The 72,089-nt window shown below is 42.0% G+C and overlaps 2 protein-coding genes across 2 annotated transcripts; both read right to left on the bottom strand.

Annotated features, from left to right (window-relative positions):
- Positions 1 to 809: 809 nt before the first annotated feature.
- hspb8 (heat shock protein b8) lies at positions 810 to 11,057 on the bottom strand. Its single transcript, XM_031849767.1, has 3 exons — positions 9,977 to 11,057; positions 7,211 to 7,274; positions 810 to 2,350 (listed from the first exon to the last, which is right to left on the bottom strand). Exons 1-3 carry the CDS (start codon positions 10,395 to 10,397, stop codon positions 2,170 to 2,172), a joined length of 666 nt encoding a protein of 221 aa, XP_031705627.1. The 5' UTR covers positions 10,398 to 11,057; the 3' UTR covers positions 810 to 2,169.
- A 1,502-nt stretch (positions 11,058 to 12,559) lies between these two features.
- srrm4 (serine/arginine repetitive matrix 4) lies at positions 12,560 to 68,268 on the bottom strand. The gene is made up of 13 exons (XM_031849029.1): positions 67,469 to 68,268; positions 31,125 to 31,259; positions 23,786 to 23,875; positions 23,556 to 23,636; positions 23,440 to 23,466; positions 23,104 to 23,154; positions 21,645 to 21,728; positions 20,265 to 20,430; positions 16,797 to 17,119; positions 16,439 to 16,627; positions 15,804 to 15,905; positions 15,537 to 15,692; positions 12,560 to 14,465 (listed from the first exon to the last, which is right to left on the bottom strand). Exons 1-13 carry the CDS (start codon positions 67,672 to 67,674, stop codon positions 14,207 to 14,209), a joined length of 1,869 nt encoding a protein of 622 aa, XP_031704889.1. The 5' UTR covers positions 67,675 to 68,268; the 3' UTR covers positions 12,560 to 14,206.
- Positions 68,269 to 72,089: the final 3,821 nt, after the last annotated feature.

The following is a 72,089-nucleotide window of genomic DNA, read 5'->3' as shown; positions in this document are numbered from 1 at the left end:
ATCCACACAGATGCATCCGAACAGGCTGAACACAAAGAACCAGCCGTGGATGGAGAGATCCAGGTGATGGCAGGCTCAGGGGAGGAGGCCACAGAGGAGATCACCCACCCTGAGGAGCCAGAGCTGGGCGAGAGTCCACAGAGCGAGCAGGGCCCGAGCCAGGAGCTGGACGCCGCCGAAGTAAAACAAGAACACGCCGAGTAGAGGCACGAATATCGGCGAAATGTTGCACACACACACCACATTTTGACAAAACACTGAAACAGCCTGCACAGCTTGCCTTGCGCCAGTTCAACAGATGCATTTTAGTCCGTAGATACACGTAGCCATATGTAACCACGCTGTCTTTGGAGCTCCAATAAAGCAAGAGCATGTGAAAATTGTGTTTGTGTCACTCATTATTCCCATGTTTTTTTTACATCCTCTCAATCTTTAAACGAATGTGTGAATTTGCAACCGTTCCTGAATAAGTGATCAGTCATGAGCATCATATTCATACCTCTGAAAATACATGAGTGCAAAATAAAAAAAAGAAGTGATTAATTATCATGCCGTTCCAGCTAAGAGGTTTTGACATTAATATGATACTATACGTTTGCACAGCTGTGCATTAGTCACTTCCACGTGAATAGCTTGCCCAATTATGGCGTTGCCATGGCAGCACAGGTCCACTCATCATCTAATAGCAGTAAATATAGATGTTTTTTCAACTTCTTTTCCCAGCTGATCATCCCTCCTGATTCCAATACACAGAGAGGATTGCAATATTTTACATCACACAGCATGCAAAGGAGCTGCCCCAATTTTTTTTAATTTTTTTGCGCACTTGCATACAAACAGCTGTGGCAGTGCTGCCTCCGTGCATTTGGCCCATTCCGCAGCACACGGCGGTGCCAATCTCAGCCAGCACTAAGCCCTCCGCTAATCTGCTGCCCAATTCCTTCTGTTATCCAACAATAACACCACAGGCTCCCTGGATCCTTGGTACCGGGCCAGAGAGTGGCACGGCTCTCAATAAAAAGACACAGATGTTAAGACACACTGGGAGATTGGCTGGACATCTTTTTTATTGCATCAGCCAACACAAAGACGGCAACAACAAAAAAAAGAATGCAGGAGACAAACGTCTTTGGCAAACAAGTCAGACTGTCCGCTTCAGCAACCATGCGGCCATCTTCCCAAACACTCAAATAGAAAAAAAGAAAAGAAAAAGGAAGCAAACCATGTTGCAAAACGTGGAACACTTTAGATTAATATTTAGATTAATACTTAGAATGAATTGGCACATGAAGTATATTTACAATACACTTTGGTAGAATACGATTCACCCCATAATGAAGCCACAAAAGGTAACTTGCTTTCGATTCTTGTCAGTTTAAATGACATTCATCAACTCAAAAGATAAACAGCTGAAGAACTGAAGGAAGTCAAGGCACTCAAGGAAATAAAGGCACATTTGTTTTTTTTTCAACCAAATAAAATCACAAACAATACAATCGATGCAAAAACCTCCAATAAATGAATTGCATGTTAACATAAATACAACTATGATTCACATTCAGTGTCATATTAACTTACCGGTTAGTGAGAATGCTGTGACTTATGATGCATCAGCCGCCCAACGGCTCTTGCATAACCTCAGGATATAACTATGTATAATATTAAAGCTGCACAAGACAAGTTTGTGAACTTGGAAAAAAATCGAATAAAACTTCACTGCAGTTCTGAAGATATGCATTTAACGGAAATACATGAGAGACACAGACTGACAGTAGAGGGTCTAATGGAAGAAATCAAACAGCAGTGCATGTTTATCCAAGCAGCTGGTCTCCAATCATTGTAATAAAAGAGTTTAAAAAAAACACCTTGTGTTTTGGGTTCTTCTGGACATTTGAGTTTTGGGTTTTGACATGAAAAAGAAGTGACACCTGAATTTAATTTGGGCAACGCGGCCAATGTAGAGCATCTCTGTCTGTAGGATCAGGAAGCTCTTCACTTATCTGCTTGTATACTTAAAATCTCTGCCTTGTGCAGCTTTAATAAGGACCTCAAACAAGACTCACCTATTATATTTTACACATTAACATTAGGCTGAAGGCCACACATTTCCTATCAAACATGTCTTCAATAGTGCAGGATGATTCGTTACGTTAGTGAGGACGCTGGGTTTTAGACTGCGGGGGCCTCCTGGGGCTTGAGGGCCTCCACCTCCACCTGCGCGTCTCCACCCTGCGGGGAGCCCTCGTCGCTGAAGAGGTAATACGGAGGCGTCTGCCGAGCTTCGATGATGAGGACGCCCTCGGGGGACAGGGAGGCGAAGACGGTCACGGGGTCCACATCTATCGGGATCCTGATGAGAGAGTAAGAGAGGTGAGAATGAGTGAGTGGGATTTTTTTATGCAAAGGGTAGAAGTTCAGATGTTAAGAGTAGCAGAAGTTTACTTGGTGTAAAATCTGTGAGCTGCTGTGTGTTCAGCATGTTTAAAAGCACGAGTGGGAGCAACAAAACGGAGGAGAGCGGTGAGGAGAAACAGCCTAGAGAAACAGTTCACTTCCTGCTTGGAGGTCATGCAAATCTGGGATATTTTCCTCCATAAGAGCTGCTGCCAAAACATTGTTAATTGGGGGGATTGTTTTACTGACACAATACCAATGAACAGCCTGCAGTTAGATGATCTTAGCTAAAAAAAGACTTGGCTTGGGATTTTGACTGTTATTAAAAATGTTCACCCAGTCCTCCTCGGCTATAGCACTCGTTCTACGCTCACAAAATCTCACACCCGGGAGATGAACTCAAAAGGAGTTTTCATTAAAAATTCTCCAGCTCTGCGACGAAGACGAGGGAGAGGAAAAACACACATGGGCTCCAGGTGTGAGGTAATAAACCCGATTCCAATTAACGAGAGCGTCTGTCTGCTTAACACCTGTAAATTACCATCGGTGTACAGTTTCCTAATCTGCTGCTCTCATCCGTCATACAGGCAACAGCTAATTTAACTCCTCTTTGCTTAATATTTTTTTTGACACTTCTCATGCTGAAAATGTTATATTTGCCAGAGAAGAGTGGGATAATTGGCTTGCACAACTTGCAAGAAGTTCAGCCAGAGCTGCAGTATGTAAGGGGTTTTACCTCCGGAGCAATGCTATTTAATGATGTTACTTTACCAAACTGATACTGGTATTAAGTTATCAAGTTGATTTCAAGTTGATTTATCAAAATCCCACACATCCCTTTGGAATGAAAGTCCTCCAAACAGCTTCAGAGGCAAACACCCAAGAATTCCAGGCAACTCTGTTCTTTGTCCAGACAGTGTGGCCAAATATGGGTATTGTGGGTTTTCGGTGTGAGCAGCCAAGTGTCTCTGGGAGTTAATATAAACATCAGGCTGCCCTGTTCAGACGAGGAGGCCGAGACTGTGGGTGTGCACTCCTTTTAATTAGAGAGGACCCTCCACTGGCTTTCCCACTTCACTGAGAAATAAGTCAGAAGGGACTGGAGCTTCATCACACAGAAGCATACAGACAGAGGGGTCAAGTCAGGTCTATTTGTGCGGGCAAGTATCACGTACAGCGTCTCATGGAGCTTTACAGGTCCACTGCAACAACACCCTCCAGCAAGTACAAAAATCTAATGGAGGGCCCACACCTCCTTAAATCGCTAGGGGGGCAATAGGTGGGAAAAAGAAAATAACAAAAAATGGAGAACGTTGTTATGATAGAAATATAGAGTCTTAAGCATCAGATTATAATACATCCTATTTAGATAGAACCTAAACAGACCTCTGCCAAGGCCAAATGCCCTAAAGTATCTGGCAATGTGCACAAAAGTGAAAGATAAATCCTGTAATCCTGCTCATGGTACATCCTTCCACAGAGTTTTAATGAAAATCAGTCAGGTCGTTTTTTCTGTAATCCTGCTGACAAACAGATAAACAAAACCGAAACCGAAAACACGACCTCCATGTTGGAGGGAACGAGAGCGATTCAATTCAAGCTAAAAATAAAATAAATACAAGTTACAGGAAGTAGGTCCATGAAAATGTCTTCACATCATTCAAAGGACAAAGGCGCTCAGGTATATGTGGGCGCATGGACGATGGAGGAGGCCCAGAGGTTTGAAGACAGTGCAAGTTTTATCATCAATATTAATCTTTCTCAGAATGAGATCTCAAGCACCAGCAGTTACTCTCTGCTGCTTTTGGGGTTTTTCATTCTACTTCATGATAATATTTGCGAATGTACTATAAACAGATATATTGAATCTACTGTGCAATGTAATGTATGTCAATCAAAAATGACTGACACCAGACTAAGAATCTGCAGTCACAGCTCTGTTAGGCTGTAGTTAGTGCTTTGAGCTGAATGCTAAAGCTAGCATGCTAACGTTTAACAGGTGTAAACATGCCGATTCTGACTCTATGTTTATTGCAACCTTTTTGTAATTGCCAACAACAGGTTGCATCTCATTGCAGAAATCCTTTTTACCATGTTCACCATCATAGTTTAGCATGTTAGCATGTTATTAGAACCACCACTAAACATGAAGTAAGGTTGAAGCTGATGAGATTACCGTTCATTTGCAGGTATTTGGTTGTAAACTAAACTATTGTAAACATTGAAACCGATGGTGGTGCCAAAAAGGATGTTAAGTTAAACTATGAAAAAAAAAAAAACATTACAATTCATCTTCACAAATAAACACCACTTTCATTTTTAGTCTAAATATAATCGGTAGACGTAAGAAACTATAAATATATAATATAAATGTACTACACCACGGTCACATGACTCCACATCACCACCACTAAGATAAAGGCAGACTAGATTCTGGTGTGATGACGTTTAGTGGTCTCATTTAGCCACTTGTTAGCAACCGCCTTTTTTTAGACACTTAAAAGCATCAAAATTCACAAGAGGGGTACATTTTGACGTATTTTGTATTGTACAACAAAACGTTAAAATTTCCAAATGCCACCTTACTGACTTTGAGAGGAGGGAATCAAAAGTGCAAAAATGCCGACTCATTTCTGGGTATTTATGACTCACCCCTGCATCCCCCCCCCCACCTTTCTTCAAGGGGCCAATCGCTGTGAAGCAAAGTTGCCCCTTCTGACAAAGTCAAATCCCTCAGCCGGCCCATTAACGTGGCACTCCAGGAGAAACCTTATCTGTCCAGCTCGGGGAGTTCATTTACCTCTGGCAAGCGCACATTTTATCTCACACATTGATTTTGTAGAGCTGCCAAAACACTGTCCAATATGCTTTTCCCCCCCGACAGAGATGCAGAGACAGAGACAAGACAGTGAGACCGGACACGGCGAGTGTGTGTGTGTGCAAAAACATTTAAAGCATACTGTATGTTGTCTTTCTCCAACCTCTGCACTGATTCAACAAACATATTTGGTTAATACCGGACATGTTTCATGTTTACCAAAAAAGTCCACCCGTAGAACCTGTTTACCGTAAATTATCAGTGTATTCTATCAATCATTTCTGGAATGAACTGCTGCCGTTTTACTTTTTAGGAGCGACTACTTTCCCTTTAATCTGCCGTCACCCTTCCTGCTCAGATCTGCATGAACTTGTTGCATTCATTTGTAGGTCACACACTCAAAGTGGTAGCAAGTAACATTCAGAAATACACGTTTACTGTAGAACTAAACCTATTGTGAGCTACATAAAACATTCTCATTTTTTCGTGCTAGATCAACATTTCATATGTGCAGTAATGTGGTCTATCTTATATTACTTTTTGTTAGTTTTACGATTTAAGTATTTATGATATCTTTACCGTTTGATGACTTATTTATTATAGTTGCTTTTTCTTTTTTGTTGTTGCACTTTGCGGGACAAATAAAGGATAATCTTATCTCATATTTTATCTTCTTTGTTATTCTACTCCACTACATTCAGAGGAAATATTTGCATTTTATTCCATTTTTTTCTGACAGCTTTTAGTTACTTTGCACAGGAAACAAAATGAAAAAGTACTTGGTGCTTGATGTAAAGTACATCCCCAACTATACAAACTAGTACTGTGACTGTGCTATCTCTGTTTTATTATGAGCAGAGGATTTGGGTATCGAGGTCAGTTATTCATATATTTGAACCCCCCCCCCTCTATATATACACATTCAGTCAGTCATTTATTTTATGTTTTGCTTAGCTGACGAGCACGGGCCTGATCTGAGGGCTTTCCAATTACCAGGATTGTGACATGAACAGTGCTGGGCGAGCACAACTGCTTACTAATTAGCTAACAGGAACTTAGCAGAAACCGGAGTGACGCGCCAGCGATTCGCACCAGCGATTAGTAGCACTGCTGCTTGAAGTCCTCTCGCTGCCCAATTAAAACAGGCGGACAGGTTGTGGAAACTTCTGTGACCCGTTTGGCTCAGATGAGTTCCAACATGAACGAGACGTTGGTGCAGCCGTACACACCGACACTTCTCCGTGTAGAGCCTGAATCAGTATTCTAGTGTTCGGGAGTGTTGAGGACAGTTTGTTTGTCCACTTAAAGCCGTTTGTAGCAGCTGTTTAAAACTTTTTAAGTGAGAGCTGTGGACTGACTTTTACATTATTAGGAGATACGGGTTAGGGTTAGGGTTAGGGCGAATGAAGAGTCAGAACTGAGAAAAGTCGTGATGAATTGAGGTAAATGGGGATCGCGATCAACAACAGAAAAATGACATCAAAACATCCCGAAGCAAGCTCTCACACGACACAGTATAATACTCTGGTTTACCTCAAGAGGTCAAGGTATCGCTGGGTGAGTAAATGATATACAAATGGTCATTTTGTTGGTGAAGTTTTCCTTCAAGAGTTCTCCATAAAAAAGTCAAAGTCTTCCAGCTTAGCTTCTGATTAACCAGCATTTCGTTCTCATGGGGTTTTCTGTCCATTTTGTCCTTCATGTACATGTTAGTATTCAGCAAACAAGCAAAGTTAATACACATAGAGCTTTAAGAGGGAATTAAAGTGACCGAGAAGACATATGTATAAAGTTGCAGAAAATAAAGTTTTAAAGTCTATGATTGGAAACTTAATGCATTCATATACATTACTTGGCTTAAATGTACCAACACTTCAGCCTTCAACATAGTTGATATCTTGCACATGTGGTCATGAATATAGTTTGTGTCCATAATGTGCAGTGTGGAAAACCAAAAGAGAGTTTGCATCCATCAATCACCCCTGAGATTACACTCACTGTATCTTCTTTGTGAAATTCTTTGTGACTATGCCTCCTTCTTCCTGCTTCTCTTCATGTTTTCCTGTTTGAAAAAAAACAAAATAAGTGAGAGAGTGCAGAGTAACGTTAAATACCCTCAGATATGTATTTTAGTTTAGCAAGGTCATGTATCATAAATGAGTGTCCAGTTCGGTTTGATCACATTGTTTAAAAAGCTGGTGATGACACTGGCATGAAAACATGTTTTGTTTGGCCCACACAGTTTTCCATTGCTCAACCAGTGGCAGTGTTTTTTATACTTTGGGGCCACTGGGTGGGTTGAAATGAACATGAAATGATGGAACACCTCCTGCTTGCTCGGTTTACGGCCGTTGTATCTCTCAGGCTTGGTATAGCAGCTGCTCTGGGGCTGCTAAATATCACGGCCCGCTCCACCCCTCGACCCCCGTCTGCACGCCGCTGTGTGCTACCCAATACCCCCAGAGTGACGACTCCGCCTGCCCAAAGTGCTGGACTCCACCGGAGATCGAGGGTGGAATCAAAACTCCAGAGAGGGCTGTGCTAAGATCACCGGTGAAGTCATGACATTATTATTTAAAACCTCACCAAGACTTAAAACTGGTCCCTGGTCCCATGAATAATGGAGGTTTGGTCAGAGAGTCATCCAACGAGGCGCTGCCGCCGCTTATTTTTAAGATTCTTACGACAGACATGCCAAATTCCAAACGCTCTATGTAACGCTCATAACACTGAATGTTCTGGGAGGAGAGATGGAGGACGAGACGGTAACACTTTATAATAACCATCATTAATAAATAATCATTTGGTAGTTGATTACACTTTAGTTAATTGTTATTTTACTTTTACATAACAATTATATAATAATGAATCATGTTTACTAAATGTATTTTATATTTATTATAAAGGTGTTTTAAAATGTATTTTTGTAATACAAAATATTATATATTGTATTATAGCTGGTAACAATTACATTACAGTCATTTAGCAGACGCTTTTATCCAAAGCGACTTACAATTCAGATTCTATCACATTCAAGGACACATCGACATGCAGACTAGCGGAGCCGGGGATCGAACCACCGATCCTCTGATTGAAGGACGGCCCTTCTCTCCACTTAGCCACAGTCGCCTCAAACAGTGGATCTAAACTCGCTGATGGCACCGCTCAGGTGAACTGTAAGCGATGACGAGTTCATTGAGTTCTTCTGGAGGATTCTGTGTTTAACATTTGTTCCTTCATGTACTGAACACCTCCAGCATGCTTTGTATCACTCTTCCTGTGTGTCACACTTTTAGATCGGGGGGGGGGGGTCGAGTCACTAACAGGCCCAACATGGCGCTGATTGAATGACCCAACTGGCATACCAACAATGTGTTTATAAAAAACTCAGAGTCGGGGGCCCTGCTGTCCTTTGAGCCCTCCTCGGCTCCGGGTATCCCTGGAATTCATCCGTCTCTCTATGAAGCACTGACACGACGACGTCATTTCTGTAACTTACTCCCATAACCAGTGACTGGGCAAGAACGTGACACCAGCAGGAAACAGAAAAACTGTTTTCAAGAACATTCTCTCCGGCGTCTAGCGGCGGCTCGTCTTATTGTAAACAGAGACTGTTGTCACGGGCCTTGCCTTCAATCTAAATCGAGCTCGTGGGTGACTGAGGGAGTGATTCTCCAGGAATCTGAAACAGGTGTCCAAGCTTGAGGATCCGCCTGCCAACATGAAAGTCCCAGGCCCCAAAATCTGTTTAGCTCTCCCATATCAAGAGTAATTAATGCTGAGACCATGTTGTACCGCCGAGGCTTTCATTGTGCTGCTTTCAAACCCGCTGCCAAAGAGAAAGAGCTGGTGTTTCTCAGTCAGCTCGGAGTGAAGAGCCTGAGAGAGAAGATTCTGCCTTTTCATTTGGCCGGACTGCTGCTTTTTCCGTGTATTTTCCGTGTACATGTTGTTCTGTGCAACTTTTATGTCTCAGGTGATGGTTGTTCAAGATATTTTCTCTAAATGTGACCAGCTAGTGAAAAGTTAAAGTAGTAAAAATGAAACAATATATTGAAGGGATGAGAAGTTTTAGAGATACTGAGGTCAAGAATCCAAAATCTCTCAATGAAATTATTATTACTATTTAATATGATTGTATTATAAATATACTGCAGATGTTCAATTATATTGTATGTTAACATACAATAATTACAAGAATTAACTTCCTTAATTCAGATCTATATGCTGTTTTGACACAGCCAGAGACACAACAATAATATTACTTCATTTAATTCTAGTTTGTCCAAAAAGAAACATTCATAGATATTGAGTCTTAAGAAAATGCAGAATACACCTTTAAATCATATTATGTAATATTATTTAATATTAGCAATACTGAGGGCATGACCTCAATGTCCTCAATGGAAGTTACAACACTGCACGTTTTAGGAGTTTTTCACAAGCAGATGATACTATTTGCCCAATTTATTTAGTTTATATTCTATTCAAGGTGTTTTATGTGCAATATGCGTTAAATTGACTGTTATTTTCATTCCGATTATGTTTTTGGATGATTAAATCCCCATTTTAAAGGCGTTTGTTGTTTTTTAATGTGCTCTATGAATAAAACTGAGTCAGTGTTCACTCTGACCTCCAGTCATTGATACCAAAAGTAAGACCCTTATCCTCAATACACTTTGACTATAAAGTTATTTATCCTGCAGAAGAAAAAAAACCCTGTTCCAGTTCAGTTTAGGGCTCTGCGACATCATCCCAACTCACCTGACACGTCTACAAATCCGTCCCTCGTTTTGATGGTTAACTCCTCTGGTTTGAAGCTGTGGACGTTCACGCAAACCTTCCAGGGCTCCCCCCCGGTGCTGCTGCTGGTGGTGGTCGGGGAGCCCCGGGAGGACGGCTCGCCGTACCTGCTCGTGTACACTGCGGGGCCTCCCGCGGACTGCCGCGAGGGGAAACCTGTGCGTAAACCGCTGCCGAAGGGCGACGTGCTGAGGCGCGTGCCGAGCCGACCAGGCCGAGCCCAGCCCGGCCAGTCCATTGACAAATCTTCGGGGAAAGATGGCATCCCAAAGTCATCCTCCATAAACCGAGACCCGAGCTGATCCCTGAACGGGGACTCTCCAAACGGATCCCGGGGAAACCTCTGCCGGCTTCCCATCGTGTAGAAGTCTCCCTCTGCCATGTCCAGATGAGTTCCAGACCAGTTCAAGTTCTGCTGTTTGGACCAAACTACCCCGAACCAAAACTTTTCTTTAACAATTAAAATACAGAACTACAGTAATCTATGTGTGGTAAAACTTTATCTTTCTGGGATGTTGCGCGGTCACCAGCTTATCCAACTACGCACCGTGAAAGCGTGCACTGCTTTTCCTAAAAAAATGAACCTCTCTTGGCTGCGGGTTTTATACTGGACGGGGATTTCACAAGACGACGGTTCCGGAAAGTGCTGGGAGGATCTGGAAAGCACGCGCACTGCAAAAAACATCTTTGTAAGAAGTCGAACAGAGCTTTAAAATCCTTAGAAATAAAGAGCACATGACACAATAAAACCTTGTTCTCCTCCAAATAATATGTGCCAGCCGTTTATAAGCGTCAGAAAAACAGATTAGGAGTTAAATTAAGATGAAATTACTTGCTGATGTGGATATTTTTTGCAGCGCAGGCGCAACAGCTGACCAAAGACCAGCCTCCCCCTTTTTGTTCACCAGATGAAGTTAGTGTCCACATGTCACTCACTCAGAGCTGGAGCTCCTCTCGGTGACTCACCGGCTTTTTAATAGCAGAATAACGCAGAGCTTCGGGTCAAACACACTGATGTCACAGTACGGATAAAACAGGAGGGGGGGGGGGGGGGGGTTTTTCAAGAAGGGCGTCTTCAGAACGTAAAACAAGACGTTTTTTAATTCAGGACATGATTTCAGAGAGCTTATTCTACACACGCAGTGAAAGGAGGAGGCGACACCATGTTATTACAATGTGGAGTTCCCACTGACACGAGATAAAAGTGACAGCATGTAAAACAAAACGCTCCTTCATGTGCATGACTTAACACTGAAACACTGGGTCACTATACATGACTTTGTTATTGGGATTTTTTTCTTTTTTTATGATAACAAAAGACATGATCGGAGGGATATCTGTAGCACAAAGACATCTAGAGTCCATTGACGGGCATTTTGTCTTCTCTTCCTCCGTCCACTAGTCAATGCATCATATCCACAGCAACATTTCTAACATCCAACAAGACCCAAATCACATTTTGCAAGTTTAAATAATCACCTTTTTGTACAATCTATACAATGCAGATGCGTATTTACACCACAGTAATTACATATTCAAAAACTACTTTGCACAAGAACTGATGCAAACTTCACATTGTGAGACAGGGGAGGGGGGAACGGGGCCGCTGTGGCCCGGGAGCCCGTCTAGAAAAGTTTATCGACTCGACTGCACAAATCTTCCACCGCCGCTTTAGAGTTTGTGGATGACTTTTTGTGCCGAGTCCCTTCCTCTTCCTGCGTCACATTCCCCTCATCCGTCCAATTTCGTTGACATTCAGGGAAATAAGCTGAGAGTATTGAGTGCATAGAGAGCAGTCTGTCGGGCCCGCAGCAGTTACACAGACAGGATGATGGATTTGAAGTGATTGAGAAATACAACTTCTAATTATGCGGAGAGGCAGTTTCAAACTTCAAACTCTGGAGGCAAAGCCGCCTTGAAGTTAACTTTTTTTTAGAATCATTTTGACACTTTGAGAAAATGCGTTCGAGAGAAGATGGAGAACACTCCCGTGTGTGTGTGTGTGCGGTAAATATGAAGTTTTGATTAGTTGCTGGTTAGCTTAGCTTAGCATACGGACAAGAAACAGCTAATCCTAAACTCACTAAATAACATTTCATATCTCGTTAGTTTAATCTGTACATGAAAAAGCTCGAGGTTTCAAGATGTCTTTGTGACTAGCCGAGAAACAGTCCAGCAAATAAACCTCCCGTACACTTTCACACTTCATAAAGTTACTACACAGAACTTTCATTTTGTGTTGATCTTGGCGGTCCCTGTGGACAACATCTGTAGTGTTTCCGAGCACCAGACTCCCTTTAGAAAACCTCTCATTTTACTGCAGCAGGGGTCTGACAGTCTGCTACGCGAGGTCTTGGTTCTGGTTCTCCCGTGACCCCTTTCCCTCCAGCGGGCCCAGCAATACGGCCTGGGCCTCCAGCAGCGTGGTGTCAGTGTTGGCTCCCAGGGGAGACCGGAGGAGCAGAGAGGCGAAGCTCTGCTGCTGGCTGGAGGAGGAGAAGCTTCTGTGGGACACTAAGCTCTCCTCCTCCCGCTGGAGCTTCTGACTGCAGGTCGAAGGCAGCAGCGAAGCCGGATCTGGGTCTGACTGCGGTGAGCTGGTCTCTGCTGGAGGCCCCCCGCAGGAATAATTATATAGAAATAGTTGAATAAATCTTCTCGCTGATGCTCTCGTTTACTGATGAAGGTCATATAGAAGCATCAGTAATACATTGAGACTGTTTCATAACCATTTAAAAGTTCCTCACAGTTTTGTGCGGATTAAACACATACGATATTTTCTAATTAGTGAGCTTTAGAGGTGCTGGCAGATTAACCTTTTAACAAAGCCAAGCAAGCTTGTTTCCAGTCTTTATGCTAAGCTAACCTAGCTGCTGTCTGTAGCTTCCTATTTAACAGACATATATCAGAGTGGCATCAATCGTCTCATCTGACTCTCTTGGCAAGACAGCGAATTAACATATTCAAATGTCAAACCTTTGCTTTAAAAAACAAGCACCCAAAAACAAAAGGTCAGACCTTTTTGCATTTGAACATCTGCCTCTACTTTGAGGTTTACGTGTGAGTAATGTGGCAAAACCCCAAGAACATCTGACAACAAACCAAACACAAAATACAGCAGTGTCATAATAACTTTAAATTGACAGCGTTGCATAGAAAGATTGACCACCACTGAGAGGGACAACAAACCAATAAATATTAAATAAACAATAAATATGGATGGTGCTGCACAATTAAAAAAACGTTTCAAAGTATCCTTTTTGTTCCCCGAAACAGATTCATTACGAGTTGTCAAGCAAAATACCTCCTCTGACACCGGGAAGATTTTCGATCGCTCTCTGTTGTATTACATGGACTGACATTTCAATTGTTTCCCACTTGATCAGAAGATAAATTAACTTGACATTTGTGCTGACAGCCGGTTTGCTCGCCGTCAGGCCGCCCTCGCCGTTTCATTTTTCAGAGGGAACAGGTTTGTTCTGCACCTCGTGAAGCGCAGAGATCAGAGCAATAAACCTTTTCTTTATTCCTGACAACGATCCCTCCGAAGCCATTTGTAAACACTCGGATCCAACGGCTCGAATGTTACCTCGATGCTTACTCGGCGCAAAGTCCACAACAAACAGACCTGACATGCAGTCAACGTCTGATGTCTTGTGAAACTGGTGCATCTGCTCTTGCTTTAGCCGACACATACTGTCTATTGCCCTCACAAATTATGTCATTTCAACCTTGGTACCTTCAGGCCTTACTATGCATTATTTCAATGAACTATCAATTTTAAAATAAATATCAAGCATTAATTTAAGAGAATAACTTAATGGGAAGTGAATGGACTTAAAGTAAGCAGCAGCGATATGAGCTGACCAAACACAGGAACACTGTTTCTGTTTCATGTGCAGTTTCTATTGCAAATATCTAAGAGATGAACAGTCTCAGGCCATTTTGAGTGCTGATGCAAGAGGATGCAGTACAAGAACAAAACAAACAAATAGAAAGACACTCAGTCTCCAGTGGTCTCTGTGGGCAGAGACAACAAGACTCGCCTCAATGAAAGACGTGGTCGAATCCCTGCGGGGGACATTTCCACTCAAAAGCGGAGCACGGAGACGCACACAGTCCGGCTGCTCCGACATCCACCGCTGAAACACGGCCGCGAGACCTCCGTCCCTTAACGCGCTCCTGGAAACCCTAATGCCTGGTTTTGTGGCGTTTGTGCAGCGGACCGCGACTCCGGCTGCGACTGCGGGTCCCAAAGATGGAGTTCCAGGATGAGCTGCGGCTGTAGCTCCGGTAAGAGGAGTAACTGTGGCTTCGGCTTCGGCTGCGGCTGATGCCGTGGAGCGGGCTGCGGCTGCGGGTGAAGAGGCTGCTCCAGGACGACACGCTGGTGGAGCGGCTGCTGGAGGAAGGGCTCGGTCGGAAGTAAGGGATGGGTCGCTTCCTGGCACTGTGGAGAGCGACAACGGTAAGTGGTGTGAAAGTGACAGACAGTAAGGACATTAAAGCTGCAGCGTGAATTTGACTAAACCTTTAAGCCGCATCTAATAAAGTCACTGCACAGCACCAAACAGGCAGACAGACAAAGTTAGCGACTAGCTGTCGAACATCGTGGAGCATTTAGCAGCAAAAGAGAGAGATTTCCATCAAACAGAAATTACAGGAGACGTATGTGGACTTTGAAAGGTGGCAAATATGGTAGTTTTACGTAACGAATGTAGTTATTTTAACTCAAACCACAATCTTTTCCTAAACCTGAGCAAGTACTTCTGTTGCCGAAACCTAAACAAGTAGTTTTGTTGCGCAAGTAACCCTAAAAATTAAGTAAACCTATGTTTGGGGGATATTTAGAAAAGACAATATGCATGTAATGAGCTAAAACTAATCAACACGCCGTCCTTGACACGTTCAAAAGTGACACTAGAGTGTTACCGAGAGCGCCATCGTTTGAAGCGTAGGGCCACTGGCCAAGCGTCACACTGAAACGCTCTGCAGAGCCGAGGGGAACTGCAGAGTCGGGTGACAATTCTTTGGTGGGTTTGACCCATAAGTAATATACAAATATTGATCGGTGCAGCTTTGAAATAATATAGATTAATGGAGCAATAACTACATAAAATCTGATGTTTTTAGCCTCTTAGTGTAGTGTTTTATTGTGCATATCAGTTGCTGCTGTCAAAGAGCAGTATGAAACAAAAGAAAAGTGAAGCTAACTGTGTGGCAGACAAGATCTGTTAAAAAAAGTGAACATCACACTTTTTCTTTCATATTTCGGATCGCCTGTGTTCCACCATCTGTTCCTTTAGCACCTGTGGTGGCTTCAGAGCTGACGGTTATCTCATCCTTTTGACTAAATGCCATTTCAAGGTACGCAGCTCATCAACACGATGAGAGCGATTTCAGGTTGGGGACTTGTCCCACTGAGGGGGCTGAGGGTGGGACCAGCAGCACATATTTGCTTCCTTTTGGCATAATAATGTGTATTGTAGCAGTAAAAAACCCGGGTGGGAAAAAGCTGTACCTTGTGATTCGCCGTGCTTCCAGATGGCTTGGTGAGTCTCTCCTCCGTTTCTTCATAGGCGAGTAGGATTTTCGTCTTTGTCTCTTCCCACTAACCTTATGTGCATGCTTCACATCTGTCCCTCTGGAGCTATGTGTTCTCTTTCTGTCTCGTAGTCTGGCAAGCGGACAAAACAAAGAGAACATTTCACAATGTAAATGTGTATTTGCTCCCGTACACTCGTAATGAGGAGTGGTCACGCAGGTGAAAACGTTTGGTTAAGTTCACCTGTCAGCGCTGTGTCTGGAGTAGCTTCCTCTGGAGCTCAGGCTGGCCACGCTGCCTCGTCGTCTCGGATCAGCTGAATAACTCGGTGAGCGTGAGTATGAGCTGGCAACGAGAAAAACGACAATCATCCCCGCAATCGAGCAAAGCACCAGTAGTTACAATTCCATACACATTTCTATGCACGTTCCTGAAATTTCTGCAAAATGAAACATGAAACAGTGCATCTTTCCATCAACTTCCTTTTGCAAACATATCATGATGGCATTTGTGTTTTGGTTAATGAATGACTTTGTCTCTTATCTCGACTGGAAATGGGGACTTTCCGATTACACCCGGACACGCCTGCTGTTTTTATTCTATACTTTTTGTCTTTCTAATGTATTTAGTGGCAGCACATGCGTGTTCTTTACTGCGATGCACGAACACATGTAGCAGGTACCTCCATGTAAAGCTGTTCAATCAAGATCTACGAGACTACACACATGCTCTGTGAGGCTGTACTTAGCTGTATGTAGCTAAATGCTAACATAGCAACATGCTCACATGTGACAATGCTAACAAGCTGATGTTCTGCAGATGTATGGTTCACCTTGTTAGCTTGTATATTAGTGATATAATAGAAGTAGTTAACCCACCTGCAGGACGACAGGCTTCGAGAGTAGCGGCTAGAGTATCTGGAGCTCCCCGGGGATCTGCTCCTGCTCCTGCTGCTGGATGACCGCGTTTTCAGTCGCCTTCCAGACGACTTTCTCATCCTCTGGGAACAGCTGGAAGTCTTTGGAGATCTCACAACCTCCACACGACACCCCAAGGTTATCTGCCCACTGCAACGAAAACACGTTTCACTGCTTTTAAGAAATGCTCTCCCTTGTTCTCACTTATAAGATTCATATTTCAAAAGATGGAACAGAGCGTGGAAACAGAAGATAAACAGCTTGCAATTCCTGGGAAGCATTCATTCAGATGGATTATTTGTTATGAACACAACATTACCTCTTGCCGTTTCCACTGAAAAGGGTTGCAGACAAGCCGTCCTCCACGTAAGGTTTGCACATGGAAGCGTAGCTGGTCACAGAGTTTCCTGAATCAGAGGCATTGCCTCTGTCAGTGAACTTCAGCTTCTCTGGCGAGGCCAGGCGTTTACAGAGGTTCCTCTTGTTGTCAGTGACACTCGCCTGAAAAACACCAGTTTTGCTTGACGGCGGCGAAGATGTGTCATTCCCCGAATCGTAATCGTGCGGAACTTCGGCCTGGCCGGATAAATGCTGAGACCCTTTTCCGTGTAAAATCTCTCTTCCAGGTTCTGACGATATAATCTGCAAACAGACAAATAGGCTGCAGCTTAAAACCAAACGTGTGTCGATAAATGAACCCTGCTATCTGCTTTGATGCACTGTGAATACTCTAGTACAATAGGCACATATTCCCTTGAAAACACAGAGAAGGATTTTTTTTTGTGCTTTTTTTTCTCGAGACAGAAAACTTTGAAAGATAAAGACATCATGCAAATTTGAAAGCATGCCATTAACCCCCCCCCCCCCCCCCCCAAAACAAAAGTCTGAACTCAACTTAAGTCAAAGAAATCAAGAGGAAACAAATTGAGATAAAGTCGGTCTAAACTAAAACAATTATATGAAAGGAAGAACAAAAGAGCAGAGAAGAAAGAAAAACTATGCGTGGAAAGATCTACCGGCTCTAACTCGAGTGAAGAGAAAAAGAGTAAACAATAGCCCCATTGAAAAGCCTCATTTAAAGAACATCGAACAAACATCACAAAATGGGTATTATGTAGAAATGAAAAGGATTGCAGACAAAGAGAGATCCCATCAGTCTAACTAAGAAAGCCCTCAGAATGGGACAGATGACTGTGCTCTTTCTCCTGTAAGAAGTAAATCATTTGCCTGCACCGACCTACAAGTATAAGCCCTAAATCTGCGGATAGCATCGACTTACCAATCAAGATTTCCTCCTTAAGTAGGTAAGGTGTAAGAAAAAGGGAAGAGCGGGCAACATAAGTGCATCATTAGAGTTGTAAATTGCAAGAAAAAGACAGTAACCCTCTCTTCAAACCCAGAGCCAGTTTGATTTATATTGGCATGTTCCTTTTTCTTTCCTTAATGGTGCATTGTTCTGGAGTTATTCAGGAGCAAAAACGTCCCGGAATACTTTAAAAGTGTGCTTGTATGCGAGTACAACTACTGCACACTGAAACCAGGAAGTTGTTCTACTGCAGACGTCCACAGATACTGACTCTACTTAATAGTTCAATGATCTTGTAAAATTATGATCTCTCTTTATTTCTTGACTACGAGAGGTTTATCCAGTCTGTCCTCCTCAAGGTTTCCCATCATCTAGTCTGAAGACCGACCCTGAGGGAAATGTAGTCTTTGTTCGTCTTCTACCACTCGCATCGCACCCAAAAGTAAAAGATTTCACTTACAGAAAAAAAACCAATTTTAATCAGGGACATTCTTCAATGTCACCCGGAGATGTTTTGACAAGGCTGCCTTCAGATAAACATTTCAAATGGTTCTCGTGAGTTTCTGTTGCCACAACGTTTCTTACGCTTCCACCACAAAAGAAATTCACCAATTCATCACTTATACAAGAAAGGTTGACATGTTTAATAATCAACCACATTCATGTCAATTATTCATATTTTTGAAGGTTTTTTCTTTACGGTTATACCTACCTTTCCCTTTATGGATTGCTTTTTTTGGGAAAGAAATATTAAGCAAAGATCATTCTGCATCACCAAACCAAAACCCATAAATAAATGCAAACACCACTGAATAATTGTGATCCAGTAAGCTACCACTCAGCAACTAACTGTGAAGTCCTCCTGAATGCCAGGCATGACTCAATATATGGATTAATTTATTGAATTTCAATTAAAACCCTGTGGTGTGTGATTAAAAACATTTCTCCGTGCGATTAGCATAATTTAACGATTGCTGGAGAGAAATTAAATATATCGCATGCTCCAGTAAGCATGAGACAATGAGTTTAAGGACATTGCTGTATTTATGAGGCTCTTTGGGAGAACATCACTTTAAAAAAAAGAAAAAGAAAAGCAGAATCAACCTGCAATAAACAGCTAGAAGCCATCAATTACAGTTTAAAGATGTTTGTTTTCTGTTGGTTTCATTTCAGCTGCGGTGTCACATCTACAATCTGAACAACTGAAACCGTCAGCTGGAAGTTTAACATAAAACTATGACTAGAGGGGAGAAGGGCGGAAGTGAAAAGGACATTTATTTATTTTTTCCCACTTCTGGCTCCTGAAAGACAGTAATAAAGAAATATTTCAATATAAAAAACATATTCTAAGAGTCTCTGAGTCTTTTTCATTCAGTCTAAGAAAGTTAATCAATTTTTGTTTTTGCATTTACAAAGATTTTCTGAGCTGCTTTACTGTTATGGTTTTTTTTTGGGGGTCTAAGGTGGCAAAAAAATGTTTATAAATCATAAAAAGGCATTCTAAGGAATCATTGTTTATCCCTAACAGCTATTAAATGAGGACGGTACAGGAAGCAGCGGGACACGGCCTCAGACAGCGAACAAGTGCATCACTTCCTCTGTGGCGCTATGTTCTGCAATGGTGAACTATGCAGTATGCCACAGATCTAACCACACACAGATCTAACCACACAGATCTAACCACACACAGATCTAACCACACACAGATCTAACCACACACAGATCTTACACTAAACTAGAGGCTTTATTGCATCCTGTAGCAGTCAACTACAAATCTACATTTACATGGAAATATGTTTAAGGTAAACAAATAAAGCTGTTACTAAGTGTTTTATTTTCCTAATCTTGACCACGGTTGCAATGAACAGTAAGGAAAAATATTGGCATTGAATATTCATTAACAACATCACGGAACAAACACACCTTTAATAAAGGAATATAAATATCTAGTGAGAAATAGCTCTTGAAAATAAAATATTTATTGTTCATCTTCATTTAAATGTGTCACTTTGTTTCTCAACAGGAGGGAAAATTAGCTTTTAAAACACTATATTCACATTGCTATAATATAGTGAATGTTTCATTATGGTCGTTATGGTAATGCGGAGTCTTCTACGGTGTTGGTTTTAAAAACAGAAAATCAAGAATCAACAAAATAACTGGAAAATAAAGAATGCATAAAAGGAGCTCAGAGTCAGGCCATGAATAGTTTTTGGGTTTTGTAAATATCTATTCTTCAGAGAACAGCTGAATGAGTTAAGACAATTCATTTTCAAAGAAAATACTGTCTTTGGATTGAAACAAATACCAGGATGTGTAATTGTAATTTGACTGATGAGCTGAAAAAAAAGAAGTTCCAGACCCAGCCGCCTCACTGTGAGCATTTTATATTGCCTGACGACAACCTGTTCTACATGACCATAACTGGGAAATCAAACTGAACCAGCAGCAGCAACGTTAAGAGTCGTAAAGTGTACTTACGGTAGCGGTTGAGAGGACGGAGCGATATTTTGGAGCCGTTTTACACACTGATTTGGTTGCAGGTCTCCATTTCATGTCCCTGTGTTCAAGCACTCCGTTGGATTCTTCTACTACAGCTGCCAGGCCTCCGAATGCCTGATGCCTCACAGATTTATGCAGATGGTGTCTGTAGGAAAAATGGATGTTTTCGTGACATAAATGCCTCTTACTTCTTACTGCACCTCAGTGAGTGGGACAAAAAGTAGCACACATGCACATTTTATGACAGTGAAATATCCGGATTTACCTCTGTGACATTTTTTTCATTTTGTTTTGTTTTGACAACCTTTAAAATAAATTGTAACCTGTTGTGTTGACATAACTAAAATGTTTGGAGGATTAGCTGATTTTCAGCTGAATAAATGGGAAGTTTAAAGCTCAATATATCTCGATTTCAATTGCGAATTCCTCTGCTTAAAGTGACAGCAGGCATGTTATCATTATGAAGTAAATGTTGTTTGCACAATGTAATGTATAGAATAATGCAACCATCAGCATTTTATGGCTCTCTAAAACAATTCTGTCAGCCACCTGGTTGTAAAAAACTGGAAAATGAAGAATAATGTACCTCAATGCAACCTCCGTTGGCGTTAGCTGTTAGCTCCGTTATTTTGCCAAGCAGGACTGCGCTGCCCACCGGCTGCTAACAGCTAACGTTAACTAGCTCTCCTCCTGCCGATTTCAACCTCAGGTGTGAATAACTAGTTTGCACATGTGCAGTACTGATCAGGCCAGATGTACGAATCGGACAGCGAGTGACTCGTGTTGAGCTGATAAATGAAATTATAACATGATATCAGATCGTTGACTCGTAGACTCGCGTATACTCCCCGATACACAATCCAGTATTTTCGGCTGTATCGGAGGCATTCTTGATACTGGTATTGGTATTGGAACAACTCTACATGAGTCAGAGTTCACTAATTGAGCTCTTAAATGATTCTCACTCCAAATGCAACATTTTGCATTCAGGGGCGATCAATGATTATCTAAGGATGAATTAAGACCAGTCGAAGCTACTAGAGATCATCATGCTGTCAACCCCGTTCAGTATAATCCATAAAAAACTGTGAAAATCCTTCAACTTTCAAAAATGTTGCAATAGGTTGCAATAGGTTGTGATAATTGAGTGCATCGATCTGTGGAGTGAATATGGGGCCACTTCCTGTGAAGCTGTGATAAGGGCCGGTCGTGCCTGAGATCAGGAAGTCACCTCTGCCTTATCAGTCATCGCTGTGGTGTGACCAGGAACTCGGCAGACACCTCGAGCTGATAAGATAAACTGAGGGAGTAAAAAACAGGGGGGTGGGTGGGTGAGGAGGGGGAGGGACGGGATCCTACCTGTCCTCTGCAGGAGATTGGTAAGATGAACTGTCCGACTCTGACCTCCGATAGCGTCGCCTCCGCCGAGAGTGAGTCCGAGAACTGAAGGAGGAGATGAGGAGAGAGGACACGAGTGGATAAGCAGCTGAGAGCACTATGATGAATCAATTGACAGGAAGTATTATTTTTATAATTAGTTAATCAATTATGTAATTTACCAAGTACAAATCCCAGCTTCTCAAATGTAAAGTATTTGCTGCGTCTATCTTTTCGATACCCTTGCACATATTTTTAAGCTTCGGCTTCAGCCTACAGCTTTCTTGGTCATGGCTATAATGTTTCTCAGGGTTCCCACTCTTTTCTAGAGTATCTTTTCCAGGTGATTTTCACTGATGATCTAGCTGGTATGACAGACAGCCATACAATAACATGTTCCTCTCTTTGGAAGTGGGATTCATTGGTTTGACTCTCTCAACATTGCTCAACGCACATTTGAAACGTGAGCCAGCGTTGAATCACAAATCTTAAACCTTTGCTGGCAAAGCAAGCACTTTAACTTTAGCAACTGAACCAAACATGCTCCAGACCTCAGCAATTAACTTTCAGATCAGTTCAAACTGATCTGGGGTTGTGCTAACTGATGTTTTTTTCCCAGTTCGGAGAAACAATTGCCCACCAGAGCACGAGTGATTAAGTCTGGGGATGCTATCTTCCTACAAAGCTAGCTAGATATACCCAATTATAAACTAGAATTATCCTTCAACCAATTAATCTATGACTCCAGTAAGTGGATCTATGACTACTCATACTATGGATAGATTCATCAAAAAACATAAATGATCTTTAGTTGCAGCCCTGTAGAGCACACATGTTCATTTGTTGGCATTGCCAAGTGTTTGGATCATGTTTTCTCTGATATGTATATGACCCGTGTTTGAAAAATAGCCCGCCAGAGAGAGGGCGAGAGGCATGAAGACCACAAAAGAGCAGAGAGGAGCGAGTTCAAGTGAGCTGGAAAGCAGCGGTTTCTGTTGAAGTAAGCAACAACTGAACTCGGCTCTGTGCTTACAAGCAACGGGCCGCTCATCCAAAGTCGAATTATAACATGTTGCGTGATCACAGCATGAAATTGGTTTCTCTTAATTAACCTCCGTCACCCCCTTTTTTGTTTTTCCTCCCCTCTGTTTGTAGCTCAAGCTTTCAATCTGTTCTCCTCTTTCACGAGGGTTTTATTTCCGCGCTTTGCTCGGAAATATAAAAGCCTGCACGTTTCTGCATTCAGCCATCGTGCCCCCTACATGAGAGCACTTTGAAGGATGCTCTCTCTTTCTTCCTCAGCGACCGGTGTTCTGTAAAGGGTGGACGGGCTTACCATGGGGGGGAGGAAGAGGAGGTGTAGGCGTGGGGTCAAAAAAAAAAGAGTTGTGTAGGATTTAGAGAGAGTACATTGATTCTACAGCAACAAGCACGGACTGACCTTTTTTTGTGCTTGCGCTCATATTTCCTCTTGTGTTTGAAACTTGAAGAGCTAGTGGGATGAAAGAATAGAATGATGAGTGAGGCATTTTAAGACAGACAAAGGCTGCACACACAATGACTTCTTACTGACACATGAAGGGAATTGGCTTTGAGGTTGGATATCTTACAGAAAGCAGGCGCTAAATGTTCCCCTCATTTATGACAGACATGTACCCAGGTGTTAAAGTTAGCTCTTTTAATTAAATACTTTGACCTTTAGAAATTACACACGTGAAGACACAAGGCATGCTAAAATGATGCACAACATCTTCCAATCATCGTACTGCACACATACCTGTGTTTTGACTTTTTGGAGGTATACCTGGAATAGAAACAGAAAACATGATTTTAATCACCTAATAATACACGTCATGCCACTGTGCCAATATTGTCGTATTAAGCAAGAGCTACCTATGCCGCTTGCTTTTCTTGGAGCTTTTCTTCTTCTTCTTTTTCTTCTTCCGCAGTGGCGACAGGCTGTAGGAAGGAGACCTGAAGCCGGAGAACAAATAAACATGAACTCTAGAGAGTACCGAGCTTCCTCCTGTACACCTCTCTTGGCTTATTCATTTCAGGAAACAGGACAAAGGCGTCCGGCGATACACCTCGCTGCAGAGTCATCTCGTTTTCTGGGGACTGACCTTTTCCTTTTCCTCTTCCGTTCAGACTTTCTCTTCTTCTTCTTCTTCTTCCCCTTGGGCCGAGGGGAGAGTTCCTCATCAGAGGAGGGGCTGTGAGCAGAGACAGAGCAGAGGGGACACTTTAGTATTCATTCCAGGGACGGGATATATCTGCGCTTTTGGAATTAAATTTAGTGTGGGTGTCCCAAGTATTATCTAGCCATGGAGATTCTAGTTTTATTTGCCCAGTGTTGGGGTATCTGCGATTTCTGCCTCCACTCTAACAGCCCAGTATCCCTAAGAATTACGTCCATATTGGACAATTCTGCAGTCCATAATTTACGTCCAAAGCCAGCGATTGGTACCAAAGCAGTGTATTGGGTGACCTTTCATAGTGAAGCATTGAGTGAGGTTGTGGAAGTCAGGTTGGTGGATCAGAATGTAATCAACAATTTACAATTAAGTGTAAAGTCTTTTTATGAACAACAACCTTTCCCTGAGATTAACTACATTGCAGTTGCCATGTGCAGATTAGAAAGTGAGAATTTTATAAACATCGGCATTGGACGTAAAGAAAAAACATGTAAAAATGTTGTCATTAATGTTATCTGTGGTTGTAGAAAAACTCTTTTTGACAATGTTGACTTTCAATGGTGACGCTCAAAGAATTGAAAAATGCCTTCACTGGATCTACTGAAGAAAATAGATGACAGTGTGTTTTATCAATTTCAAATTTCATAATAATAATAAATTCCATTTTTTATCATGATTTAGGTGAGCCGCCCCTCTATCCTGAGATATAAATAGATTACATTCAACGTTATTGTCATTGCACAGAGAGAAAATACTGTGATAACGAAATGCAGTTCAGCATCTAACCAGAAAGGAATAAAGTCTATTGTGATGAACAAAAAATAAACAGAATGTATAATATAAAATAAGGGGTAGATATGGATATGCTGCGGTGTATACAGCATGATCAGTATGAGATGAACACGCTCAGAGGAGTCATCTGTCAGAAGAGGGATTCGAATCCACGCCTCCAGGGGACACTAGCGCCTAAGACTGCTTACAGTGACCACCTAAAGCAGTGCAAACAGCACCTAAAAGCTGCATTAACAGCGACATTGTTGTATCACTTTGTTTTGTGAGAAGTTCTTCACCTACTTGTATTTTGTGATATCAAAGTTTCAGTTTTCTCTGTTTTATGCCAACTCTCCCAATAAAAACAGAATGGATGGGGTAAAATAATCCACATGACTCATCGCTGGCATCACATAACTGATCGTAACTGCATCCCGATTCCCTCTCACAACACACACGAGCGAGATTATCTTTGAGCCAAATGTCCCATACGAGATGATCCCATCACAACAGGAGGAGGAAATCCCATCGAGACTGGTTTAAAGTACAAAACAGATCGCACGCCAGTGATCGTCACTGAAGTCGGGGCTGATGACAACATGGCCTCACGCCAGGGGGAGATAGATCTGTGACGCATCCCATAGATAACTTCAGTAATTTTGTCAGGGAATGAATCCTAAAACCCAGAAATGACTCAGAATTTTTGCTCTTCCGGTTCCCTCATCTCGAAGTCAATGAGTTTTTGGTAAGATGCCTGAAATAAGAGATTCTAACTTGTTCTAAGACATATAATCCGTCTGTAGATACCCCTCTTTTACATGTCTTAAAGAGGCGAGTGCTACCGAGTGGCTAAACTGAAACTACAAAACGTCACCCTGCCAACTAGTCCGACTCGTGTATACTAGCACTCGTGCGACCGTGGTGTGGTTATCGTCTGTACACTACAACACATATACTGTTAGTGTTCACTTTACGCAACGAACCTTAGACCTTTTTCATCTTTCAATTTACCGAAACCTTCTTAAATAATAAAGTCGATCATTGATCACTGAGTGCGGGATTCTTTGGTTCTGCCACAGTCAGAATTCCTGACCCCATGCACCTGTCTTTGAGACTCTGTGGTGTGCAAGAAGTTGTTTTTAAAAAGCTCATGTAAGGGTCAAGGCCAAGTTATCCAGAACTTTTCTCTTCAATATGGCCCCAATTTGTTGACTCAAGTGCATCTTCTGCAGTAGAAGCCAATGTTAATTCCTCGTTCATTTCCATGAAAGTTGCTCAATGGCGCCTGAAGCAAAAATTGCTTGACTGCCGAGTATAAAATTACCCAGATCTTCCACACTGCTTCCGCATCCGTGGGCTCATAGAGAAAGCGCACAAGCGTTTCCTTTAAACCTGCATCCAGCTGCTCGGTCTCGGCTCGCTCACATCAACGGAGGAAGGAAAATAAGAATGGATCCGACTATTAGTCTGCAACTTTTAGGACCTAACGTCTCCTTCCCATCACGTGACGGACCCAGAAGAAGTAATTCCACTGTTTGACCACTAGATAAATTGCCCGGCGCTCTTCCCGGGGGCTTGGCACAGACACACGTGCTCATGCTAGCCTGAGATATTATCCCTTCACCCATTCTTCCCTTGAAGTGTGAATACATAATAACAAAGAAAAGAAACTTGTCCGATTCCATCTGTTGAACGGCTTGATTGCTGTCCAAAGGTCCACTTCATTTTCTCTCTGATAATGACTGATGTGGAAAAAGGAGACGAGGGCCTTTGAAGCACCGCAGCCTCAGTGAATGAGCCTTTCAAGTGCGGGCCGTCGGAATTTCATAAAAGAAGAAAAAGACATGTCGGGTGATACAGAGTACAGGAAATATTTCAGGAGATGCTTCTGACTGCAGCTCACCTTGCTTTTGATAACGAGGTCGAACATAAGCTTTATTCGGAAAGACCTGTCAAGGTTGTCTGGTGTTGGTTGAACCAGAACAGATTTCATGTAGGAGTGACGGAGTGTTTCACTAAAGGTAGGGTAGCAAATAAAGAAGCGGAGGGAGCTGGCATGAAGACATGTTGCACTGCATTTATTGCCCCGCCATGCTCATTTACTCCCTTACAGGCAGAGAAATATAAGAGGACATGCACAATGACCTTTTGTCATGAACTAACAATTGAAGCTGACTTCATTTCCATTTCCAGTCATCACAGAGGCTGCCTTTATGGTGACTAAAGGCGGGCTATCTTAGGGTTTATCAATCAACAATCAGAGCAACATGTCAGTTGTAAAAAGTCACATTTCTAACTATTCACTACTTCACTGTTATTGTGCACTCGAACCTGCTGTCAAGCCGAACCTCTCCGATTCATTGATGTGATCGTCCACCAAGGCGATCAAGAGACAAATGAAGGTTTTAATCTTCTCAACCGAATTTCCCCAAGTAGCAGACGTATCAAACCTCTCCAAAACCTCATTTGGAGTAACGACATAAGCTTTCTTTTGAAGAAGTGACTTCAATGGTTCATTTCGTCCCGATTTAGGAGATGTTTTTTTAATTCAGTCTAGAGCGGAACCAATAAGTTGATTAAACGAAACTGTCTGCAACTGTTCTGGTAATTTTTTCAAGCAAAAACAGCAAACATCCACAAGCTCCAGGTTTTTAAATGTAATACTTTGCTGCTTTTTTCACATCTTTATGTTATGTCTTTATGTTTTGTACAGCTGGTTGGACAAATGAAGTGATATAAAGACATCACAATGGGCTCTGGGAACTTGTGTTTTTCACTATTTTCTGATCTTTTATTGAACTAAAATATGAATCCTAAAAATGAACGGCAGCTACTGAAAATATTTGTTCCGTGCAGAACTATTTTCAGTCAAAAGCCGTGGAGATGTCTTTCACAGTTGTCCCCATGTTCCTTCCATTATGGCTCAGGTACAGTTGGAGGCTCTTCCCAATGTTTGAAGGCTCTCATTGGCTCAGTCATTTCTTCAACAGGGGAAATAGACATTTACAAAGAGACTTGTGAATCTCTGGACAAAAGTGAAGATAGAGCGGTCTGACGCCCCGTTTACACACTTATGAACTCACTGAAAACATCTGCAGCCACTGTGACTCAAAGACAACGAGAACGTGAGGAAGCTTCAGCTTTATTAGAGGACATGCAGGAGTTCGTTTGGATTCCCTCGTGGAATTAAGTTGTTTCTTTTCCGCTGAACAACAAACAAGAGCTTCAAATTAATTAAAAGAAAACCTGATTGTTGATTTCAATGGCTTCCCAATTCTTTAACCAGCTACCCAGACTTGAATACAAACCAGGCATGGAAACTAAATGTAAACGTGTGGATGATGGGCGAGGCTTCAAAAATGCATTTAAAAGTTAATTTCCCCTCAAAATGGGTAAATCAGCAGTCCCCTTTGAGATTCAATAGGAAGCTAATATTTCTGGAACAACTAATATACTAAAACAGTTTTGTTCTTGAAGTGGTTCTACTGAGAATTAAAAAAAAGCATTGAAGAAGAATTTCTGAATAACATTACCAATATCCAAAGATACTTTTATAGCACAGAATCAGGCTTAGAGCTCTCGGCAGAATTCATCCAAATGTCTACAAATAGTATCTGTATCAGGCCTCTTCGTGTTTACTGGAGGGAAATATTTCGCCAAGGACATGTGCTTTTATGCTGCACAAACAGCAGGTCACGCTAACAGGCGGGCGTGATCACAACTGATCCAGACGGTGACAAACTGCACTCCAGCTTGATGTATGCGGACCACAGAGCTCTGGAGACCATGCGCCCGTTTCATTGGATGCAGCAGAGGACTGTCTCGCTGTAATAAATGGACCCTGCCTGGTGTAGTTGGCAGTTTGGGAGCATTAGGAACTGAAATGCATTAGGGCTGATTAGACCGACCGAGCCCAAGTACCCTCTCCTGGTAATGAGAACGCTTTGTCACTCATTAACGCCTCGACCATTCTGGCCTTGTAGAAAGAGAGCACAAGCATTTGCATTATTTTTTTCTTGTTCTTGCCAGCAGAAACAGTTCCTTTTGATGAGGTGGAGAGAATGAAAAGGCGAGAATGAGAGAGCAGTCAATTGCCAGCTACACTGGGAATGGTGATTGTGCAGAACAATGAGAGGATAAAAAAAAAGGGGATTTGGGGACATCTGATGAGAATGTGCTCAATGCTGAATGCAGTCTTTTTATTTCCCCCGGCCGCAGTCGTGCACAGATGTATACACGTAACTGCATCTTGGATATGTCATTTTTTAATAAATACATCACTTGCTGGGAGTTGAGCACTGTATTCTATTTAATACAGTCATGATCGGCTGGATTTCGTACATTTCTAGTGAACGGGCATTTGTCATTGTGACACATTCCGGCAAATTAAAAAGATACATCAGCAGCCTGTGCCGACGGCGTCACAGTGAACCGTGTTTTTGTAACATCAGCTTTCTAAAACACTCTAGCGGGCAAACTACTTCTAGAAAGGAGCTGGTGTCAGTGGCTGCTGGTTTCATGTTATAATTAACATGGGTTGCTCTGGAAAATTGGGCTGCTGTCGACCAATTAGCAAGATAACAACCCACAAAACAAAATGTCTTTCTCAACAGAGGAGAGCTTTCTCGGGCAGCGACTCCCTGGGCTTTGTAACTGAGACAAATACTTTTTTAAATGACTCCGCCTCATTAGCCACTTTTTTTACCAAGAGGAGATGAATAAACACAAACACAATTTTCTTCCCACATTCCTTCTCTTCTTTGTGACCTTGGATCCATTCATTATTTGCTGATAGCCGGTCTGCTAATAATGTCTCTGCTTTTAAATCTCATCTTAAAACCCGTTTTAATTTAAAGGCCTTTCAACAACTATCATATATTCTTTGTTTTATAGTGAGATGATCATGTTTGTATATAGAATGACTGTATTAACATGTCTTCAAATATACACTATATGTGTTGATATATTTCTTGTACAATCGATTACTGTTTTCTACCTCATGCAGCTGTTTTGAATGCTGCTTTTGTCCTGTTATTATGCTTATATTGTCGCCGAAAATGTGGACGTGTTACTTAAGCTGGACTTCCTGGATTGTATTTCATCAGCCCACACCAGCGCAGCTCCATGAGCTTTTTTTTTTTGCCTCAGTGTTAATAAAAGGTGCTCTGTAGAAGATTAGTACATGAAAATACACCTGACTCGTCAGTCTGAACCTCACAGAGGGGCTGCGACAGTAAAGACAGGGTTCCCTACAGCGTACTACAGGTTGGCACAGGGTCCATGCTGAAATTCAGAGGAAATGAACACACTTTTATATGAAATAATATTGAGCTTCAGGGAAAATGAGCAGTACAATTTCCCCCAATATCTAGTAGCTGCATTGATAAGGAGGCGAGATACGATCACGGTGTGCTCTTGATCTCCTTCCTCAGGAGTACACATGAGTGCTGTGTCCACTTCATCTTCTCTGATTCATCAGTACTTAAGTTTCTAACAACTTTGTACATCTCAGTACCATTTGGAGTTATTCGAGTCCTCTGGCTCTGTGTTGACCAATTCTTTTTTTCGGAGGATCCAACAGAGATGTACGCGAGCCTTTTTATATTAGAGTCAATGTTTTAAGTAGCTATAACTGTCGGAATCTTTGGGAGTCTTTGGGAATGACTGCTCTACTCTAACTTCAGCTCACAGAAAAAAAAGACTCTTTTCTGAGGACTACAAACACCATACATCTTTCTCACTGAGCTTTATTTTTCTATCAGATGTCTTTTCTTGCACGCCCCATCCAGAACGATTATCAGAAGCCCGCATGCCGGAGCGTTCTCGGCGCTCGCTGTTGAATTCAAAAACAAAGAGAAGAAGCCGCCGCCACCGGGTAAAGTTCATCCAAAGAGAAGCGATTCATGTTTATGATCCTCTCTCGCTCCTCAGATGCGGCTTCAGTCGTGTTTTACATATCGCGCGCTGGTGCACTGCTGTGTAACTGCACAATGGCTTTGAAGGTGTCAGATTAATTGAGTAACAAAAAAAAAAACATCTGCCTAAATCGATTTCCCCCCCTGAGAATACGAAAGCCAGAGAACTATTGTCAGTGTGTGAAGGAGACTTTTGACTCAAGGTGCTGGTGAAAAGAAAGGATCTGAATGACACCGTGTGGAATTCCTCACAACATGTTTGTATTTCTCCACTGGGCCCGGCCTGATAAGACTGTTTACATCCCCCCGCATCAGAATATAGATTTTAGCTCTGTTTTTCTCATGGAGAGTCAAGCCATGAAGGAGTGTTTGGTATACTGTTAAAATGCTTTATCATCAGCAACCAAAATCTACAAAAACAACCACACACCAACCCCCCCAAAAGGAAATAAAAAACATTCATCATCACAAACGTTTCAGCACAAATCAACAATCCCACAACTTTTAAAGGATGGTTGATATGAAAGATATTTGAGATCAGAAAACCTTGCACCTCTTCGACAGCCTGAGGACTAACTCACCTCCTGGCCCTGCGGTGACTGTGGTGTTTGCGTCCTTTTCCTTTAATGCAGCCGTTCCTGTCCGCCGTGTCCAGCCTGGTGTCCGCCGCTTTCCTCTCATCGGTCTTCAGCGGCTGGCAGGCTGTTGTCTGGAAGCTGTGAGACAAGCATTCAAAAAAAAAAGAAAAGAAGTTAGTTTTTGCTCTTGTGCCTTCTCATGAGAACTTTTTAAAGAGATTTTTATAGCTGTCCACACAGTCGACGCTTCCATCATACAACAGCGAGGAGGATCCAGCATGCTTGGTTAGCCTTATTCCCTCTGGTCTACTGGATATGTGTTTTATTCCCCTCCATTTCTCCCCGCCAGCCATTCTCTGGGAAAATTGGAGGTCAGCCATTACCATTCAAATCGAGGTGTCAATTGAAATGTAGTTATTTACATGCTTCAGTTGCGCTGACATTTTGAGGAAAATGGTGTTTTCTATCTCATGCTGAGCAGAGGCAGACAGGGGAGATGCATGGTCATCAGAAACGTGGAAGGTCTCCTTGAATTCTTTTCTGATAAACTAGAGCTCATTTTTAGTTGTTGACATATATTTAAGAACATCCAAACATAAACATCCAAACCATTTTTTCAGCTGAAAAACAATGTGTATGCTTATATTTAGTGGTGTTGTTGTTGATTCAGCTCCAAAGCTTAACATTTATCATTTCAACCGTCCCAGTCACAGTAAACTATCTATAGACACAAAATATAAATGATTAAGGAATACATTATTGTATTTTTATTGAAACATTTGCATTGACAAAAAAAAATCTTTGCATTAGTAGTTTTAATGATATATTATAAGAGTTAGAGTTCGGTAGAATAACAGGGTATAATTCCCTCTCTAATATCTATTTCATGTTGCCTGAATACAACTGTAGTTCAACTTTGTGTGTTTCAGATAGCTGTTTGATTTAAGTATTTGTTAGCTAGTGGCCAGAAATAATTAAACAGATTTCAAAATTGAGGCGAATCATCTCGCGTCCAATGCCGGCACAAAGCTGCTATAAGTCAGGTGTTTATCAATTCACCCGCTTCCACCCCGAACCTGCCAAAAAACCTCCATTGGCAGTAAAATCTGTCAGCAGGACGAATGACTAAATAAACTGGTTGATTAGATGTGAGCACACAGATCTAGCCCTGCTTATTATCCTCTGTTTTAGTCATGGGAGATTTCAGCATAATTACACATTCTCCTCTTCTTCAAGTGGCTCTCGTCTGATTGTAATGAGAAGATAAACGGAGCCGAGATTATAGGCCGTCAACACCCCCCCCCCCCCCAGACATCTTGATTAAATCTCACTCTGTGTTGTTGGTTTTTTATTTATGCAGCAGAGTGAAATGTCAGTGAACAACCAGTAGTAAAGGGGGGGGGGGTTTCTCACACCTCCCATCTGCATACAGCAACAATAATCGTCAACGCGCTACACTACGGCCTGCTTTCAGCGATTCCTCCTCCTCCACTTATTTCTATTTGCATTTAGATGTAGGCCTACGTGTTGATTGAATGAGTAGCTATCTGACAACCTATTCGACCAAAGCGGGAAAATATGGAAACCATCTGACATCATGCAAATGTGTCACTCTTTCAGCGGAAATCACGGAGGACTTTGATTTGATTCAACCTCGTTCGCTCTCTTCTGTGGCCGGGCCACATCACAGCAGTCAATTCTCAGCTGCAAAGCAGACCGTACACACGCAGAGGTCTTTGGGTGTTGAACACTTTCAGTGTGACAAAAAGATATTGACGATTCTTCCTGCGAAGACTTAAACAATACAAAAAAGGCCGACACGTTTCCGCTCGGTGTTCCTGAATAAAGCCGGAGAGCAAAGTGGCCCAAAAGCTCCTTTAACTGTTATTTGCTGTCACTCTAATAAGAGCTGAGGTCGAGGAGTTCTGAATGAAATCGATTTCGCCATTGCGGATGCACATTCCCTTCATCCGGCTCTGCAATATATTGCTGAAACTTTCCAAGCTATAAGCACCTGGATTTACCGTGGGCTGTTTGTAACTGTCAAACAACACACCTCACACACACACACACACACACACACACACACACACACACACACACACACACACACACACACACACATAATTCATAACCTGGCAGCGGTTGAAGGTATTTAAAGGGACAGTTAAGATCACCAAACTGGCAGAAAGCTTGAAATGAACGCAAATACGGACTGGATCAAGCGAGGGTACTCAATGACGAAAAGCTCCGTGGACACTAATCCGTCCCACTTTGTGACTTTTTGACCTCTTTCTCTCATCATGTGTCATACTGCACATGCACGCTTCGGCGCCGCTCCCCACGGCGATGAGTAATTCTGTCACTGGAGGCTCGGAGGAGCGACCACGCTGGGACTAGCTCTTGTTTCCGTCTTTGTCACAGAGGGAGGGTCTCGCTCCTCCCGACGCGGGGGCTCCTCCGCTCCGTCATACACGGCTGCTGTTCGCTGTCATGTGGACGGGTAACAGACACGGACAGATGGTGCACAGAAACACACTGCAAAACAGGGAGACGGCGAGATTTTGAAGAGGGGGATGATGTGATTTTTACCTTTGAAAAACCTCTCTACATCTCTATTGCTGCCCTGAAAATGAAAAGTTTCTGTATTCTCTGTGATATATTCATCTGTGCCATAGAGCTCCACTGTTGACTATAAACACACTGTTTCACTACGTAACATGCTCCTTTATTTACAGCGTACATGGGCACTGCAGTTTATTTTGAGCCCGTCCCAAATATATATAGTTCACAAATCCACAAATAGTCCTTTGTACTAATATTTTTTGTTGCTAAATAAGCAGATTGTCTTAAATAAGCAGATTGTCTTATTTGTTGCTAAATAAGACATATAATAAACGTTTATAATGTATTTTAGACAAGGGTGTCGTAGGAAGTGCAACAGAAACCCTTTTTTTAACACAGACTTATCCTTTGAGGTGAGTAAGAATTAGTGGTTTAGGTACATTATATATTTGATGTCGCGTGTTGTGCTTCAAGTCAGTATTTAACCAAGGTACAATCGGTCCCGAATCTTACTTAAGTGTGTGCTGAAGTTGTCTAAACATAACCATAACAATTGTATTAATGCTTTAGATTCCTTAATATTGTACGGAAAACAACATTTCTTAATGCCACATACCTCTGAATGCAAATGAGTTTAATGGATTGACGTTTCAGCTCTAGTTAATCCACAGAAAATCAAAACATTAATGAATTTAGTAAAACGAACGTAAACGCCAAAAGCCAAAACATATTTAACCTTTTCAATTTGTGTTCAATCTAACCATCTGCTTGTCAGTTGAACTTCCATCTCTGTGCTGATATATTCATCCAGAGCCACAGGAGGATCGCCATAGTTTGTGTACAGTTTCGTTGTCCACGGCCAGTTTACGATACTAAATTGAGATAAACTGCTACAATATCTGCCAGGAGCTGCTCTGTAATCTGCCAGCTGCTTTGCACAACGCTGGCTCGCTGTCGGATGGGCTCAAACTCACAGCATCGGCTGACATCGTACAGGTGTGCAAGAAGCACGCCAGGCGGCCATTAAACTAACCAGCAAAACGCTGCTACACAGCTCCGGTGTTTGCGTTAAAAACGTGTCAAAAATCACACAAGCGATTAACACAGATTGCGTTCTCAGCTGCCTCAATTACAATCTGCAAAACATGTTTTCATCGGCACTCTGCTTTTTCTGTTTATTCCAAAGCTGTTATTTTGCTTCGGGAGGCCTTCTGGGGCGTTCGAGTGCGTGCAGAGCTGGAGGACTCTGGAAGATCTATGACGACACAACAAAAGACACAGCACTTTCCCCTCTAAACCTGGTATCTGTAGACACCCCGCTGTGACAGAAAGAGATCTTACGAGATAGAGTTAAGTGACACTCGAGGGGCATTTGTACATTTTCTGTGATCTCATCTGCTCCTGAAAGCACAAACAGACAAATGCACTTTTTGTTTTTGCTTTGGTTGTGTTTTGCTCTCTCAGCGTAAATCAGTGTACCCTCACACACCTTTGCTTCTCGGGTCAATTTAGTTCACTTCATTTTGTTTGGACACGTCTGCACCACTACTGTGCACTGGATCATCCTAATACTCCTAAAGGTCGACTTAATCTGCGTTCTTTACCGGGGTTTTCAAATGGAGACGCCCACTCAGCCGTTTGCTTACTTTGGTTTGGGTTAAAATATAATAATGTGAACTTCATAGAAGTATTTCTTCTTTGTGATCCATTTAATTATCTTGTGACGCCCAGAGTGAGAACATTGGAATCTGCTGATTCTAAGGACTTTCATTAGCGACTTCATTTAAAAAAAACACAAATATACTGTCGGTTCCAGCCCCTCAAAAATCCATATTGGTCGACCGTGTGTCGTTTTGGTTGCCATGCCATCCCCACATACCTGCTGATTGCTGAGAAGACTCACGCCTAATAGAGCAGGTGAATAACAAACTGTGGCAAACAAGTTAGGGGTTATACATGGAAGGATCAATACAGCTAACCCTAAAGCAACAACAGGAAAACAACATCAGGCGATCGAGGGACGATACGTCACTTTTTAACTTTTTAACTTTAAGTAGTCCCAAGAAGAAGTGTGGAGGAGCCAAAGGAAATTAAATATTTTCTTTCTAGATTCTCAAACTCAATTAAGACGTTGTGTCGAAAATACAAATCAAATGTCTACTTTTGAAGCTAGTAATTGCTTAATAATGGCTGACATTAATGGCAGAACTCTTGGAAAGAAACTTTACTTCTACATGAAGTCTAGTGGAAAATAAAAGATTTCCTCAGAGTGTCATTTCTCTTGACAGTGGAGTGGCCCTCAGTCCAACAACCCACACATCCTGATTATTCAAAGTGGAGGGTTGCCAAATTGTGCAAATTAGCACTTAAGGAGCTCTGTTCTAACTTACAAGCTTGTAAACACGTCAAGGCCATCAGAGCTGATAATGGAGACCGAAGAAGGACTCGCATGACCTTCATCCTCTCAGGAGACATTTGTGTAAGTGAAAGTAGAGTGTGCAGAACTCGGGTGCTTTTATACATTTTTTTCTCCCCATTTCCACATGAGTTAAGAGTTCCCCCGCCAAACTTGAGGTTCAGGGAGGCTAATAACCTTTTCATTATCCATGTCAGAGCCACCAGGAACAATTGATTATCGTTATTATAGGAGTGATGATAGTTGAGATAATTACCAGGGAAAGAGATGATCTACTACCACAATCAGAACCCAGACAGGGTGGTCCCAGGGCACTTTGCTTTAATTTACACCCAGAGTGTTTATCCCAGTTTCAGACTCAAGTCAAGAATAACTTTATCATCACCCAAAGGACACAAGCGAGCAATTAAATCCACATAAAGTGGATGAGACGCTTCCCTCACGAGGCTAACTCCTAAGGCACTCATAAACCTGTTCAAAGTTTCCAATGCGAGGCGGGTACTTTTGAGCAACGCGTTATTGATTCAATGTTAAGACTATTTTGAGGCAATGATTCAGGTGAAGACGCACACAAACACACGGGCATGCAATCAAGCGGTCCCAATCAATTAGGCACACGAGCAAAACATCCAACCACTTGATTACTGAGGCTGCCGTCAAAACTGTACTCAATTTAAATGAGCGTCTGCATGAGCTGGCATGTTTAGGAGTTTAATCTAAGATATCTGACTAATGAACACTTGTGTTGCCATGAAATTAATCCAGTTTGCGTAGCGGCTCTTGTGACAACCGTTCTGGGGGTGGTCAGGTCCCCTGGAACAAGTTTGTTCCTGTAGCAGTGTTGTTTCTTTTCTTATGGGTAAAACACCTCATGAGTTCCCTCCCCAGCGGAGGGGATTTTTCTCCCAAACGTACGCAAGATGGGTAATAGATTTTTTTTTTGTGTGTGTGTGTGTCATTTCTCCTGCTAGAATAAATTGCAAGGATGGATGCAAATCCTTTTGGGCGGCTGAGATCAGCCCCAAATTGGCCGCCTCGTCTTCCTTACAATGCATGATGGGAAGGCAGAATGATAGAAGTGAACATCAAAGAATTAATGGCTGTTCAGCCCCCGTTAGGCGGTATCAGTGGCTCCAGGCAATTTCCTGTCTTCACTAGTTTGTTCCAAATGTAAGATCCAACTTCAGCATTAAGCTTCGACAGTACATTAGGCTGTAATTATGTAACGCTGGGAATGGGTTTTTGTTCTCCATTTTAATTTCAAGGTTCATGATTTATCTATAAATGAATTCTCTATAAATCAATTCCCTTCAACAGTTTGTATAAACACATTGCTCCAAAGAGCAACGGCGGGAAATAACTAAGTAGACATTTACTCAAGCACAATTTTAACTTTAATTCTATTTCATGCTATTTTATGCTTTTGCTCCACTTCATTTCAGAGGCAAATAATGATCAATAATCCTTTATTCGTATTGCCATTATTATTTAAGATTTTACATAAAAACACGTAAAAAATTTGTTTTTAGTTTCCAACATTTTGGGGTTGTCGTTACTGTTTACAAACAAGCAGCTGGAGCCTCTCGTCACATTTGGGTGGTCTATAAGTTAACAGTTCCACCAATAAGAGGTTTCCCCTCCAAACCTCCCAGACGGCCTGTTTTTAATAACTGTTGAAGCCAAAAAGATGTAAAATGATGCAAAGATTACAGAAAAGGCACAAAATTACAACGCAAACGTGTGTAGAGAACGAGGGTGCTGCAATTTATTTAAACAATGTTCACGTCCTTTTTGTTAAATAATTAGTTAATTGTTTGTCATAGCTTTTTTTTATGAGTGCGAATGTAATAAAGTTTACTAAAAAGTTTTCTGGATCTGCTCTTTTGATATGCAGAATGTGATTTTACAGGGTAAACAGTTCCAGAAGCTTTAAATGGTCAGATGAAGGCTGAGGTATCCGTAAATTAAAAAATAAAAATACATTCAACTGTAGTAAGTTTTGTCTGCTGTTAATAATAATGCTCCAAAGTGATCTGAAATTGTTTCGTTTTAATTAAAAAGACCTAATTTTCTCCTCAATTCATCTCCTAGTATCTTTAATTCACTGTAGAAACTCAGAGCGTGATACATGCACCAACATGTGAATAAGGGGCGACTGGCTCTTCAAGCACTGGTTATATCAAGTAGTTAAAATGAGCTTCATCTCAACAAGCTACAAGAGTAAAATACTGCTTTCACACTGACGCATCAGTATGAACTCTTCATTTCATACTAATATGTCAGGCAAGAGTGCTTCTACTTTTGTTTTTTACTGAAAGCAGGATTTTAAAATGCCAGGCTTTTACTGGTAATAGACTATTTTCCCACTGACTAAATGTAATTTGTAGAAAACAAAGTGGATTAATTGATTGTACATCCTGTGTATGGACGATAATGTGGCTTTGTGATTACACGTGGAGAACAACTGGCCCTGATTATTTCAATCAGAATAACTACATAGTATTTTGAATATGAAAAAAACTCTACATCCTCTCCTCGCTGTCAGCCAATCAGCAGCAGCGAGCCCTGTTCCCCTTCCGGCGGGTGAGAAGGCTGCGAGTGACTTTAACGACAAGCGAGGTTGGTTTATTCAATTATTGGGTCCCGATGATAAAATGGGAGCAACATAATGGCTTGATTAATTTCCTTATCACGGTGAGCATAAAGAGTAATTACAACCAAATCCACCGCTTGGCGAACCACACATCAATCAAATTAAAGCAGTCTCCACTCGGCAGCAATCACTTCCAGAACAGCACAAATGAGTCGATGGGCTCAGGACGCCGCCTCCGGCCCAGAGAAGCGTTTACCCGAGAGCTCCAACACCGAGCGAAAAGGTCACACAGGGAGTTCTGTGCATGTCGGAAATCATAAAAGAAATTATGTATGCACACTTATAATGCCGGTGTGAGCCAGGCTGGACAGGACCTCTGTGAATATATTTGCCTGAAGCGGTCATTAAAGCTCGTGACAATCTTGACGACTGGCCCGCTTGTAACAGGAAAGAACACTGTGTGAAGCTGCGACCAAATGTCAACGCATAATAACGCGTGAGCGACTCTATGACCCCCAATCACATCCACGAGCACTTACCACACAGTGCTAATTACCAAAAAGCAACTATACTACGACTAAAACTGAGCTGATGGTGAAGTTGCTTCACTGTTATCGTGAGGGAGAATCGGTAAACAGAGACTGAGTGAAGCTCTTTGGTCAAAAACCACGACCGTTGACCTCAGCGCTGAGGTCCAACATGGCCGCTCGTCAATTTTAATGAACTGTGCCCGAAGCCTAATGGAATTTTACAAGTACTCCTGATACTCCATGTATCAGAAATGTATCAGAAATCACTGCTTGATTATATTACAGATGTTATGAAGCAACGCAGTATGTTAGAAAACATCATTTGTACATTTTAAAAGGCAGACTCGGCCCAGTTTGTGCCTCTAATTTATTACCATAACATCTGAGTCACAGAGCTTCCATTTCCCTGCCAAAAAATAAATAAGTAAAAAGCTGGGAGGTCATTTACCAACTGCCACTTTTCTCAAAGTATTTCCAGAAAGGCCCTCTTATACATGGTGGTGGCACAAAATAATAACAACATCATTTATACAGCATGTTTCGAAAGCGAGTGCTTCACAAAAGATATTAAACCAACCGATGCAAAGTGCAATAAAATGCAACAAATTAAAATGTAATTAAGGTGCGATATAACAGATGAAATCAGAGACCTGATAGAGGATCTACAGGCTGCACTCAGGTTTGTATGGAGTTAGAAAGTCAAATATATAGCCGAGGTGATCATTAAATTCTTAAAATATATTCAAACAGGCGGCCAAACATAGAGATATATACTATACATGCAACCTTCTTTGAACATCCGAGTTCACTTGGCGATCACAATTAAACCTGTTATCAACTGTGACGCGGAGATTTCTATAATGAAATGTTGTTTGATCTGACTCATGAGTTTGTAGAGACTGACTGTATCTGGCGCTCTGATAGTGGGACCTTCTCATGCGAGTGCTCTGATTAATAAAAGGATGCATCGATTTTGAATCAGTAGGCTTATGTTGTTGTCTTTTATTTTTTCTGAGGCTATCGCCAAGAGGCTGCTCAAATAGTCCCGCGAATTTGGAAAGTGCAACGTAGTCGGCATGATGATTTCCTCAGGCGCACCAAGGAGATCGATTGAAAGCTAAATTTCAGATTTTTCTGAAACAGTTAGTTTTATTTATAGGCTGATATTTACACCAAGATAGGCCATAAAGCATGATTGACTTGAAGAAACCAAGCGACTCCATGTAAAGTCAGTCATTCAGCACCCCCATTTAGCCAGAATGGAATGGTCCTTTGATTTATAACCACATTTTTCCACCACTACTGCAAATTGACTGTGAGAGCGAATCAGGCTACTTGAATCGAATCGTTGATTTTGGGGAGACCCTGAGAAGAGTCTTTGAGGGTTCTGGAAAGACCTTTACAACATTGTTGTTTCACAATCTTCTGCGTCAACACTGAAAGAACCTCCTCACTATTTATTTTTTTTGCTTTGAATAGATAGCCTGGAGGTTTATTTCCAGCTAATCATGTCCCACCATACTGTGCGTGAAAGAATGAGGCCTTAATTTGAGGAAGAAAAATACAAGTAAAAGAGAAAAAAGCATGTTTTTGGATGAAGTAATAACTTATATAAGTTGCAAAACGTAAATGTCATGACAGTAAAATCCAACCACTCTATCCCCAACGCTGTCTGTGAGCTTTATTACTGAAGTCAGAACATCTCATTAAAAATACGAAATAGAGGAAAGATTTAAAACTGTAACATCGACTGGAGGATGAACCCTTTTTGGAAAATTAATTAATTTGATTTAGTCAGTGAGTCATAGCCTAAAGCCTTCGTTTGACGAGGGTAAACCTGCTGGATTCCATTGGCAGCTCTTTCTATTTGCCTTCCTTCTGTAGAGTTCAAATCAAATCCAATCACAGTGCCAGCGCTCAGATTCACGAGAGCCGTAAGTGCTGCGGTTCATTATAGGAGCCGCTTCGGGAGTAGAGGAGGGGAGGCCGAGTCGGAGGGAATGTTGAGGAGTTTGAATAGCGTCTTACCGGGTGGTGACATGTCAGATGTGGTCACGTGGATGTGTCGGGTGCCGTCTGCGAGGTAATATTTGTGCCAGAGTGAGGTCACGTCAGAGCTCGGGGGGCTGAAGCCCCGGGGCTCTGACAAAGATGGCATCATTCCCTGTGGCTGCTGCTTTACATTGCAATCCTGTTACAAGCCGCTTCGGCTTGAAGGAGCAACATGTTAGGCGAAAAAAGTTCATTCCAGTGTGGAGCGCTGAGCCAAGGCCAGAACTGCACCCCCCCAGCAAGCAGCAACATGCACAACAAAGGTCGGCTGACTCTTGATTAGCCCGAAACCTCACGTGAATAACCAACACTGTGGCGCCATCGTCATCATCACGCCGCCATCATCATCACTGTCATAACCATTGCAATCCAACGCCGCTGTTTCAGAAAAACTCGTCACATGGTCCTCTTGGCCCAGATTGTTAACATCTAAACTGGAAGTGTTCCTCCTCTTTCACGCATCGTAAACCTTACGTAGGCATCAATTACTTGCTTCCAAATCGAGCTGGAGAAGTGATTAGAGGGTTCTTTGTGTGGAGGCGGAGGGAGGGAAGCGGGGATAGTTGGGTCTAATTAGCAGCTTGCGAGGCGCACTTCCTCGTTGCACTTCTTCCTGTGTGAAGGAGATTACTGGAGAGCCTTCCGCAGACGCTAATGTGGCTAATGTATGTGGAGTGCAGCGAGCAATAATCATGGCGCGCACCCACGTGTTTAATTAGCACGACTATGGAGATGAACGACGCGCTGCCGGGAGGAAGCCGCTGAGGTGGATGGATGATTGGCAGAGGGTGCTTCTGCAAGAGTTTGACCAAAGAAGGAGACAAGAAAGAGGCGAGCACGTCATAAAAAAAGAAAGTTGGATCAGGGAAATGAGCCTTCAAGTCTATGCTGAAAAGAAAGTAAAAAATGTTCCCCAATGAAGTTGAATTTGCTCCCTCAAACAGCAGATGAAAGATGGGTTCAGCATTGGACATTTCATTTGCGTGTTTTTGGGCCTGTGTGAAGAAAGAGTTTTTTTCCCCCGAGGAGCTAAACAAACACCAATTAATTGGGAGGACAGACAGAAAAATAAAAATGTCATCTGGCTGAAACTCAATCAGCCAATTAAACAAGTAATATTTACCGGCAACTGCAAAGAAGAGCGTAAATAGCTGTTTCCATGACACTGAAGGTAATTTAGAATCGGCTTTGACGGACCAGCAGCCATTGCTCCGTGCGTTAAGGACCTTCCGAGACGCGTTTTCCCATTTCTGCCTCCAATTATCCAACCATCACGTCTCCCTGTAGTTGCTCCATGGGAATAATTCACGGCATTAAATTAACGGTTTCTCCACACACCTGTCTGGATGTACACACCTCGATGGAGGAAACAGATTGGGACCCAACTGTACACTTTGGTATTTCAATCTGCCTTAATGAGCTGCCGGTGTTCCCCACTAATTTGAGTCAGTAAACATATCAGGTTTGCAGCCCGCCATGACAGGCGGAATGAAACCCAATGGGCCAGTCCACACCTCGGTGCAGGAGAGAGACTAAGGGAACTCCTGACAAGATCCAGATATATGCTGGTAATTAGAGAACGGGTTCAGGATTGACTAACTTCTACCTCCATCCTCGGCTGTGACGTCCTCTCCTATGCAAAGGAGCCATGTGAATTATTCACAAAGGCCCGCTTGTGAGAATGTTTCACAGTATCTCTTCCCTCATTAGATAATCAATGTGAGTAGAAGAGTGGACCACAATTTTGAAAAAAGATAATGAATCCCCCCCCCCCCATTTCCTGTTGATTGATGTGCTCTCATAGGAGCAGTGTGCGATCCGTCAGGGAGGGCTGAGATGATGTCACAAGTAACATCTGGATTCCTGGATAACAATGCGTTTTCACACCACCTTTCTTTTTAATGACATGTCTACACCATCCCGTACACGTTACAAATGGGCATATTTGGGAGGAATTAGGTCTCGGACAGAAAATGGCTAACAGTGAGGCTGATGATTGGATTCATGGAATTCAATTTATTCTAAATTGTACCTAAAATTGAGCTGCCTGCCTGAGCTGGAGAAATAGAAGTCAACGCAACATTTTTCTTATAAAAGAGGAAAAGCATTAAAACCCGAAAGCACCATAGCTGAGATTAACACTGAAGCTGAGACATAAATAGAATCATAAAATCTTCTTTTTAATGACCCGAACTAGCTTGAATTACCCGACATCTGTCCCGTTTCCCCCTCACCTGAGCTCATTACAGTTTGCACAGTATGCACTCTGTCTTGTCATGCTGCTTTTGGTGTTGAGACGTGAACAGGTAAGCCGTCCCCACCCTCCTTCCTCGTGTTCTCATCGCCGCTCCGTCTTTGCCTCCTACCAGGTGTGCCGCACGGACAGACGGAGGCGCAGCTTCCAACCGATCCAGCAGACCTACCCCCACTTCCATGCAACAAATGTGCCTAATAAGTGGATGGCATCATGTGCAATCTTCCTCCAACTAACTCCCCACTGTCTTCATACGCTTGCATCAGACCTCCAGGCTTGTTCGTTCTTCGTTCCCGTGTGCAGCTTTGACCTTCTGCCTCTGAATATTTGAATCCGGTGCAGGAAGCGGAGTCTTGGTTTTTTGCGAGCTCCACAGTCCCGTAACGCCCGCTGTCTGTAGTGTATCAAAGTCAGGACCTCCTCCCACGTTCTGCTGCTACACCCGGTGGGCTGTTACACGGGCCATGGGTGTCACATCCTCAGTGTAATCTCTCTCTCTCTCCATCTTTCCTGTTCTTCCTCTCTGTTTACTTGACTGCATTCTTTGTCCGTCACATTGGACCTCATGCAAGTTTTTGCATCTTAACTTTCTCTTACTTCTTGCGCTGGTACGAGTGTGCCTCGTCAGATTCAGCAAACGCTCCTAACTTCGGATAACTTTGGTAATGACAAGTGTAAACATGATGAATAAGAATCGCAAAGTTGGAATTACCATATTTAACGCCCCAATAATTCCATATTGGGCTACGAGCCCTGCCCCATATGTGTTGAATTCCTGCTTTCAGAGATCCATAGAGGAAAGTCTATGATTTTAACAGCGTCAGCAGAGGAATTAAGGGTACGTGTTACAGACAAAGAATGGGGAAAAATGCTGCGTCACCTGAAGGTCACACTGTCACTGAAAAATGTCTGGAACAGCAGAGCAATAAAGGAGGAGGGGTTTGAATAAACTAAGTCGTTTTACAGTTTTGAGATGTTCATATTGATATTGTAGCGTTACACAATAGCATCATTAACCAATTTAAATGAATGGTGATGTCATTCGGCTACATGAATAGATTTAGAATTATATTAGTCTATAATAGGATTTGAATTGCAAACAGGATGATGTCAATATAATAATGAAATATACATGCTATGAGTAAAAAATGCACATGTATGACTTCTACGACATGTCTGTAAATTGTGTTTGTTGCCAAGAGAAAATTTCAAAGGCGAGAAAATTGCTGAATGCGGCAAGTTCGTCTAAATTACTCGTAAAAGCCACTTATTAAAAGAACGAATCTGTTCGAGTGGTTCCAGCATCTCTGTCGTATATATCTCCACTTTCATCTCCCTCCGGTATCTCTAGAGAAACCATTTTAAATGGCGTCTGTTGCAGTAGTCTCACAGCATCACACACACACCACAACCACGAGGGGAGTGACCCGGTGCTGACAGGCGCTTATAGAAGAAGCATTGCCATGCTGCCCACTCTACATGGCTGTGCATGTGTGTGTATGTGCGTATTGGAGCGTGTGCTAAGACGTCAGTTACAAGCGTGGCACGTCGCTGTTGGCCCTTGACGAGACTTTACATTAGCTATGCAACCTGGCATCTAAAATAATCATCTTAAAAAAAGGAGAGCAATCAAGACCCCCCGTCGACTTCCTCTCCCCCTCCAAGCTAATCAGTGTGGATGCTGCTGGCTGTCTGCTAGACTTGATCTGATTGTGAGACAGAACACTGTCAGCCGGTAAAAGATGAGTAGAGCAGCATCCACATTATGCTATGATCAGAGGGGGCATGGTGGTCCAGCAGTCTTTTTATGCTACGTGGACCCTACGTTGAATAAAAGCTGCTAGACAAACCCAGCCTGTCTGCTACAAGGGTGTTCACCTTTGACTCCTCTTTGAGAGAGGTCTCTAGAAAATAGAAGGTTCATTTTGTCCGTGTCTTTTTTGGATCATTTAACCACCTGCATGAAAGACTATAAGCGATGATAGAATTAACCTGGACCTTAACTTTGGCCAGATATCGGGCAAGCAAGTTTTTTTTTCTGTAGGTTGTGGAAGTAAATGTTTTTGTTTTTTTCAATTGAAGCTGAAATGATTTTTGACAATTTATAGGCCAAAAGATTCATTGATTACTCGAGGAACCCTCAAGTATGCCGCATTTTCAATGACAAGTTGAGGTTTGTTTTTTTCCTCCTTAAACTGTACCACCAAAGGTAGATGCCAGATGGAAATGTTTACTTCCTATCTGGCCTCTAAATTGATTGATTGATTGATTTCAGTTGGTGAGATGGGGTCTGCACAAGAAGCATGTTTACTGCAGGTCCTCCATGACATATTGTATATTTGAACTCTTGTCCTTCTTGCACAACATGAAAAATATCCTAGTTTTAATTGTGGAATATTTTCTTTGTTTTTGTAAATAAGAAAGCTTTTTAAAACTAAATTCAATTCTTTAACTACGTATCTCTTAAAGCAGAATTGTTTTGGCACGTACTCCGAACACGCTATCCCACAACCAGTCTTTGAAAAACAAGTCAGTGCAATAAATCCTGTGTGTCACACTGTTCATAAAACCTTTATCACCATAAAATCAAACAATGACACATGGCGGTTTTAATCTAAGCTAAAAACAATAATGTTCCCCAACTGGGCCCCACTTCGTCCCCGGAGGATTTCTAACCCTTCCTGCTGATGGCTGGAGGTGACCTCGGTCCATGTTGGTACACATAATTATCATTTCCCTTCGGGGGAATCGGTGATCAATGAGAGAGTGACCTTCCCCTCTGCACGCACCTTCCTCAACGTCGGATAATAAATTGGTTCATCTCACCTCCCCTACCGTCCGTGTTATTTAGAGGGCCATCGGAGGGAGTCCATTACCTTTTTATGGAAAGGAGGTTCATTCAATTTGCTGGCGACCCAATAAGAAGTTCTGTATGGATGCACGGCGAGGGGCTCAAGGGCAAGTGAATTATTCCATTATCTTTAATGTGTGGGAAGACAAACGGTGTCAAGGTCCTGAGGGGATTTATTTAGCTGTGTAACCTCTGTTCCTCAAGACGAAACAATACGAGTAAATACAAAGTCACAAAGGCTCCCTCATTCCTATTCACAGCTGTTTGAATGGATCTTAAGAATGCATTCCTCTTCAAAGAAGCTTAATTGTATTTCATATTTATGCTCCAAATAAAATTTTTACATTATCATTATTATTTAATTTATTTAAATGAACACCACTTATTTTGTTGTAGCTGCAACTTTTGTTTAATAATTTAATTTATTTTCTACAAAGATTTTCTTCCCTTCTGCTTGTTTGTTGTACTGTAAATAAAAACAGTAAAATACGTCGAATGTAATTTTTGTTCAGTCATGTAAACGTGCGAGCAGCGAAGTCTTTATTCCCTCTTTATTCCAGGGTGGAGGCTGATGAGAAGCATCACGGCCTCATGGCTTTGAAATGGTTTGCTTAATTAAAGAGTCTTCTTATATTTGGCTTAAACCTTATTAAAGGATAATCCCCCTTATAGTCAAAGGTGGTGTTTAAAGGATTCCCCATGCAGCGCTGTGAGGCTGCACATATTTTACTGTATTAATGTAGATATAATGAGTGGTATTAACTGTACAGTGACATGCACATTATGGTCTTGTATTTATTATTAATGTTGTTTATAGGAGTCACAGCTGTCTGTCCATTACAACTAATGATTATAGAACAAACTTCCCCCACTGTGGGAAGGTTTTATGCACAACAATCAGTCAAATAATACATCTATCCTTGAACAGTAAAATACTGTTACAACAATTTCTCCACATATTCTTAGATTTTGGCCTAAACAATAGTCACATTGATTTAATATGTGACATTTGCTGCATGAAATCGTGCCTCTGCTCTTTTCCCTTGAAGGTTAATGCTTCATTTCACGAAAGTTATATTAAATACTATGAGGGAAACTCATCTTACATCTGGCCAAGTGTAGATGATTCCAAAGACACAAGATGCAATGTGACAGTGTTAAAGGAATAGTTTGACATTTTGGTGTCTGAACATGAGTCTTTCGTTTTCCACAGTTAAATGAGAAAATTGATACCACTCCTTTAAATGTGAAGCTGCAGCCGGTTAGCTTAGCTTAGCATAAAGACTGGAGATGAAGGGAAACAGCTAGCATGGCAAAAAAAACAAAATCCAGCACCTCTAAAGCTCACTTATTAACACGTTGTTGTGTGAAGGCTAGTCGTGATTAGATTAGCATTCACAAACGTGTTAGCTCTTGCTTGTTGGCATTACGTTCTCTTTAAGCTGCGGAAGTTCATTCTGGGAAACGAAGGAACACTCGACACTACAAAGAAGTAATAATATTAATATGATGATGATTTGTGTCTTCCTTTATCATGACCAAATGCCAGCTGAAGTACAATATTTTTCTATTTCTACTGCAATCATACTCAAGGTGAAAACGTCAATGCAACAGCACATGCAGTGTGTAGGCACACTGAGCATAAAATCCTGATCTATTTTGAGAGCTCTCTGAAAAGCATCACCGCTTCATAACATAGGTAAACAGGCATAATATCATAAATTGCATATTTCATATTGTTTTCCACTTCGCAGGACATATTGGGAAACAAGATACGTTCAAAAATAATCCCTAAAGGCACGTATGTGAATGTCTTCGGCGTCTTGACAGCGTGTTTTTGTTGTTGTTGTCATTTTGTCGGCAAACGCAGCCTTTCTATGAGTTGAACATGAGCAGCAGCGGCGCCTGAGAAAACGTGCCGATAGATGTAAAGTTGAATCTCACCTTTTTGTCACTGAAATCCCATAAGCATATTCTCCACAGAGTAAATAACAGCGAGGGAAGGGCAACGCGAAAGTGACTCAGGAGTGGGGAGTCCACTCTCTGTTCTCAGGGGAACACGAGGAGACAGAGTTTCAGAGAAGGTGAGTCTGATCTTGCGGTGTTCGGAGCGGAAGAGAAATAGAAGAGGCGTGACGAAACGGGACTTAAGCCTTATTCACATGGGGCTGCTGCTACTGTTTTATGCCATTAATAACCAACCCTGTCGACCTCTGTGTCCTTGACTACAAACGTCTAAATATGCAAGTTGTGACTCTGCGATCATACAACTGGTCAAGAACGAGGTTGATGTGTTAATTAAAGGGGTTAAATCGTGGAATGGCTGTGACGGGGAATTAAGAATGTGTAGTTCATATTGCAAATTAAATAGAAAAAGTTTAAAAATAAAGTGGTAGATGCATAAAACTGAGAAATGATTGTAAGCCACTACAGCGACGCTGGGATTATTTTCACCTTGTGAGTCTGTGTGTGTCATCATGGCGTATCGGGAACTACTAAATAGTGAGCGAGTTGCATGCTGGGTAAATAGGGCAGGTATTAAGCTTCATGTCTTCAATCAACTTCGGTGTTGTTTTTCATTTAATTGAATGCCTTATTGTTATATATTCTTCATTATGTGCATTAATTTTGGAAAATTACTACTATCAGGATTCATACCCTTCACATGACCATATTTTGAGCCAATGCTAGCATATTTGATGTTTTTAGCGTTGTGCTGTGTGTTATCTTTTGGAGGACCATGGTTCGTCTCATATAATGAGAGAGCACAGTTTCTCCTTGTGTGAACATCCATTGTTTTTGCTGTGGAAACTGACTTATTTAGACTTCTGTAAGACACCGACTTCTACTTCAGTGTCAGTTGTAATTTTAGATGTAATTATTTTGGGTAGAGGGATGTGCTGCTCTAATGAGGTTTCCCATCATCTCACCGTACCGCTGTCACATCGTTTCACAGTCCACGTGATGATCGTGTGCTCTTGTAAAATCCCCGTTACAAACCCAGTTGAATTGCTAAGAAATCCGGTTTATCCTTCAGATATCTTGCTGTGTTAACAGGGCTTTTCTAATCCATTATTGCGATTACAGAAACTGGGTTTCTCACCTACATGACATTGCTGTTGCTGTGGCAGACAGCAACAGCAATCTGAGTGCATAGTTAATAACGTTTTCCACCTCTGTCTCCCTTTTTCATGACAGTAAGAACAGATAACCTCGTCTGTGCACGTTTTGAGGTGAAGCCAGGATTATGCTCTGTGGCAAAAAAAAAATTCAGTTGAAGAAATGTTAAGTCGTAAGATGGTGGTGGGTCTGGAAAGTGCTGGTTAGGTTGAGGCAACAACTTGAATAAAAGATTGTGGTTTCAGTTAAATGTCAATAAAGCAAAGAAGCTGTTTCGTACTTTTTCAAACGTTTAACCAAGAGGATCTTTCTCTTACCTAAAACCCGGCACTGGTGATAACTGCAGAATCTTCTTTGCAATAAGTACAATAAAACCGTTGCAAGTAAAAAGGAAATACTTTATCAATACACCTGCTCCACAAGCATAAACATAAAGCAAATTTGCCCCCAAACTCTAACTTTACAAATTATATAAGTGGTAGATTGGAAACAGATTTAAAATCACCATAACTCTTTGAAATTATTGCAAAACCATCTCACGTCCCAGAGCAATATTGGTCCTGTGAGATGGGGAACGAGGCTTTAGGCCCGGATTAGAGCTGATAGCCCAGACGGTCAGCCGCATTGATCACCAGAGGGGTAAGACGCTACGTTGCTAACTGGCTTTTAAACTCGACTCCTCCAATCTGACGCACCCTAACCTTGGGAGCTGTCAGTCAATGAGTGCGGCAGGTCTGTCAGTCAGGCTGGAGGACTGTTCTCTCACCTCACAGTTTATGAGGAAAGATAGGGCGTCTGTGAGATTATTCCCGCTTTCCAATACCATATTGGCCCCTAATCTCCCGCCTCTCTGGGGCCATTCTCAACAGGATGAGGTGTCGTTAAGGGCAGCGACAGATGGAGGGAGGGACGGTGGAGGACTTTAGGAGTAAATATGTCAATCACTCGAGGTGCTGAGAGGTTTCCTTGAAGAGGAGGAGAGGAGAGTCAACAAGCCGACTCTCTACCTCGCCAACGTCTCTACGTCCAAAGCGTTCAGACGCATTACTGCATTTCGGCTGCTGGATACTTATTATGCAGAATGAGTTTAAAAGAATTGTTTCCTTATCAACACACACACACACACACACACACACACACACACACACACACACACACACAGTGGTTTTGATTCATGTGCAAAACCTGTGGTTTAAAAGCGCTGCATTTCAAAAGCATTTTTCATCAGGTTGAATAACGAGGCAAATGTGCAGAAAGTCCCAAATAGACTATTCTGCTCTTTGACTTTGATGTTGATATCTCAGTGCATTAAGTTCACCCTTTGGCCATCATGAGAGGGATTATGCCACCAGTCATCTATTTGTTTACGCAAATCATCGCTTGATAGGCCGGCGCTCCCCCCACCTCGGCTGATATCAAACGAGCATGAGGGCGTCCCGCAGTCAAATTGTAGCCGGCAGCTCAATGTCCACCGCATGATATAATGCAGTGTGCTGTATTCTGCTGCAGCAAGTCCTGAAGTAGTATCCAAATATAGACAATGTAGGTTAATGTGGAGGTTGATGAGATTAGGCAGATGTTGTGCAACTTCAGTCTGTGACGCATCGTGATAATTGCAAACCTGGTTCAGATTCTTTGTATTTTAAATCTGTGGATTCTTTGCCAAAGGTTCCCTCGGCGCAATGGGAGAGAAGAAAAATCAGAAAGTCAAACTTATGGCGCAGTCTTAATAATTTAGCAGTCTTCCACAGAAGTAGGAACTCATTTAGATGAGGACAAAAGGCACTTGTGCATCACCCTGGTCGGATCAAAGGAAAATCATTAATTCGGAGCCTCCTGTTGGAGCCAGATCTGGTGTTTTATTGCGACTAGAGTTCCCTAAACTGTCTTCGGAGTCAAAAAGAGTGCTGAGACAAAGCAATTCTACTTATCCTGCAAGGGCACTGCTGAGCCCATGTTTAAATTGAATGCCCCAAAATACCCGTTTAATTATGTGGCTACCAGAGAGGCTTTCATGTTTTCCAAATGAATCAAGGCGAGCGCGATAACCAAATCTTTCATTGATGCAAAACTGGGAGAGAAAGAAGTGATAGGAAGCCACTGAAATGTGCTCGTATGCCAGAGACATTAATTATATTTCTTATAATTAGGTAGAATATCCCCAGATCACCCCGATCCCTGCAAGATAAATTTAATTAGTGGACAAATTAAACGGCACATGCAGTGTCCGTATCTTTATAAAGCATCCTTCTGAGGCTGGTGGATGTCTCAGTTTCTAATGGTTTACTGTCAATGTATGGTTAAAGACAAATTTACACCCCACCAGGCAAGGCGATAAAGCTGTATTGAAAAGCAGATTTCATCTCAATGTTGTAATGACAAATTCTCTTTGAAGGTCCCTTTTTTTTCTAAACAGGGATTTCTGGTGAATCAAAGCACAGAGCAATAGAAGCATTTCACAGATGTATGACTCCATGTGATGATAAAGGCTGCGTATAGCTAATGAAATACTGGCACTGAATATATAGCAGATCACCTCTCCATGGTGATGAATAAGGCTGACTTTAAAGGCTGAGAAGTTAATTAAACCTGCACTGTGGAGGACTAACCTCGCTGATGGCACAACACTTAATAGAATCATTGATTAATTATGTGTCTACAAGACAAACAAGACAACATGTTACACTAGAATTAGGTACTTATCTCCCACATGGTCTCAAGACGTTGAAATCGTAACACAAAGACATGGGAAATGAACGACCAAATTTCATGACAATCCGGTAAATGATTGTCCAGACATTTCGCTCAAAACCACAAATGTAATGTAATGTAATGTGGTGCTAGTGGAAATATCAGGTGATCACCAAAGTCATTGGAATTCATCCTCTCGGATCCACTAATGTTTTTGGAAAGGATTACATTTATTATTTTCACTAAATGTTGACTTTTGGACTGGGTCTTTTTTTTGTATCTTTTTTCAATACATTTTAAGAAAGAATAATTTAAATGTCAACGTCATGAATGAAGCTTCGAAGCCTCAAACTATTCGGTAAAGTCCTAATAATAACCCATGTAGCCCTAAATCCAGCAGGAAAGTTGAGTCCATAGATATCTATATGTGTCGTTTGGACAATAATTGCGTATACTCTCCTTTATCTTAAAAGAATATCGTAAGTAGGGGAATTTTAATATCGCCCAACCCTAGTCTGATGACTGAGCAGCCCCCAAGGCTGTTGCTTAACGTAATTAAGGAAAGAAATGAGCCATTTCCAGACACCAAGGCAACAGAAACACCAATCATGTGGTTTTTGGGCAGTGTGCTGATGTTGGGGAAAAATGATAACCGTCTTTAATGATTTTCTGTCATCTGCAAATATGAAATTGCATGGTAGACTTATACTTTGCTGAAGTCAGTATAATTTGAGAGATCATCCACCGATCAATGATAAAGAGACGCAAATATGTTTTGTTGGTTGTCATTTAGGGTTGTCATAAGGTGGCGATGGCTAAGAAATTCTCTGTTTTTTATGTCAAGAAAAAAGCAGTACAATCAAATAGTTTAATTTGGCCTGACAGAAAAGGAGATTTTTACTCCACTTCCTAGCGTGTCCCTCTCACTCCGAGAACAGCGACCAACCTGTCAGCTCCATTTGTCCTAATCAGTTCTCACTGGGATGTGCCCGGCTACTGGAATGTCACTGGGAATAACGCTCACACTCGGAAGTAGCACACTGGAAAGATGAGCCTTTGAACAACAGTCTGCGCCATCTGAGTACAGCTCTCGACCGGCTACGCTGTCACTCGCTGACCTTAACGTTGACCATGATGTTGACCTTCCACTGCTCAGAATCAGCTTGTTGTTTTTGATTTCTGATTTCTGTTCATCTGATGTGGCATTAGGGAGTGTGCGGCGCGCCTCTGAAGTTTGGGTGGACGCTCTATAGGGCAGCTGTGCACATATAGGTGAAAAATGGAGCTAAAAGCTGAAATTCAAGCTATGTTTTCTTTTTGGCTTACTGCTGACGAAGTCATGTGTCACACTTGATGTGTACCGTAAATATTTCATATGAGATATTTAGGACAATTTGGTAAATTGACCTCGTCACACTCTGTTAAAGCCTAACTTTACCTCCAAGCTAGCTCGATTGCTAACAGCTAGCTTGCTGTCAGTTAGCAAGCTCATTAGCTTGACTCCTGTCTCACAACTGTATGAAAACCAATCCTCTTCTGTGGAGCAGTTTGTTCTCCAACAGAGGAGGTTAAATGAATGTAAATTGAACAACACACGATAGTTTTCTGTTTGTTTAATCTTTACTCTCACTCTCACAGTTAACTGTGCAAATCCACCTCCAAGGCCATGAATTCATTGGATGTTACCATTATATTTTGACCTAGCCTTTGGATCCACAGCACTCCACAAACAAAAATAAATAACTCACAAATTCAATAATTTATTACTTCTCACACTCTCTAACTCGCTTGCTTAGTTAGCCAATCTGAGAGTAAAACAGGAATGAAATTATCTTTCCGTCTTTTTAGGTCATTTCTTCTCAGCTCATCACAGCCCTTCATCCTGTCCCATCGTGTGTTCACATTTCATTCCTATTCCGTTTCTATACCAAGTCATTATTTGTCAGGCTGAGCGTAACAGAGCTCTTATCCAAAGAATAAAAGCCAACGTTGTCAATGTTTAACTTCAAGGCTCCAGAAATGTTAACATAATGCAGCTCCGCTTTGTAAAAAACAAGCCAATAAGTCAACGGACTGAACCAGGATCATTCACATCCCGTGTATCATTGATAATACTAAACTCTGAAGGGTGCTTCACTGTCTGTGACACTGTGTGTCCTTGTTGAATTCAAATATTCCCCAGAGCGACTATAACTGCACTAATGAGTTGTTATATGCGGAGAGTGTCCTACAATGGGGAGGCACTGGTATTGATCAACAACCCTGTCAACCCCTCAGATGTAATATAGTCATTTTACAGCTAAAAGGCAGTAAAAGTTTTATTATCCTGGCCGCTGGGTACATTTCTATGCTCATATAAGAACTATTAAGTACAAGGCAAAATGGATTCATTATTTATGACTGAATATTGAAAACAGGAATAACAACATAATGAGGCCAAAGTGTTATGACTACTTAACTAGAATCATAAGAGGTTTAGTGCCATAAATTCTTAATGCAGTCATTTTGCGGTTGTTTAAAATGTTACCTTACATTGATTGAAAAAGGGCCGATGTAGCTAAAAACTCTCAACGAAGCAGCCCTTCTCTGACTCGACTTCACCACAAAGTTTAGAATTTCATAGTTTCAGAATCGCTTGTCATTGCGTGACATTTCGTGTCAAGAAGCGACGGCAGAGGTGAAAGCGACGGCATAAGGAAGGGAGTGACGCTGCGGGCCAATTAAAATCCTCCGCTCCCATCTCCGATTGCAATCGTGACATCAACACCGCCACAGTTTGCACCCTTACCCCCGCATTAGTTATGCAAATGCCGGCAATTTCACATGAATGGCAGGACGTCTTCCTGAAAATGAGGATGGGCAAGAAGCGAAAATGAAAAATGGAGGAGGAGGCCGAGACGTGGGAGCCAGTCAGCCTTGAAATGATTTAATTTAAGCGATGAGGAGTTGACTTTGATAGGTTTGCATTTTAATAATGAATAGTATAACTGCTTCAGGGGTCCAGTTACAAAGAAGTAGCATACAAAAAAAAGGAAAAACATTGAGATCAACCAGGCTCATTGTCTGAATGTCCTCTGTGTGTTAGTGTGTGTGTGTGTGTGTGTGTGTTGATCTATCATAAACAAGATGTTCCTGGGACAGTTTTTTGACTCTGGAGTTAAATTTGCTGCCAGGAGGAAAACGGCTTCAGCCTATTATGTAGGATTTTTCAGTTTTTCCAATATGCCGACTCAGGGGTGTATTTAATGAGGCCTTTGCCTGACTGAGACTGAGAGGGGTTTCAGCCTCCTGTCATTATGAGTGATTGCGCATCCTCGTGGTATATTCCAGTTGGATGTGGCAATAACTATCCGTCTATCCCCCCCAAAGCACCGCTGATCTTATTATGATTATGACTTTTTCTGTCGATGTAGTTTCAAAACCTGTCGCATTATATGCTTTATGCATTGGCTCTTACAAACTCAGGAGTTCCTCACGCAGGAGTGTATGTTTATTGTATGCTGTAAGAAGGTGTAAATAATTGAGCATTTACGGCACATACTGCGTGTCAAAGGCACAAACACAATCAAAAATGACAAGACGGGTTTCTCTGGGTGTTACAAAAAAACGGTTCGAGTTTTTCCAGCAAGTCAATTTAATGGAAATGCTGCATTCGGTAGATCCACTTGTTATGGCGAAGTACCAAAAACTAATGTGTTGGGTTAAGTTCAACTTTGGCGAACTATGACATGTAGATTTTTTTTAATCTGTTAAATCTAACTCTTCAGCAATTCATGTGAATAGACTTTATAAATGACCTACTGGCAGTTTAATACGAGCAGTACCAGCACATTTTACATTCAGAAGAGAACATTCCTTGGCTTGTGGGGCCTCTTCGATGACGAGCCGTTAAAGTTGAAAGTCGGGTCATATCTTTTTCATTTCCAGGGATTTCCCTAGTTTGTGAAGATCTAATAGATCCTAATGAGCGAGCCGTCCCTCTCTCAGCCACCACTCGCTGGTAATGAATGGCTTAAAGGAAGAGGTCATCTCTTACTGTCTGAGAGATTTACTGCTGTCCATTTCATGTCGAGCCAGTTGAGAGGACAAAATGGATGTTTCACCTTCTCTCTCATCGTCTATTATGAGTTTATTCAATGCTGTATATGAGCCTGCATATAATTCAATTCCCTTTGGCCAAGACTGAAGAAAGGATTTCTATTCATGGGCTGGAATATGATATTGAATAAAATGTAATAACCTTGGCTGCTCCAGTGTCCTGAAATGGACAATCTTAAAATGTCACTCACAGAGTCTCCCCTCTCATTTCCTTCCTTCTTCTTTTTCTGTCACACAGTTATTACAGCCATGCGTTGCACTGCTGTTATATTGATTTCCAGCCCACCTCTTAATTGAAAATGATAAATATTTTCCTTTTCCTTTCCCTCTCTTTCTCTCCTTTACCCTCTTTCTTCCAATACAGAAGCCAATTACATAAAGCTGTACTGTACACTATGGCCCCTACACCTCCCTACCCACTACTGTTACGTTTGGAGGGTCCGGCATATTAAGGGCCATCCCAAACCATGGAGAGTGGAAGTGGATTATATAACACGGAGTCTACATTAATGCCGACTACGTGCAATGCCATTTTTTGTGTTCGACATGGAACACGCTCTGAGCAGTTTACGAGTTAACGGTTTGTACCATTTGTACAAAGTAAGACATTGACATTTTATAGGTGATTGTATTTAGGATCAAATATCTCGTCATATCTAGTCTACAAAACGGTAGATGTGACAATTTGATTGTTGTGTATATATATATATATATATATATTTATATATATATATATATATATATATATATAAATAAAGGGACTGTTGCCAAAAAAACAAGCAGCTCAAAAACATCAGCGTTAAAAAAAGAGAAAATGTAAAAAAAAAACATTTCTGTATGAGACAAAATGTAAGAAATCGAAGCAAAGTTGATGTTCTTTGCAATCGATCTTTTTATTTTGCCCATTCAGTTGAATGCCTTGTTGTGTACTTGTTCTTCAATGTCAAAAAAAGTCCACAAGATCTTCTTTTGAAGCATTTCAACAAGGTTGAGTAAGCATGAGCAGCCACAGGAAGCAAACACTGAAAGTCAAGTGAAGTATTTGAGGAAACATCTGTCCGCATGTGTTACTCACGTCCCCAAATAAAGTCGAGTAGCCAGAACATTACGGGGTCAAAGCTCATAAGAAACCCAAACTACTGAAAAGATGTTTCACTTACAGGAAAAAATCAGTGGTTTTACATTTCAGAGATGTTTTACACATTAATAACGATTCCCCACCTTTGTGTCTCGATCTGTTATATTTAATCTTGTCTGCACTGAACTCCCAAAATGAGAAGCACACACATCATGTGAACAAGCATACACAATGTATTATGTTCATGGTTTTAAATGTCATGAGTCTTTTTAAATGTCAGTGCACTCGGTTTTAACGTCAGGCAACCAGGTGCAAAAAAAGATCCAACCTGCTGTAGTTTACTCTAGATTCGTATACTCGAACAATTCAAATTTCAATGAAAAAGAAAGTAACTTTCAAACAGGGATAGTTATTTTTTCCCCTCCCTGTTACGATTATGGAATTAAAGTAATTCAGGCGTAAAAACACGAGCTCAAACTCAATCGTTTCACCGCTCTATGCCGTTGGAGCAGAACATTTCTCTTTACAGCATGACAGATTACATCCCTGCCTTGTGTTTTACTGACGCTGATTGAACATCTACATCTTTGCACACAGCTTTAATAAAATAAATTCTGTTGTCTTAGTGTCAACGCTGTTGAAAGTGGACTTACTTAACTACTTTAGTACAGTTTAGAAGCGCTGACATTGTGTATTATGTGTGTTGTAGGACATCTCAGAGGGAATTATTCTCTATTTACACTTCACATTTGGTGTGTTACATGCAAAACACATGATATATGCAGTCACCATCATTCGTTATGCAGAACTTAACGTTAAAGTCTATTACTGTGCTTGAGTTCAATATACAACATTCAGAGAATTAATAAAGCAGCAAACAACTAAGATAAAGGGAAGTAATGTCTACCTGAGCAGAGAAAGTTGCTCTCCCTCTGTGTGTGTTGTAATCCAGCCACATGTGCATGTTAGTGTATGTGAGGGTGCTGTTAGCACTGTTTCCACGGTTCATAATTCCCTCTCTCATATCTATTCTATATTGCTATAAAACCATCTTCGTCAAACAACTGTGATTATTCAATTTCCTCACCAAAAATGACATGACATTCAAATTAAATTTGAACACCTCATGGTGATGTTATAACCCGAATATCATTCAGGTTTCACAGTGTGAAATAAAGTTTTATTTCACACTATGATGGTTAAACTGTGTAATTAATGCTCAGGTTCACATGCGTGCCGAACCGTGAGGGGGGGATGCGTATGGATCACGGATAAAATATTCCGTCACGTCATGGTAGAGAAAATGAAGATATCTTCCTTTAGTATAGTAAACTAATTCTATCATGTAAAAAACCTCAGGACACAATTAAAACATATTGTACAATAGGAAAACTTTAGAAGGAGCTCGTACTGTGGGGGTTATTTTTATTATAACATTATTTCGCTAAAAATAAAAGGGGTCAGGGGTGCTAGCTGATGTCGAAAATGTCCGATTGTCATTAAGTCCCCCCCCCCGAAAAAACTAGTAAAAGGTTTCTGGACTGCATGAAAATGATACACATGGAAATTGCTGCAGGCAGTGTGTGGTATTTTCCTCACTGAGGTGGAGAGCTGTGATGCCTGAGGGGAAATTTCACAGCAGCTTTGAGCCGATGTTTCGAGGAAAGGGTTAACTCTCAGCTCTTTGCTTTCATCTTCGAAAATGCTGCTGCTGCTTCTGCTGCTGAGGAATTATCATGTTGAACCCCCCCCTATGGCGCTATGTGTGTCAGTCTCCATATGGACTGTATGTGCATGCCCATATATGTTACTGTAAGTACCTGCACATGCAAGCAGTTTGTGCACGTGTCCTGTTGTATTTCAAAATATTGTCCCAAGAGGAGACATAAGAGTAAAATCCTCCAAAGTGAAGTCTTCACTTCCTCGAGGTTTGTAGGTATTATGGTTTTTAGAATTGATTGTACTTTGATGAAAGTTAAGGTTAAGGTTAAGGTCGACTGTATGCTTGCTGCCAAAACAAAGATGAACACATGGCAGGCTTATAAAGACCAACATGCATGTCTGAAGATTAAACATGTGCCACAATCTTTGCAGAATCAATATCAGATGTTCTGTCTCGTGACAAAGTCTCTATATTCACCTTTTAGTCAATTGCTTTTGTTTCAGCTCTAAAGTTTAATTATCAATTCTTCACAACATCTTGCTTTTAATTAAAGGTTGTGAAATGATTGGTTACGTTTAGGCAACAGAACTACTTGGTTATAGTGAGAGAAAAACATCAGGGTTTGTGTTCAATAATAACACAACATTGTGAAGTAAACAACCGTAACGATGAAAAAAAGTAATGTAACTACAGCGTAGATAAACATTAACCAGCCTTTTTTAAGTATCCCTACACAACAAGCATAACAAGGTGATGTAACAAACATAAAATCAACATTTACTTTTGGTTTGAAGCGGGACACGGAGAGCGGTCTCCTGGGTGAAAGTTCACTGTTTGTTTGACCCGTCCCCCTTCTGGTGCCCTGAGAGGACTTTCTCGCTTGTTATACTCATTAAATTGCCAGGAAACTGTGAATAACAGTCGCTCTAAAGACTACGTCACTTGCTCCGACTCAATGCAAAAACTTTCAGCGTATCCGTGGTTCGCAGAAACGTACAATATAATGTACAACGTGCATTTTTTTCCTTGTGACTAGCCTGAAAAGACTGCAACGACAGACACAGATCTGTATGAGTTGACGTGTTGATTCTACTAAGGCATGCTTCTCTTCATTGCTAGCATGTTGATGCCTTTAGGGGTCTTAATGCAGTCAACCACTGGATACAGTAAAAATAATGCATATATTTATGTGTGTGTGTGTGTGTGTGTGTGTACACAGAGGGATTCAGAGTCGATCCATCCACTGATGCAAAACCCAACCAAGCACACCAAGTGTGTGTGTATGAGAATAAAAAAGAAAGAGATTCGTTGGATAAAAATATCAAAGACCCTTTTGAGCTCCCAATTTACAGAGACTGGCTTTTTCTTTCCCATCATGCATTTGGGTGCATCAAGCATCTATCACAAGTTAGCACTCAGCACATCGTCTCCCAGAATCAATGGGAGTGTCATTAGAGCTAAAAGTAATTTCTTTCAGCACCATTATGAGCCATGCAGAGACGAGTTGAATTTGGAAATGTCAAACTGAACTTTAAAAGACTGAATTATCAACTTTTACACGAAGATGAAATCAGATCACAAAGAAGAGAACTTTATATTGTTAGCTGCAGCCAAACTGCAGCAGTGCTTGGAAGGGATTGGTACCCTGCAGGTAAAGAGAAATATGAATGTTCGCAGTGTTGGTAATTGGAAAGGTATAATGAGTAATCTGACTGGCTCGCCTCTGCAGGTTGCCTTCACCATGAAAAACATGAGAACATCATTTTCATTCCACTAAAAACAGCTCAAATTATTTATGATAGCCTGTCTGGAGACTTAAAAGGGATGGATAGAAAAGGATTTTCTTCTTTTACTTACTAAGGCCAAGATGCACTGAAAGCAACGCGCTGCAATGACGCGCTGCAGGCCTCAGATTTGGAAACGCCGACACCAAGGAACCAGCAGTATTTTGGCAGAAGGTTGCTATGTAGGCAATGTTTTAGTGTATTAGAGTTACCCCTTAATCTTTTAACTTGATCTAAATAATGAAGATCCTAATTCAAAAATATTAATTGGATTAAAGATTCAATTATTGATATGATATGGATGAAAGTTTTACAAGATAATGTAAAATTGATACTCCAAAATTGAAAACAGGTCGGAGTAAAGATGTCGAAGCGGTTCATGCTTTTGGTGCGCATTCGACCATTTATAACATTTAAAACTAAAGGTGTTTTTCAACACAAGTGCCAGACGCTTTCAGTATGTTTGGGCCTTTAAGCCTATATGATAAAACGCATTGGTGCTCCTTTAAAGCAAGACTATGCACGTTTGTGAAAGAAGAAATAACACAATCTTCTTCTTGCAAATGGAAAATTAAATTCTAAAGCAATGAAAACCTTCGCTCCACACAATGCACTCAGTAGCTTTGCTGCCACAGCCTCACTTCAGAATAGGAATAGTAATATCGCCAAAATCAGTTCATTTCAGAACTTCAGAGACACTTAATCCATCAAACATACTTTCATTTTCTGTTACTGTAATGGTTTCCCAACAGACATCAATCAGAAAACAATTCACATGTTGTGCAGGATGCGGCAACAAGAAAAGAAAACAAATGACTCCTCCTTAAAGTCTCTCTATTGGCGATGGACCGTCTGTATGAACTTTTCTAATGTATTCATATGTGATTTTGCGTTTGCATTTTTTTTTCCTCTTTTCCTAGTAAAACACTGAACTCAGATATGCTCCAAATCTCGAATCGAGCTCCTTTAACAATCTCTTGCCTCCACACAGCTCTCAACATGGCGACTACGGAGGCTGGGGCCTCGCGGCTAAAGGTGCTAACGGCGCTAACGGCGCTGAAAATGTAAACACCTACGAGGCAGCAGTTCTGACAGAGCTAACAGTGTTTACCTGAGGAGAGGTGCCAGGGGGTGGGCACGACGCTGCATGCCCCTTAACGCACAACTACATGCTGTGACGGTGCACCAGGTGTTAACCGCGATGCACTGATTAGTTTACATGGATTAGTTGTGCAGAAATCAATGTCAAATACAAATCAACTCCCCCAATTAGCAGCTGCGTTATAGCTGCTTTTTCTGTGACATAACAAAATGCATCCTGCTGTAAAACACACTGGAACGATGTTTCGAGCGTTAAGCCACAGACTCTGGTTTGATTTGGATTTGCTACACGGGAATCAATACCCAATGTGAATTCATTGTGGCGATAAGTCGGATCGCTGCCCGGGGAGCCGGCATCATCTCCTGCTCTCTTGTCAGCATGCCTCAGCAGCCGCATCCTGTGTGCTCCGAGTAATATGACACAGACACAGTGAAAAGACACCGAGAGAAAGAAGCAGAGAGATACTGATGTGAGGAGAGGGAGGGAAGTCGGGGAAAAGAGACACTCGGCGACGAGGAGAGCAGAAGTCATTCAGAGAGATGTATAACGGCAGACAAACCTCGTGTTTGTCATTCTCACTGCTGCTCCTTGAGGTTTTTGAGACTCTATATTCTCTATTCATTTATTCCCACTCTCAGAGCATTTTTATGTTTGTATTTGTGTGGATGATATCCAGCGTGACACCAGAAGTGGCCAACGTGGAAATACAAACCCAGGACACATCGTTTCCACTACAACCACAAACACATTCTTGTTTATTTCCAACTTGGAAACATCTGGCAACATCGCTGTAATAAGTTCTCATCAATTCTGATGCACACACAGCTTTCCTTTGCAATGGGGGACACTTTGTTATGCAAAGTGCTAAATACTACAATACCCATGAGCCTCAGCTGTAGCAAAACATGGCGCAACAGATGCAAAATGTATCAACAAAGTTGACCCAAAATTAAAAGGTGAATTTATTGAAGCTGCAGATTATATTGTCAGTTTTCACAGAATCTTAACAAATTAGCAGTGCACGTATACGGTAATCCAGTCTTTGGGATTGGTGACTGGATGTATGTTACAGAAATGCACCATGGGAATCGTAGTTCATTTCTTATCTTATCTCCTCTTTTGGTATGTCGTTTCAATCAGGCATGTTTCAGACCCAAGCTGTAGCAGAGCAGTAAGTCACGTAACATTAACTTTTACTTCCGAAACCAGGAGATGCCAAAAATAGCTCCTCCTATTCTACGACATTGTCATGTCAGGTACACTCAATGAAGCGGTTCAGAGAACCCGGCACGCTTTCAACCTGTCGGATCTTTATCATCGCTGTATTCAAAGATCTCAGCCGTTATCCTTGTCAGTACGACGGTATTACAACTGATATAATGGCCGGAGTTAGGAAAATAACACCGAAGCTGTAATAAACCTGACTTACATCATTTCATATAATGCAATGGTTTCAATAGGATATGGTGCAGTATTTCAAGATAAAACTGCACCTTTTAAAGAAAAGACATTACAACAAAACCCCACTCCATAGCTAAATGATCACTTTAGGGACATTAAGAGAGAGCAGAAAAGAATTTGGGAATCTTGCAATCTTGTGTAAAACATGCAGAGAATACATATCCTTCACAGCTGATTGCCTCTGAAAGCCACAATCCAGCCAGGATTGTATTTCAGACCATTGACTCAGTAATCGGTCCTCTTCCTACCCATTTTCCCTGAAGTCATCACAGCAAAATGTGAGGAGTTCTTCAATCACTTTATCAATAAATCAGGCTACAAATTGCCCCCCCCCCCCCATCATGTGAATGTGAAATCTACACCAATCGGTCTGTCAACCCTGAAAAAAAACAAACAAGCCTCCATGATATCCTCTTCCCTCTCTCTAGATTTCTTAGGTTTGAAAAATCTAATTCTAAGCACGCAACTGTCCCAAAAAAAAGTCCACCATTCTTTTCAAATGTATTTATAATCAAAACAGTTATTCCATGAACAATTGTCATCATTTCTCACCGCTACAGATCTTAGAAAGTAGTGCAGGCCTGTATTTTTAAGCGGGCCATTTGTTCGCCTCCAGCTCATCCAAAAATGGCTTTTAAAATAGTTTACTTTCTCCCATTCTTTCATGTTTACATCGGCTCCCTGTGGGTCTTAGAATTGACTTCAAGAATTGGCTTGACAATTTTAAGGATTTTCAAGGCACGGTCAGGCCCCTAGTTATTGTTGATATGTAAATCCTTTATGAGCCACTGAGACCCTCAGGCCACAGTCTCCCATTTGTTCCACCCACTAGCTTTATTACCAGAGGTGACCGGGCCTTTCTAAGTCCGTGACCCTCACCTTTGGAACTCCCTGCCTCAGTATTTCAGACTAGGCAACTCTGTAGCATCTAATAACTCACTTTTATCAGATAGCCTTTTTGTTAATGTAGCTGTCTGTGTCTGAATTCTCTTTTGGTCGTATTTTTCTTTGCTCTTCATTGTGTTGCTGATGTGTTCTGTGTTAAACTATGAAATTCTTCTTGTAATCTGATTAATTTTGCATTTTTACTGTTTACTCTGTAGTTTTTTTTACCGTTATCTCTGTTTAGACAAATGCTACATAAATATCATTATTATTACTAGCAATAATTACTAATTCGGTAAAACAGCTCTGCGGTATGTACTCTTATAATGATTCATTTTTGATTGGGATCATTTCAAAGAAGTGTTGATGTGACTTCATGTTCAGTTTGCAGGCTGCAGTTGAATTGCATTCTGTTCTAAGGTGTTACTGTTATTTTGTCCACCCCGCTGTATATTCCCACCGGGGCTGTCAATGTACAAGCCCCTCCAAACCCTTTCCCTCTCCTCCTCGTTAAACTAGCATCTGCTGAGGTAAGAGGCCTGAAACCCCCAACACACACACACACACACACACACACACACACACACACACACACACCCCCCCCCCACCTCCTTTACACTTCATTCTCTGGAGCCTGCCATCTGCCACAGAGTTGGACAAGACCCCACTAACACGGCAGCCACACACACACACACACACACACACACACACACACAAGCTTACACCCTCATTTCAAACCCTTGCAATTGCTGGAAAACATCTCCAGTACAGATGCACATGAATGCACACAAACATACAAACAAACAAACACACGCACACACACACACACATGTACACACACACACACACACACAACTCGAAGTTGGCCAGGCTGCAAATTTAATGAGAAGCCCCCCCCCCCATGAACATAACAGCTTGCAGGGTCATAATGGTTTGGACCAGAGCCCCACCCCGCTGCACAGAGAGAGTGAACTCCTCCCCTCCACCGTGCGACTGGCCCGGAGAGGAGGAGACAGGGAGGACAGAGAGGGGGTGGACAGAGGGAGAACAACAAACTCTAATTACTCCTCTGTGGCTAACGGGCCCTTCCAGCATTTCTTTTTTTTTTGTTTCAGTGGTAAAGAGAGAGAGAGAGAAGGAGGGGAGCAGAGAGGAAGAGGGAAGACAGCGCGAACAGAAAAGAGACCTGTGCTGATTGAACATGAAACCTCTCCCCTCTGTCTCCTCTCTTCTCTCTCCCCCTCTGCTTGTTGTACATGATGCCCCCTCACTTTCACTGCAATTGTTCATCACCCCTCAGTTATCCACGATGAATAATGATGTCTCCTCTTGGAGAGCAGGAGGCAGAGGAGCGAGCCTGAGGCCATGCATTCTGATGGTCTAAGCATTCCCCAGTTACTCTCCGCTCATGCAAAATCAACAGTGCTACCGGGAGGGAGGGGGGGGGGGGGGGATGCCCGAGCATCCTCCTGCGTTCACATTCTCTGGGTGTTTGTTGTGTTTTACTCAATATTTACAATCCGTATCATCCAAAAGAACCTCTGCATTTCACCCTCCTGCAAATATTCACACAGAGGCATGGGGCCAGAGAGGAATGGTGGACGACGGGAGCTGTCTCCTTTGACAGGCAGACCCGGGGCGAATTAGGGACATTATGTCTGCTCTCTGGGGACGTCCGGTCTCACCCGGCCCCTGCCACGTTGCCATCGGCGTCACGGTGGAGGAGCAAAGCCACTTGAGGAGAGCTTCCTTCCTACAGATGCTAAAGCTGAAGAGACAGCTGGGCCCCGCTCCAGAGTCTCCGGCTATTTACAAAAAAAAAAGGCTGCTCACTTCATGGCAGCAAGCCACATTAAAGGTTTATTTACTCTTTTTTTGCCGGTTTCCCCAAATACATTTGAATCTATCGTCTGTTGACTGACAGAAAAATTAGGGCCGCGTTGGTTAGATCGCTAAACAGGAGGAGAAAAAAAGGCATATTTGGCCATATTCTTCCAATAAAGCGTTGTTTTCTCGTCATATCCCACAAGCTAATAAAATCTTTTATAACAAGGCCATGTGCAGCGTTACGGTCCTGCTGTATTAGAGCCCATTAAAGGCACATTATCTGGTTCAGTGTGTTGCGCTGCCTGTGCCGATGTAGGATGAAATGGGCCATTCTAATCCTCATTAACATAGCTAATTTCACATCAGAGAAAGTTGATAGTGGGTGTCAAAACCATTCAAAGGTCACCCAAGCGATTTGATATGCAAGTACGCGCCCGTGCGGTTGTGCCAATGTTCTACCTGTTTGAACATCCGTCGCGTGTGCTGTTACACGCCTTTCTCAGAGGCAAAGCGGTGTCATTGCCGCCGTTGTGCGGTGTTTGACAAACAGGCACGGCAGGCCAAGCGGTGCATGACACAAATGGACAAAGTTGTCAGAGCCAGGAGACGATGGTTGATACGCACACGGGAGAGAGGATGGGATCAAAAACAAGAAGGGACAAGGAGGAGAAAAGAGCAACAGATATCCATCCTCCTCCCCTCTAAGTGCGACAGCCGACCTTTATTCGGAGGGATGAAAGTGGGGGAACAAACACGTGACGTGTTCAACAGACACTGGCGCAAAGCCATGACACGAGGGCAAAGAGGGTGACAAGTGTGACATTACCGGCATGAAGACGAAGCTGCCATGTGACCTCTGATAGGGGAAAGTGTCACACTCTTCGTGCCAGCTGTGTTTGGCCGTATGTCATACGCATCCCAATGCATAACGTAAATTTCACAGAAATGCTGTTAAAACAACGGCTATGTGCCACCTAGACATCTAAAATGATTACTTTAAAACCCAACAACCAGATGTCTTTTGACTTATAAATCATCAAAAGCATGGACTTTGGGGCTAGACTGACTTTGCAAGATTTCAAGGATGCCTACTCTATTTGACAAGAAGGATGAGTTTAGTGTTTCTGGCATCAATACAATTTAGAAAAATGCACAAACATCAGAGTCCTTCTTGACAATAACTCCGCAACCACTTGCCGATGTTTCGTATAGACAAGCATGTGTTGCAACGGAGAGTTACTCGCTCAAAAAACAAACGCTCGGTAACCTTTGACAACTCTTTGAAGCGGCTGAACGTCAATCACATTTCATATGGGGGAGAAAAAACACAAGATGTGTTTGTTCTGTTACTGCGATCAGAGAGAGATGAGAACTCACTTGGTCACTCTCCTGTGGGCGGTGATGCTTGCCACGATGACGCTCTCTGGTCTCGGGGTGGCCACAGCCTTGAAAGTCCCCTTCCAAAACTTCTCAAAGAGCTGCTTCTCCTTCAGCCGCTGGAAGCCACCGGTGATGCGCAGCAATCCCAGGGATGGTGGTGGGGGGCCACAGGGGACCGGCTGGAGCGAGCACTGGGGCTCCATCTGTGGTTCTTGGTCTCCAAAAAAACCCCCGAAAAACAATAAAAGAGTCTACACGCTCATGGAGAAAACACACACACTCGTTGTCGCTCAGGAGCTGTCCAAGTACTGAATCAAAACCGTGCAATGCGTTGCGACCGTCCTCTCCTCTCACAGCATCGGGTCAATGTGTCAGCGCGTCTGTCCGCTCTCCGGCGGGAGCGTGGGGAGAGGGACAAAAGCTGACCCTCTCCAACTGGAGGCTGGGTATTGTTCTCCCAGATGGGGGGGGGGGGAGATTGAGTTTCTTTCTCTCCGCCTCTCCTCTTCAGTCACATCTGCTGCTTTTCTGGGGACGGGGTCGGGGTTGGGGAGTCGGAGCGTCTCCTTTTTTATTCTCGCTCCCGGTCGGCAGCCTTACACAGAATCAGGCATCAATCAGTCCAGAGGAGTGAGAGACAGAGAGAGGCAAAGTGTGGCTTTTCTTTTTTTCTTGAGTGCAATGTTTGAGACGCATGCCCGCTGAGCAGGTGTCGAGGCAAGTGTCGCGGCGTGTCTGAGGGCAGGCGTGAACGAGCGTTGGAGAGCGCGTGTGTGTGTGTGTGTGTGTGAGTGTGAGTGGAAACCGAGTGAGGAGCTCAGCTGAGAGCGGCTTGTTTTGTGTCTCTCAGCTTGTGACGTCAACGTTGGGGGCTGGACGCTGGGGAGAGGGACACCTCCTGTCATCCTCTCTCTCTCTCTCTCTCTCTCTCTCTCTCTCTCTCTCTCTCTCTCTGTGCTACACTTTAATCACTCTACTCTTGATTAGGTTCCATTCTCCTCCTGACGTGTGCTCAGAAGCTTCAAATATCTTCCGTTCCAGCTTTTCCAATGTTAGAATTTGCAGCTTTCCTCTCTTTGTTTTTTTAAATCATTGTTGATTGAATATCCTTGTTAGTCAGACCAAATAAGACATGAGTAGATGTGACCTTCGGCTCATGATAACTGTGACGTGTTTTTACTATTTTCTGATATTCAAAAGCCAAACAATAAATCCTTTTGTAAAACGAATTGTTAGGTGTTGCTCAATTAATTATTTAATTTTTGTCCATTTATATTTTTTCCAAACATTCCAGTGAACCTTTGTGTAGTTTGTAATGTTGCTGTTCTTTACTGATTTGCCACGTATGTCCTTGTTTATATTATATAGAACCTATACTGCCACCACCACGACTAACTATTGCTGCTGATCAAGTTAAACTTTGAACTGGGACAGTTCAACATAATCCTCCTCATACAGCTGCATGTGATGACAACACGTCTTTACCCACAGCTGCAAACATATGGAATACTGGATGATAACTTTTAGAAAGAGTTCATCAAATAATAGAAAGTTCTGAGAAAACTACAAATCATTGTGTTGAAAAAGAGGTGGATCAACAACATCTTCACCCAGTCTCATCCATAATTGAACATTTTCATTGATTTATGGTGAGACATTGTATGCCATCCCATGAGTCAGGGATTATTGATATGTCTACTCTACACATAGTCTGCAATATGCTGTAACTGTGTCTTTTCTTGTCCTCTTCCCTCACACACACACACACGCACACACACACACACACACACACACACACACACACACGCACACACACTCCATCAGTGTCTTGGACAAAAGGCTGAGTGAATCAGCATAACAAAAGGCCCGGCTCAGTGAGGACCAGCCAGAGCATGCGGCTGACACAAACCTCCCCCTGGGGGGGTTTCAGCCTCTCCCTGCTGTCGGATACCTCCTCCTTTCCTCTTCAGTCTGCTTCTACACGACACATAACACGGAGCAACAGCTCAACAACCTACCCCCCCCCCAAAGCCCCCCTCCCTCCCTCTCCTTTTCTCTTTTGTCGCACTGACTCTAATGCTGCGAATCATCTGCTTCCATTGCTGCAACACGTGGGACTCTGCCTTGAAATCTTGGGAGGGATTATCGACTACTACAGGGATGCCACCCTGTTCAGCCTGTGCAACACTTTAAAGGACAAATACTATTTAAAGACGTTTGGAGACAGCAAAGCATAGCTGATTATTGGACAGCCTTAATGTAGAACAAGTTCACCTTTGTTACCATAACATGACTTCTGCATAAGCAGAGGTGTTACACTCTCAAGCAAGTTGTGGTTGCTTTCCAAAAAAACCAAATCTGTAATATTTTTTAAATACTTTGCCTCTACTAAAAAACCTTTTACACCACTATGTGGTGGTGTTACACCACCGCTATTTGCATTTTGCATTCTTTTTTGACATTTTAAAAAGTCAACATTTAAATGGTTTAATGAAAAAGGGTCGAAAGATGAATCATTAATGAAAATAATCATTAGTTGCAGCCCTACTATGGATCACTAAGTGCATAAAATATGTTCCAAATGTTGCTGTACTGTTAGCTCCGTTATTTAGCCAAGCAGGACTGTGCTGCCAAACGGATGCCAACAGCTCACGATAACTAGCTCTCCTCTTGCCAATTCCAACAATTGTGTTGTTCACAATGTGGCATTATTGGGCATCGGCAACTAGAAAGCATTAATGGTAATCTCATAAACATCACATTTATTTTTTTACTCCCCCGATCGGACAACTGCATGAAGAATTCCACTTGTCAAGCATTAATGTCAAGCCCTGAAGCTACTTTTTTTATTTTTTATGATGGAATGCAATTTTTTTCTTCCTCACTGAATGCTGATGGTAAACACATCTGCTCTGGGTGACTTAGACCAGGCATTTCTAAATATGGGGATCAGTGCACTGCATTGTTTCTACACAGGATGAACCAGGACCATCATACCACAACATTCCCTGGCTCTGTGTGTGTGTGTGTGTGTGTGTGTGAACAAGGTGTCGTAAACAAAAGTTTCCACACACGGTCATGACAACATTGTCTTGTGAACTTCTCTTTCCCCTGATGAGGAGTTGTGGGCGTGAGCAGGAATTAATATGTATGCATAAAGACCTAGCGCCGTACCTCTGGATTAATAATGCATATATTAGCTGATAACATGAAACCTTGATGTATAACAACGGCAGCCACATAATGATAAGTGGCTGCTTCATCAGTGTGCTTTGCATAAAGATAAGGCGGAGGCACTCTCAAATCAAACCAGAGGGCAGAGACAAGCAGACCCTGCACAACACGGAGTATGTTTCATTTATGGGGGAGAATATCAAACAGCCGTTTCTGCAGTGAGATGAAGTCCAGGTTATATTGGAGGACTGTGCCGAGGGCAACGGGGTGGTCTTCCTCCTGCTGAGTGTTTTTTATGAAGTGCTTTTGTTAGCAGTGGTTTTATATGGAAAGTTGAGCTGAAGGACACAAAGCTGTTGTGGAAAAAGTCGTTTACCTGCGGAGGGACAATCATTTCATGCTTCAGCCTTGGTGTGTTCACAGAGAGAACGGCACCCAGTGACAGCGACTTAACGTGGCATCACAAAGACACACAATTAATACTATTCATCATAATCGGTACTATGTACGTTATGTCACATGAATATCTAAAAACAAAGCAAGGACTCGCTGTCTGTGTGTTGTTTGCTATCTCGAGAATCGCTCATCCGATCTACTTCACACTCGCTGAATGTTTTGCTGGGGGACCCATTGGAGGGCTTCATCGAATTTGGACACACAACACTTTCAATATTACCAAACTATCAATTAATTATCAAACAGCGCTCTGTGTAGCAGTGGAGGCGGAGCTTAAAGGCTCTGCAGGCTTGAGCATGTCATTGTTGCCTGACGACATAATTTACACCTAACATTAACCATTTGCGGTCAATGTCTAACCTTCATGCCTAATCTTTATTATACAAGGTCAATCCCTACAGTTTGGCGAGCTAGCCAAGGTTGCTAGATAACATTAGCCTGTGATAACAGTTGAAGCATGAGGGCAAAGAACACTGATCTCAGACCTGCTATTTTCCTTTAGTGATTTCACGTTTTGATCAACAAATAGAGCTTTTCAACCATCATCTCTTTTCCAACCGAGTCGCAGCGATTGCAATACAGCTGTAATGTTCTTGGTTGTGTGAAACACAGCTAGGCATGAAGTGCATCTATTCAAAGTAAATCACAAATGAGTTGATTTTTAAAGGAGCAGAGGGAACCTATGAAACGTTATTGGCCGGGCTCAATGGCTTTGCACTGTCAGAACTCATGCTGACAGTAATTGCAGCTGTTAGCGCGGATGGATTCGTCCGTATAGAATGTTTTTTTTGAGGTTGCAAATAAATTCAACAAGAAAGGGAAAAGGCAAATTGTTCAGGGACGAAATGTTCCTTTCTCTGTATCAATCAGAGTTCAAGTCTATGAGTTTCTTTTTGTGCAACTTCTGCCACTGATGCATCATTTGAAATATTTTCGTTATTGAGAAACTCGCACAAAAAAGATCTGTATTGCCTCCGCCCTTCCTTCA

The sequence above is a fragment of the Anarrhichthys ocellatus genome, unplaced genomic scaffold (genome assembly GCF_004355925.1).
Source record: "Anarrhichthys ocellatus isolate YVR2014 unplaced genomic scaffold, GSC_Weel_1.0 scaffold9, whole genome shotgun sequence".
NCBI classification, from domain to species: Eukaryota; Metazoa; Chordata; class Actinopteri; order Perciformes; family Anarhichadidae; genus Anarrhichthys; species Anarrhichthys ocellatus.
The sequence above is the reverse complement of the archived record's forward strand: the minus strand, read 5'-3'. Positions and strand labels throughout refer to the sequence as shown.

Bases quoted from the DNA above. Each gene is read 5' to 3' on its own strand.
- hspb8 (XM_031849767.1), bottom strand. From the start codon at position 10,397: ATGGCAGAGGGAGACTTCTACACGATGGGAAGCCGGCAGAGGTTTCCC. The intron at 7,275-9,976 runs GTGAGTTGGGAT...TTTTTCAAACAG, and splicing joins CGGATTTGTAGACGTGTCAG to GAAAACATGAAGAGAAGCAG. The intron at 2,351-7,210 runs GTGAGTGTAATC...CTCTCTCATCAG, and splicing joins AATTTCACAAAGAAGATACA to GATCCCGATAGATGTGGACC.
- srrm4 (XM_031849029.1), bottom strand. From the start codon at position 67,674: ATGGAGCCCCAGTGCTCGCTCCAGCCGGTCCCCTGTGGCCCCCCACCA. The intron at 17,120-20,264 runs GTAAGTACACTT...GTCTGTTTGCAG, and splicing joins CCGTCCTCTCAACCGCTACC to ATTATATCGTCAGAACCTGG. The intron at 15,693-15,803 runs GTGAACTTAACC...TCCGCTTGCCAG, and splicing joins TCCAGACACAGCGCTGACAG to ACTACGAGACAGAAAGAGAA.